The sequence below is a fragment of the Triturus cristatus genome, chromosome 1_1 (assembly GCF_964204655.1).
Source record: "Triturus cristatus chromosome 1_1, aTriCri1.1, whole genome shotgun sequence".
Classification (NCBI taxonomy): domain Eukaryota; kingdom Metazoa; phylum Chordata; class Amphibia; order Caudata; family Salamandridae; genus Triturus; species Triturus cristatus.
In genome coordinates, this window is record NC_140579.1 from 1,076,441,828 (window position 1) to 1,076,513,916 (window position 72,089).

General features: G+C 39.7%; 3 protein-coding genes and 1 long non-coding RNA gene across 4 annotated transcripts; all 4 read left to right on the forward strand.

The window, feature by feature from the left end:
• The first annotated feature begins 1,279 nt into the window (after nt 1–1,279).
• LOC146871574 (uncharacterized) lies at nt 1,280–17,493 on the forward strand. Its single transcript, XM_085647168.1, has 5 exons — nt 1,280–1,664; nt 6,644–6,760; nt 8,988–9,196; nt 11,162–11,309; nt 16,810–17,493. Exons 1-5 carry the CDS (start codon nt 1,280–1,282, stop codon nt 17,337–17,339), a joined length of 1,389 nt encoding a protein of 462 aa, XP_085503294.1. The 3' UTR covers nt 17,340–17,493.
• LOC146871575 (uncharacterized) lies at nt 17,427–27,902 on the forward strand. The gene is made up of 6 exons (XM_085647170.1): nt 17,427–17,493; nt 17,695–17,837; nt 23,659–23,829; nt 23,939–23,983; nt 26,843–26,932; nt 27,786–27,902. Exons 1-6 carry the CDS (start codon nt 17,427–17,429, stop codon nt 27,900–27,902), a joined length of 633 nt encoding a protein of 210 aa, XP_085503296.1.
• Nucleotides 27,903–29,431: 1,529 nt separating this feature from the next.
• LOC146871576 (uncharacterized) lies at nt 29,432–31,393 on the forward strand. Its single transcript, XM_085599761.1, has 4 exons — nt 29,432–29,495; nt 29,607–29,709; nt 29,799–29,915; nt 31,112–31,393. The coding sequence occupies exons 1-4, from the start codon at nt 29,482–29,484 to the stop codon at nt 31,328–31,330; spliced, it is 453 nt and encodes a 150-aa protein (XP_085455887.1). The 5' UTR covers nt 29,432–29,481; the 3' UTR covers nt 31,331–31,393.
• A 9,655-nt stretch (nt 31,394–41,048) lies between these two features.
• Nucleotides 41,049–58,347, forward strand: LOC146871577 (uncharacterized). The gene is made up of 3 exons (XR_014959581.1): nt 41,049–41,179; nt 41,286–41,378; nt 58,168–58,347. It is a non-coding gene; the product is annotated as an uncharacterized LOC146871577 (long non-coding RNA).
• Nucleotides 58,348–72,089: the final 13,742 nt, after the last annotated feature.

Sequence of the window (72,089 nt, forward strand, 5' to 3'; positions counted from 1 at the left end):
TGATATGGATTTTAAAGGTTAAAAAAAAAGCATTATTAACTTCTTTTTTTCAGATTTTTTAAATACCCAACATGTTATAAATCTCATTTTTCTAAGCTAAAAGGCATGGTGTTAGTATGTGTTTCCGAAATATCTAAACTTTATTAACAAAAGGACTATACCAGTAATTCATGGTACATGTTTATAAAATTTCTTACTGCTGTGCTGAAAAAGTGAAATTAAATATGATTAACAAAATATTTATACTGTATAATGTTACTGATTTTCGGATCTTCTTATTTTTTAGGTTATATAGTCAAAGAAAATCAGAATACCGAAGGCAAGATTTTTTTCAATTACTTTTTTTTAACTAATATTAAGAAAGGGTTAATTGATATAGTATGTAATGACAAGACAATATATTAATTAACTTTAATAGCTTTCCAAAATTATTTTATTTGTATTCAAAAAGGGTAAGCCACTAAATGGTCTAGTGGTATTTAAATGTATATTGCATATGTTCAGCAGCATATTAAAGTTGATGGCCATGCCAATAAATGTTTAGCTTTCAAATAACATTATTTTTCCATTTATTTTAGTGAAGGATATACAGAAATTAGATCAACCACTTCAATTATTACCCACTGCTGGTGTGAGAAACGAGGATATTTCAAAATCAATAAAGTGTAGTATTTGCAGTACCACGTTTGTAAATCATTCAACACTACGGCGTCATCAACAAAATAGTCACAGCATTTTTTCAATTCCAGTGTATTGTGTGGATTGCAAAAATGGAATATATTTTATGCCCCGTTGTAAAAATGGACAAAGAGCTCCAATTCATGTTCAAAAAACTATTTCTAAACAACAATACAATTGTGAAATTGCTCGCTGTAGGGAATTTATGGCAATGGCTAGCCGCAGTGGTCATCCAGCACTCGAATGCAAACACCTAGAAATGGCCAAAAATGCTAAACCATTTCAATTTCCAAATGAACTTCAAGAGTCATCACTAAATCAAATGCAACAGAAAAATTTGATTTCTTTAACACGAAAAATCGAATGCAAAGAAATAATTGAATCTGCTTCAAAAGCAGGTGTTTGTGCAGTATATCCAGTGTTTCTTTCAGAACATGGTTTTTCAGGAAGATTTGTATATTTTTCTGTATACACTGGCAAACCGGACTACTGGTGTCTTTTCTTAAGGACACGTGTTACTTTTGATATGAAATCAGGACAATGGCACTGCCAATGTAAGGGCAGCCACAAATCATGGATATGCACTCACAGATATCTTTCAATGTGGTGGCTATTTCAAGAACGCCCCGAATTGTTAGAAAATGAACTTTTAGAACAGGAAGAAGACAACATATTTAAAGAGGGCAGTTTTGATATTTCCAGTGACTCAGAGTTTGAAATGTCTCCAGCAGCACTCGTGGAAGTGAGTGAGTATCCACCAGACAAAATGCATGTTAGAAAAATGGTGGAATACATACATGCTAATAAGCGTATTCCAGAATACATTCCTGAAAAATTGACCATGGAAGACCCAAAAATTCCACAAACTTTCATTCCAATTGGAAAACATTGTCCTTACTGCCCTGGCCCCACACCACCATTACTGGGTGAACCTAAATTAATCTCAAAAAACGCAACAGTGTACGGCATGTATAAGATTCATAAAGGTGAGTTTGAAATAACTGTGTTTTAATTACTGTCACCATAACTACCACTTCATGTTGTTTCACTAATTTCTAATATTTCTTGAATATATAGTTATGATTAGATTACTATTTGAAGTATGTGAATTTGGCAGCTTTCATGAGGTGCTCAGCTTTCTAACTATCACATACAATAATGCGTACTGTGCATTCATCAATATTATGCCCTTATGTATAATTTTGGCTACCTTAATGTTTTCTCATAGACCAATATATGATTTCCAACAGTAATAATTCTTCCACTAAAGGTTCATTGAGAAATGTTAGTGTATTCTAACCAAGTTCTCTCTCTCTGTTTTTATAATGTCAAGTACACATGTTAGTTTTAATTCTTTAATTGTATGTAGTGTGTGAATTGCTTCATAATTGTCATCAATATCACAAGTTTGATTACACAAATACCTACCTTAAACATTATATACTCCTGGTGTGATTTTATTTGGAGTTAAGGTCATTTACAAGTGTGAATTTGTATTAAAAAACACACAAACATACAATTATAATCATAAATGCATGCATTTGCATGCCTAAGGTCAACGTGGTTTCCCATCTCCCTTGTGAATTGTGCCTAGTACAATCTAGGTAAGTTATTGAATTTTAGTTTATCATTTTATGGCCTTTTTGCATGTGCAATTTAACACATTGACATTGTTTTAGCAAACCTTTTGATTTTTATATTTTTAAATAATAGGTACATTATATATATTTTATAATGCTTTCTTTTCTTTCAAGGTCCTAATGAGATGCACTGTACTGAGGCATATTTACCACAGAGTAAATTTGACTCCCAATTTACTGCTACTATGCAGTAAATCCAGTGGTGGTGAACAGTTCTCAAAAAGGTGGTGCTGGTCAGTGGCATGATGTCACTAAACTCATAGGCTGTTTAGAAAAAGCATTCTGGTTAACGAAATTATCTAAAAAATGCTAAAATCCCCTGCAGTAGGAAAGTATGGTAAGGCCTTCACATCCATCTTTGGAAAATGTTGACGCTATTGTGTATCTTGGAGAACAGTTTTCACAATATAATGGTAAGTCATGAACATGTTTCATGGTATCTTTTGTTTCTTTATAGTGAGTACATTAAACATCAACTTGGTGTAGCAGTGAAATTTAGTCTAAATGGAAAGTCTTTGTTGTGATAACTTATATCTGTTTATTGGAAAGCTACACATGGGAACTTTGATTGCTCCCGTAAAAGAATTGACATACATTCAAACAGAAAATTACTGGTCCATAAATAACATATTGCTAATAAATGGAGTAAGTTTGTTTCCCAGATGTTAGTTCCATTTTTTAAATGGTATGAATGAACAAACATAGTATGAAAACTGGTTGTTTAAAGATATAGCCTGGTGCAAAATGTTATTTTGGAGCAAATACCCTTCAGACTATTTACTACTATGCTAGTACTCCAAACGATGGATGCAGATGTGCCCTGTCTTCCTTTTTGTGCATCAGTGCAATAATTCTAAAGTAAGGTCCATAATATGGATCTTATGAACTTATCCAAAAGTCACAAAGTTTGATAGACCACTGTCACTATAAAACCATAGTTTCATTAAAGAAAAGATTAGAGGCCATTTGGTACAGCAGGAGGGGTTTTTAACATACACTAACACACTCTTAACTTGGTGTAAGAAATCTCAAAACACATACAGTTACGTTAACTAATATTTGTATGGAAGGTGTTTTGCTTTAATTATCCCTATCCAAACATAAGAGTAATGAATATAATATGTTTTACATATATTCTAAAAGTATTTTTTCTAAGCACTGTGAAAACTACTATAGCCGTTCTGGGTGATGAAACTATACAGAGACGATTTTTTGGTACTGTGCTCTATACAAAGTTAAGTGTGCATATACACCACTTCTCAGAAAACACTATACCCCTCACAGAAAGTAAGATGAATACCACAAACAAAAGTATTTTTCAATTAATTAGCAATAGGACACACAAAAACAAGGTGTAGCATAGCGCACAATGAACAGCTCTGCAGGCCCCTTTCTGCTATTTCTTATATTTATAGTCTAATTAGTTGTTTAATGTACTACAATATTCATCTTCAAATATTTTGTTTAAAGTATACAATCATGATTAGGCATATTTTAAAGGAGAAGATTGGGAAGATCTGCTGGGATGAATATTGTTAATATTTAACATCTGATTGTCATTGTGAGATGTCAAGGAGCAGTTGTATGTAGCCAGTCTGACCCGTAGTGGTGTTCTATATTACACTCCTATATAGGCCCATGACATGTGGCAGAGCTGTTTAGTTATTCCACACCTGTTTAGTAGGTAATGGGTGGTTAATTGTTGCAGACTGGTTTAGTAATGGGGGAGGGACATGACCCCTAGCAGTTTCATTCTATGTGAGTGTAAGAGTGTCAAGCAATGAAAGTGAATTTTTATACAGCCTGTATGACCTAAAATTGACTGACTAGACCGATGAGTCTATGGTATTACTATTATTGTGGGTTTATATCTTGGATTGTATTGCAAATGGATTTATATAGTACCTTCTACAGCTAACGAGGATTTGTGGCTTTTTTGAATAGGCAGGACGCTGCTTGGTCATCTGGGCTAGTGCGGTTAATGATTGGCCCTCTCAGAAAATGGCAAGAATGTGGTTTTATGGTATTTGCTACCGCCAAATCCTCATACAATTCTACTGTGTGGACTTACTGCACTGTTAAGTAGCTCTTTTAAAATACCCAATGTGAAATAGGCAGAGCAGTATTTAATCATGTCATTCTGCTTCTTCTGAATAATAATACAGGCCTAATTATCCTTACTAGCTCTTGTCTCTGTTACAAATCAGGGTTCATTGAGCTCTTAAATGCCCTTGTTCAAAACCTTTTAGGACCTATTATTTTTCATAGCCCATCTGTGTATCTATGATTGCAGTTTTCAATGGAATAATTGGTTTTTAAGATAGGGGTGTGTATAATAATGTATATCTTGCTTTTTCCCTTTGAATCAGGTATATATGTTTATGTAAAGATTTGTCCAATTTGTGCTAGCCCGGTCCGGTATCAAGAATATACGTCAGGATTTCACAATTTTAATGACAAGACATTTTTGACGATTCCTCTATGTGTTCTTATGACCTCGTCATTTCAGGTACTGTGTGTGTGTGTGTGTTTGTGTATATGTATCCTTGTGTGTGCATATGTGCCTCTGTGTATGTGTGTGTTTTTTCACTAGTTGATAATATTTGAAGGCTTCAACAAATACATGCTCATTTATTTACATTTTACATTGTGAGGAGTAATACTATTTTTCCAAATTAATGGACGATTTAACTTTATAACAATTGTAGTGATTGCAATATGTTTACATGTGCACTTAATTCACTGTGGACAGGATTCCCATCCTCTGACTCAACATTGGTACTCTATTGAAATTTCGATTTGGCAGATCTGTACATATGTTTAGTTCATCTGCTTATAGGTTTTATGATAATACTGAATATAGTAATTTTAGCCTCTGTAAAATTAGTCATTCAACATGTATAAATTGATTAGACACAATTTAACTACTTAAAATTTTATTTAGTTTAATGTTCTAAAAATCAATTTCTCTCTTGTTGCAGAATCATTTGTTTGTTATAAACATTCCCAGCAATATTATTACAAGCCAAATAGATTTAGAGCCCTCTTTTATGAAAACAATTAGGGGAAATTGATTGTGGTATTCAACTTTATTTTCTCTTTAATAAAGCAAAAGCATTAAGTTAGAAAGGCGTTTGGCAAATACTTCGAACCATGCTTATCAAGACGCTGATTGTTGTGTGTCATCAACCATTAAAGATCAAAAAGTTCTTATTAGGAGGCAATAGTTTTATCTTTAATTCAAAGGCAAAAACCTTTGCATTATCCTTCAATATGTTGGTGAGGATGTGCGTGATAATTAATACATTTCATTACTTTTGTTTTATTTAATATTAAAGTGTGATAGTCTGTGGTTACATTAAAAAAATATCAAAAATACTAACAGATTATGTTTGTAATATTCACAATGCTTTATACTCAATAGAACCACACAGCAATTGGACGTTTCTTAACTACAATGGAAGATTTCATGGGGATGAAATTTCATCATGACACTCTTAAAAAGGCATTCTTTCATTTCTCAGCAATGAGGAAGTATTCTTATGACTTCTATTGCATTAGATGTGGACACCATCCAGCAATTTTAGTTGGTGATGCAAACTGGAAGCTTTCATTTGATATTCCTAGTAAGTAATCATTTATTTTCCCAAAAGCCATTGTTAATAGTATAAACTCTCAGTTCTTCTTATTTCTGGTATTCTACAATTTTCTGTGAAAGAAGCACTGTCAGTTATCTCTCTTCTGCTCTCTTCTGGGCACTACTCATATTGACTGGCCGTATCAATTTGTCTATTTGTGTATCAATTTAAAAATGAAAGCAATAAAATTTGTTAACAAATACAATCAAACGGAATTTGCATTACAGATCATTGTTTAATTAATGGCTTGGTCATTCAATTTCATGCTACCTTTTCATTCTGGTCATTTAACATAGTTTTCTCTATTATTATTAAAGGTCAGCCTGCAATTTATGTTGCATGTCAAGCACGTTTCACCCTGGCAATAAAACTATATACATGGTCAGTTTATGGAGTGTGACTTTTGAACCTTAAAATATGCTCACTCATTTGTTGTTAATATTTATACTATGATTTTAAAGCTAGATAGAAAAAAGATTTGGTGTTACAAAACATTTCCCTTATCCAGAACTTTTCTTGGCTATGCTGAAATTAAGGAACACTTTGATCCTCATAAACATCAGATCCATTCTTTGTGAATTGACCTCACATAAATATAATGCATTCTACACTATTGGAGTATATGTACAGTGCTAAAACTACTAATACATGAAACATTGAATATAATGTTCTAAATTTATATCCCAGTTCATCTTTTCAAAAGACCCATACTGCATGATCAAAAAGAGGAGGAATTGCAAGTAGACATTGAAAATTCTTGGCAAAAAACAGAGTACCGAATTATTGCTAGTGGCATTTGTGAAGGTAAGTATTTTGTTGTTTTAGTCTGATAAGATGCATATTTCAAACAACTACTTAGAATATAGTTTTTTCAAGATAAAGGTTGGATCTCTGCTGCTATTTTCAATAAGTGTTACTGTACATGTCATAGCACAAGAACATGCATCCTATGCCTTGGGCAACATTCACAAAGGCAAATCTCAATGTGAGATTCTCTGTACGCATACAGTGGTGCCTATGCATGTCCCATATATGTAAATTTCACCATAAATGTTATTTGTTAACTCTAGATAGAGATGTATTTATACTGCTATGAATGTATTCCTTCTAACATAAGGGTCAAGTAAACTTAAAATTCATCATACATTTACTACAATTCACTCTACAGGTGTATTTTGGACATTAACATGCAAACAGTAGTTCTACAGACAATAGGCAGATTTATCAACTACTCTACGTAGAGCTATGAATTGGTAAAACTGGGTAAACATGCATTGTCTAATGAAAAAAATGCACACCCCACAAATAATTTTGGAGCAAATAAGAAGAGTGCACACCTTGGGCTACTGTGTCTTCCCTTTGGGATGCATAATGCGATGGAACCAGATATCTTAAACAGTGTGTATCCATGTTCAAGTATTGGTTTTAGCACACCTTGTGTTTTGATTACTATTCGAATGGGTTATTAGGACTTTTACATGGGAGAAGTGTCTCTTTTATAATTTTTTTATTTTTCAATTGATTCATCTGATGTGTTTATATTTCTACAATTAGATTTATATGAGGGTCTTTAATGTCCAAAGCTATATGTCCTTTAGAAATATATAATTCTTTTTTAATATTTTTGTTTTGTGTTAACGACAATGTGATTAAAAAGGGCATTTGTAATGCTGAAATTTATTTGACCATTTTTTTCGTTTTAGTAGGTTTTGTAAGCAGTTCCACTATTACAACAAAAATTTAGTACTATATGTTGGCGAATATATCATAGTCATTGCTACATTCCACCTTTCGAAGACATGGAATCAACATCATTTCATACACAGATGACACCCAGCTCATCATCATGCTTTCAGAAAAACCCTGCCTCCACCAGCACCAGCTACCACAAATGCTTGACGAGCATCACCGACTGTATAACGACCAACTGCCTGAAGCTCATCATGGACAAGACAGAATTGGTGATATTGTGAAATAACAATTCCCAGAGGAATGAAACCTAGTGGCCTGTTGAACTTGTACCCACACCTACACCAAAAGACCACCTCCATAATCTTGCCATCATCCTGGGTAGAGAGATCACAATGAAATGCCAGATCAACACAGCCTCCTCCTCCCTCAGCTTCAACACCATGCACATGCACATGCACCGAAAGATCTTCCAATGGCTCGACGTACATACCAGGAAAAAGGCCATCCAATCACTAGTCACCAGCTGGCTTTACTACGGCAACACACTCTACGCAGGAATCACCACCCATCTCCTAAAGAGACTCTAGATGATCCAGAACTCAGTGTCCTGACTCATCCACAGACTTCCCAAATGGACCGATATCATCCACCACCTCAGGTACCTCCATTGACTGCCATCCAAATGAGATACCAATTCAAGATGCTGATATATGCATATTAGGCCTCCACGACCAGGGACCAGCATGCATTATCAACCACACTGAACTACCACCAGCCATCAAGACACCTGCGCTTTGCCTCCATCACCCTTGCTCGCACTCCCGGCATCTGCTGAAGCTGCATCACAGGATGCTCCTTCTCTCACGTTGTTGACACATCCTAGAATGGACTTTACTTCCATCACCGTACAGTACTCTTTCTCGTGGAATTCAGAAGTAAGTCAAAAATAGCTCTTCAACTGATTGCAGCATGATCCTAGTGCCTGGAGGCCCTCATGGTGATTAACCTTGCTCTAAAAATCCTGATTGATTAATTAATTGATTCATTGATTGATTTGTGCACATTTTTAAATTCATTTGTAATAAGCACCACTACAACAATTATTATTTTTAGCTCTTCTGTGGTCTTCTGTGGGATGCATTTCAGTTCTGTTATTAAAACTATATCATTTTGAATAAAATTATTGCTATTTTGACTTTATCTTCTATATTATACCAAGATGATAACTTACTGGAGTTATAATAAACTTGAAGCAATATGTTTGATTAGAATTATTTCTTATAAACCGAAAATAGTTTGTTTTATATTAAATATTTGTTATTGCCGACTAATGTTTCAGGAAATGACCAGAAAAACCCTTATTGTACACAACTGGACTACTCAAACTTTGTCCCTTGGGTCGGTAGTGCAACCAGGGTGGGCCCTAAGGTGCCAAAAAGTGAAGTGAAGAAAGGGTTGCCATTGAGGTGCAGAGATGAAAATGTTAATAAAGAAGAAGACAAAACAATTAATGAAGATAAAATCCTGCTACTTCTGGAATCAACACAGGTATCAATTTAAATGTGTTATAGACTTTTCAAAGTCAGAGACTTGACATGTTGGTATATATGGTTTATCAAAATCATTGATCGTGCTGTATGGTATCATAATTTCCACAGTGTATGTTTTCTTTTTTTTTCCAATTTACATACAAAGTAGGTAATACATATTGTAAAAACTTTGTTTCAAGGGGTTCTTACAAATGTATTGTTTCAAAGTTCATCTATGTGTCTGGCACAACGAAGTCTAGATTGATTTATGGTTTTTGTAAAGAATGCAGGATAATTGTATCTCTTACATGATTTCCATAGCTATTTAAAATATTTTATTAAGCTGGTTTTAATCACAGGTTCAACTATGAGCTAATTAGTGCAATTGAGGGTCTAGCAGGTACAGCTCAGAAATGTTAAATGTAAAACTAGCCCCTTATGAAAAAATCAATACATGAACTGCAATTAGAAGATGCAGTGGTGGGAATGAGGTTTAAAGTGTTAGTTAATAAAAATATTTCTTTATTTCAACAATACAAAAGTTATTTTCCATTTTACCTGTTATTTGATGACCACTGTAAGTAATAGTCACCGGGTTTCGTCTACAATTGTAAATCTAATTGAACATCTACATCCATTAAAGACTTAGGGCCTGAGTTATACATTGGTGGCAAGGGTATTTCGTTTCAATGCAGACAGAGTTCCCTCCCTGTTAATATAGTGTTCTGCCCACCAAGTTTAATTGCTGTTAGACCATATGTTTGGCCAGGGCAAAGACTACTCTGTTTCTGCCATAGGCAAAACTTCTCCAACTGACTTGTGCAGTGAGGGCCGTTTGAGAAAAGGCAACATGTCTGCCAGCACAATTTAGGTGGGCAGACATGGAGTGACTTTTTTTACTGATGTTCAACGGCAGGTAAAACCAGGCGGTAAGGGCAAATAAAACCATTGTAATGCTTACCTCTGCCATGGGAGAAGACTCACACATTATGAGAGTGTTCGATTTTTTATTTTTAAAAAGCAAATCCCACTTTAAATTTTCGTTTTGTAAAAAAAAAATTAATACTGTTAGCTACAGGGCTGTGTCATTGCCAGATAGCCCTGTAGCAAACTGTAAAATGCATTGGCAGTAGCCACCATGAATATGCATCCTGCTAATGCCTCTATACATGACCAACTGCTTGGCAATCATGTGGGAATTAGGTTGTGTCCTCTCCACCATAGGGACAGAGTAATTTCTGTCTCCATGATGGATCCACGGGCTGTCCTCAGAGATATTACATACTTTCAGGTTATACTACTTTTTCTTAAGATGTTTGTTGCTAATAGGTTTTCAGGTTTATACAAGGAAGCTTAATTGACAAATGAAGAAATATTAGGGATTTCATGTGAAATGTACATGAAGTGTACCCTACTCTCAATTTTAATTCTGATTATTAATTTGGAAGAATTTTGTTGATCCTCTGCATTGTGCCTTTACCATATTACATGTGTGTGTTATATGAAGGGGAGCTATGAGAAAGAGTACATCTATGTATGCACCACTCTGCAAAGATGCACAAGCAGATGTGGCTGCCACAATACTTGTCTGCCTTGTTCTTCTTCTGACCTTGGTGCATTGGCAGTTCTTTAAATGACTTCACTTCTAAGCTAAATTTGCTTTTATCCAAACTGCATGTATGACGGCATAAAACTTTAAAAGCAATTTACAATTCAAGAAATACATCTTTATTAATTGAAGGATTCTTTTTGATTTTGTTCTATGTTGAACCAATTAAAATTTTGTGCATTTATAAATTACAATCTGAAGAGGATAAATGTAAGTGCATTGTGTTATAGGTAATATGTCTTTGGGACATATAAAAAAGCAACCACATGTTTATGAACTCCTTAAAATATTTTTATTACAATTAGCTGTTATATTATGGTTGTTGGAGTTGATTTGCATTATTATAATTAGTCTTAACACACAGTATTTTCATAGGCTACAAATGATGAACTGATTAATGCGTGCCAAAGTTTGGGTGTTTCTGGAATTGGATCACAATCAGATCTCATAAACAGGCTTCAAGAGCTTGTCCTCTATAAAGAAATTTACCCTAAGATGTTTACAAAACTACAGAAAACCGGAGGTATGATATATAAATAAAATATTTAAGTTGCAATTATGTGATATAACCTCAGTATTATAAAACAATTGTGTTCGCATAGAATGATGGGAGAGTTGTGTGTTTCTTATTTCCATGGCATAAAGTTATATAATAATCAATTAACAGTCTGTGTTGGTGTGTTTCAGGAAATATTTATAACATATGCCAGTGTCAGCCTTTTTTAATTTAAAATTTTACACTAATGCAATTGCTTTTGTTTTTTAATATGCACTTTTGGGAAAAAATGTAATTACAATTGATAACTTTACATGTTTTTTTTTTCGTATACCTTTATTCAATTTCAGTAGTGTCTAATATTCCCATTTAAATCAATCAATCAATCAATCAATCAATCACATTATTTGTAAAGCGCACTACATACCCGGTAGGGTTTCAAGGTGCTGGGAGGGGGGAGGGTGGGGTGCTGTTACTGGTCGAAGAGCCAGGTCTTGAGTTGTCTCCTGAAAGACAGCAGGTCTTCGGTTTGTCGCAGGTTAAGGGGGAGGGCGTTCCAGGTCTTGGCGGCGCGATGTGAGAAGGACCTGCCTCCGGAAGTGGTTCTCCGGATGCGTGGGACCGTGGCCAGGGCGTGGTCAGCGGAGCGGAGGTTCCTTTTGGGTACGTAGAAGGAGAGTCGACTGTTGAGATAGGCTGGGCCGGTTTTGTGGAGTGCTTTGTGTGCGTGGATCAGGAGTTTGAAGGAGATTCTTTTGTCGACGGGGAGCCAGCGCAGGTTCCTCAGGTGGAGGGTGATGTGGTCGGTGTGTGCGGAGGCATTCTGGATTCTCTGTAGTCTGCTGATGAGCTTGGACGGGGCTCCGGCGTAGAGGGCATTTCCATAGTCGAGTCTGCTGCTGACCAGGGCCTGGGTGACTGTTTTGCTCGTGCTGGTCAGAATCCATCTGTAGATCTTGCGGGGCATGCGGAGGGTGTTGAAGCAGGTGGAGGAGACTGCGTTGACTTGTTTGGTCATGGAGAGTTTCGAGTCGAGCATGACGCCCAGGTTGCGTGCGTGGTCAGTGGGAGCCGGGGGTGACCCCAGTGAAGTGGGCCACCAAGAGTCGTCCCACGCAGGGGGGTTGGATCCGAGGATGAGGATTTCCGTCTTGTCTGTGTTCAGTTTGAGGTGGCTGTCCTCCATCCAGTTGGCGACGGCCTTCATTCCCTGGTGGAGGTTGGATTTGCCGGTGAGGGGGTCCTTTGTGAGGGAGAGGATCATCTGAGTGTCGTCGGCATATGAGATTATGTTGAGGTCGTACTGGCGGGCGATGCATGCTAGAGGTGCCATGTAGACGTTGAACAGTGTCGGGCTGAGGGAGGATCCTTGAGGGACGCCACAGATGATCTTGGAGGCCTCGGAACGGAACGGGGGGAGGCGGACTCTCTGCGTTCTGCCGGATAGGAAGGAGGTGGTCCAGTCCAGGGCCTTGTTACGGATCCCTGCGTCATGGAGGCGCGTGCGTAGTGTGAGGTGGCAGACTGTGTCGAAGGCGGGGGAGAGGTCCAGGAGGATGAGGGCAACCGTCTCGCCGTTGTCCATCAGGGTCCTGATGTCGTCTGTGGCGGCGATGAGGGCGGTCTCAGTGCTGTGGTTGCTGCGGAATCCGGATAGGGAGGGGTCCAGGATGTTGTTGTCTTCGAGGTGACGGGTGAGCTGGATGTTGATTATCTTCTCGATGACCTTTGCTGGGAACGGAAGCAGGGAGATGGGTCGGAAGTTCTTGACGTCGCTTGGATCCACCTTGGGTTTCTTCAGTAGGGCGTCGATCTCTGCATGCTTCCAGATCTCAGGGAAGGTGGCGGTCTCGAAGGACAGGTTGATGATTTTGTGCAGGTGGGGAGCGGTGGACTTGCTGGCTTTGTTGAAGAGGTGGTGCGGGAGAGGGTCGGATGGGGATCCGGAGTGGATTTTTCACATGGTCTTGATTGTCTCCTCGATGCTTACGTTGGCCCAGGTTATCAGGGTGTCGTGGACGGTGGGGTGCGGTGGGTTCGGTGCGGTGTGGTAGGCAGGGGTCATCCGGGGTCTGAAGCTGTCATAGATGTCGGTGATTTTTCGGTGAAAGGAGGTGGCGAGGGAGTCGCACAAGGCTTGCGATGGTGGGATGTCATTGGAGCTGGGGTTGGAGAGTTTAAAAAACATCAATGTTAATTTCTGACATTATATAAGTACTTACAACTGATAGATTTTGGTCACTAAATGTATAAAAAAACATCATCATATACATATAATACATATGAGTTTCAAAAATATTTTTGCACTAATGCAAATAAGTAATCATTTATATGTATGAAAAGCTAAAAATGTGTTAATTCAAACTTTTTTAACAAATCTAAATCCACAATCCATAACAGCTTCTTCAAGATCAATCGGTGAAAAGACATCAATATTTCATTGATTCTCATATGGAAACAGTGTGAGTTGGTCATGCTACACATTACTATCATAAACTCCAGTCATGACTTGACATCTGGCAAGTTTAAGAGAATAAGCAGCGCACATTTTTTCAAGCTAAATATTAGTAACACAAGGACCAATTCACCAGCAAAGTGGCGTATATCTGATTTTTAAGTAAGTGTATATATATATATATAAATCCACGGGGGCGAACAATTCACGCATTCATGCATGTCAGCGTTTGAAGGCTTGCACATGAAAAGCATTTTTGTTATAATTCACCCGTGAGTGCACTCGTTTTGTTTGAACGTGAATTGTTCACCCCTGTGGATTACTGTGTAGCGGTTCACCACCGCTGGAGACTGCACCCGGCAAAGTTTGAGGATATATATAGATATAACCACAAAATAGTTTGTTTTTTGCACCTACAACTGCATCTTGTGGAGACGCCTTATGAAATTCCTCTTTCGCACATCCATAAATGTGTGTTAGCCCCTGCTGTGAATTGTTGTGGTGCTTGGTGCCGGCGTGTCACCCATCAATGGAGTGTGGATGCGAGGAAGAATGTACATAATTTTGCTGGGATTCTGCTCATACACAGAAATATGCACTGGAAACCAGGACCTCAGTGAATTGTGATGTACCAAAAAACTCACCTCAGTACCCAGAACACCAATCCGACTAGCATCAGTGTCTTTATTCGTTCTCCGTACTACAGCGAAGCTACCAATGATTAGACAACCCAGAACTAGTGAGTTATGGTACTCTCAGGAATGGTGGGAATCAAGAACACTCTTTCATTTTTATTCTCATAACAGTCCACAACATGAGTAATCAGAGAGATGGAAAAGTTTAAAATGTTTAGTTTTAACTACGTGCTCTAAGATGCTGTGTTTTGGCTAACACAAGCAGGAAAATTATTAGAAAGAAACCAATCAGCATTGTTACAAATCCATAAAACCCAAAGGGAGAAATCATGTTACAATGGTAGTGGAAACAGGTCGTATAGCGCCTTTTGTACCACCCTCACCTGGCTAGGAGCTAGGTTTTATAATGATAATAGAAGGTCTCTAGGTTTAAATGGGGAACCCCATACCTCCAAGATCAGCAGAGGTGAATCACATCTCAGGATCAGCAAAGCTCTCTGTCACTGGAAAGGTTTTTTCTCCAAGTGCCCGAATCATGCATGCAAAGTAATATTAAAGGCACTTGAGTTTCAGTTTGTAGCAGCTGTGTGCGTGTTGTGTCTCGAGCAGGGGCCAATCAACCTGAATCAAGAGCATTCATTGTTATTATGACCTTGAAGACTTCTGCACACAGTGTACAGACTAAGGTCGCGGTGTAAGTCTAGGGATGTGAAAAACAGACCGCTCTCATGTGAAGAAAAGCAAGCAGTTTAACTTACAACAACAGTTACATGTAGTGTTGTGTGCAAGAGCGGCAAAGTGGCAAAATTGCGTTTAAACTTCTAATACGCTTATGCTAACATAGCAATGTGTGCAAGCAGAACCCTGTCTTCACTTATATATATATATATATATATATATATATATATATATATATATATATATATATATATATATATATATATATATATATATATATATATATATAATCTTAAATTATACCTCTGGCAATATGTAAAGGTCAAATATGTATGATGAATACATTTGGTAGATGTACATCTATGTATGCATTCATTTTTTTCAAAAAGTAAATGTCATTTTAAAAAAAAGAATTCAACATTTGGAGATAGATGATGAGCCTCATTTACAAGGCTCTTACGATGCTGGCACAGTGTGGTGGCCTATATTACTTTGCCAAGCAAATTCACGATGCGTGGCTTTTCCTTAACTTGTAAATATGTTCTTCTTTCACGCATAACTCTGCGCGATGGGCCGTACCATGTTTGTTGCAGTGGATTTGCCTATGTTAAATCCATGAATTCAAAGGCATTTTCAGATTTACAAGGTTTCATAAACCTCGGGATGCGTCAGTTTTTATATGCCGCTCCACAGGAGGAAAAGGAGTTCCCCAGCGAGGAGAATACCTTTGTTTCTCCTCATTTTGTCCTGTTTCAGCAACAACAGGAATTATCCCTGTGACACAGGCACCCTTGCACCATGGCGCAAGGGTGCCTGTGTTGGTGCACGACAACCAATTGTGCACTAGTGCTGGTAAAAGCTCACGGATGCATTCTATTTATGTAAATATGATGCATCCATGTGCTTTTAAATGTTGCAAGAAAATGGTTTGCAGGGCTTGGTCATTTTGTTGTAATTTTGGCCCGGTTTTTCAATCAGGAAAAAAGTTTATAATGTATGACCTTTAATTTGTAGGGTCTTTGCACCCGTTGCTAACAAAGATATGACCTTTTTCCTGCTCTGCAAACTACTACATGACTTTCAAATCATTATACTATTTGAAAGTCCCCTACCTTCCACAATGAGGAAATTTATATAACACATATATTTAAACCATGCTTGCGACATTTTCCATATTAATACATTTATGTGAGTGTTTATTAACATTGTCTGAACAATGAAAATGATTCTACACTTGCAAATAAATCTGTTTGCTCAACCTAAATCAAGGATTTTTTGGGTGGCATGATAATGTAAGTCAGGCTATTGTTCATAGGTTCAGAATGTGTAAATCTTCACCTAATAGAATACAAAATGAAGCAACACATTTGCTGTGATCTTCTTGCTCAAATAAATGTTATTCTAGATGATGTTATGCAGGTCTAACATCTTTAAGTTAATCCATGACCATTAAAATACAAATTGTACTTCATTCTATAGAAATGTATAAATGAGGGTTGCATCTTAGCACAACGCTTGAATGCTCCAGTTATAATGTGTGTTTGTTCAATATTCATTAGAAAGCCACGTTTTGTTAGTTTAAAACAATCTCCATCATAAAAGTATATAATACTCATTCATAGAACTATTAATTGTTGTATATGTTGTTAAAATCTTATCACATAAAATTTGGAGCAGCCCCAAATGTGTTGTGTTTTCTTAATGCTGAAACAGTAATGAAGAAACACAAATTGTGTAATATGTGCTTCTTATTTTTCAGGAGGTGTTCTACACATGGGCTGCACACATTCCGTCATTTATTACAGTTCGCCACTGTGGTGGCAAGAATCTGCACGTGATCATGCAGATGGGCTGCTAAGTTTTTTATACCCACCATCAATCTATATATCTGATATTGCTGGTCAGGTTGCTAGACACACCAACAACCGAACAGAGCAACAATTCTTTCAACCCTATGATGGAAGACTATGTGGAGCAACTGAGGAGAATATCCAGAAAGCCACAGAGAAAACCCTGAAGATTGAAATTCCTTGGCTAAAAAATGTATTATCTAATGATCCAATGGAATCCATGAAAATGTCTGAGACGGAATTTTATCAGAGACCGCATCCCATATCTGGCACACACGAACGATTGTCTTTGTATGATCGATTTCACGAAAAGAACCAGAAACGAGCAGAAGAAAAATTAAGGAGCATTGCTTTAACTCCAGACTTGCTTGGATACATAAACACTGCTGAGGCTGAGCAAGTGAATCGTGCTCTTGCTTCGAACCGTTACTTTGTCTGAGATATGAAAGAGTTGCATTTCTTATTTTCAGTTCGTCTTCTATTTCATTTAAACAATGAAAAAATTAACAAAACATTTGAAAAACAAATGAAGAAAATTACATCAGCCAATTTCACTTTACTTTCTGATGGAAGGATTGCACTTGAAGGAGCAGGTAAGATTTATTATAAAATTCTATTTTTACATGAGTTTATATTAATAAAACTATAAAAAATGACGTATGAAGTGTCATTCAACAGTCCCACATTACAATACTCATTAATGCGATTAACAATTCATACACTTCCTTTTTATTTACTTGAGAAGGTGTATTACTTTATAACATATATTTATAAAAACTACTTTTATTTGGTAGATGAAAAGGAGAACCACAGAAAGAAATCCATGAAGCTCATTAAAACTGAACTAAAGCAAGAGCTAACACACAAAGAAAAATTGAAAGAGAATATGATTTACAGGTTTTCTGTTGGACATTTTCTGATCAATTCAAGTGATGAGGTGAATAGAAAAAGGAAGGTAGTATTTAAAAATGATTATGTTTGATACTCTGCCGCAGGTATGATTGACTAATATTGATGAATTCTGGAATGATGCATTTCTTTAAAACAAAAAACAATGCTTATGATATAATCGAAAACCGCTTTTTGTAAATATGTTTCTATAAGAACAATGATTATTAGTTGAAGTGGATGACTACTCACCTTATGATTAAGCAGGGTATAACTCCCACTGTTATTAAAGTTACCAAATCTAAATCCCTTAATATTTATGACACAGAACAGACAAGCTTAAAGCATGTATCTGCACCAAAAGAGTAATACATTAAAAAGAAAACACAATAAAAATCAGATTCAGAAAGTACATTTTAATAAATACAATTACAATAAAATTTTAGCAGTCTATTTTTGGCAGCCTTTAGACATGAATCTTTACATTCCTTGTAAAAATTGGCTAACAAAAACACTACTTGTCAATGTGGAACAACTGGGAGTGGAACACTGAGACGTACTCATGATTTCAGGCTGCCCAAGATAGTGGACAGTGGGATACAGAAACCAAGTTCAACATGGAAAGAGGTTTAATCTTGGGTCCTAGTCTCAGGAATGGAAGTCAAAATATTTCATCAGGGCAAGACAACAGTCTATATCCAAAAAGGTTTCCACTATACAGGATAGCCATTAAACTAGATCTGCATGATGCCATTGGTTTATTCATGAAAATCTCAGAGTGGAAAAATATCATTTTGCACCCAGAGAACTTTTATAATTGGCAAATGCTTTTGCACCTTCACAAAATCAAGATTTCTGAACTGGTGCTCATGCCTTTATTCAGAGCTCAGAATCCTTCAGGTGGTATGGCTGTGGACTGTGTCTGATGATGGCTCCAAGAAATTGGTCTCTGTACTATAAAGCTGAATCACATTTGATTTTTGTGAAAAGTTTTGAGCAAAAGAAGTTTGTTTCTTCAGCCCAACAGCAACACATCCTTGACAGATTAGCTTGGCAGTTTTGTCCTGGCCCTCTAGAGTTCTTCCAGTCTAAATCATTGGTAAATCCCAGGTTTTTATTTATGCAGTAGAAGTCTATTGATTCACCGCCAAGGCTTCCAGGACATCAGGTAAATCAATTGGGGTGCAAGAATCAATCCATCAGAGGCCACCAGCAGGGTCTAGATCATCTATGTATCTCAAAAAGCTGTAGGTAAAAGTAGATTTTATAAAAAGACAGGCTGTACTGTCTAGTAACAGGATGTGGGTAAATACTCTATACCTTTCATCAGAGAATAGTGGGCATAGTGAATATATCCTAAAGAAAGGCACCAAGTTACAAAACAATAGTAAAGAGTGAAGATGTTTGTCTGGTCTGTCATGGCCCTAATAAAACTCTCAATATCATTCATTACAAAAAAAATCCATGCTAGGAGATAGTCGAGTTAATGTTAAATTTCGCACGGGGTGTAATAACCAAGAGTGTGTTCAAGCCCAAAAGAAGTCTCTGACACCCCAAAGTTCAATAAACCGCATGTGTAGATGTTTCTCAAAAAAATCCAACATGGAGCATGCACTGTTTTAATGGAACATGGACATCATGTCAGTATTAAAGAACCAATCAATATTAGTTGAAATATGTCAAGAGAAGCACATCCATCTATCAATTTTACCCATACATATAATAATTACTAATCACTTTGTCAGAGCACTCAACTAATGTAATGTGTCCGTTCATGGTGACGTATTCATAAGGATCATATCAGTGTAACAACTTGCACCATAGATGTACTACTATTACTAACCAACAATGGCAAAAGCAAACAGCAGTCAATACAGTACCACTTCATCAACCATTATCAACGTGTTGCACTATAGGAGAGTCAGATAACAAAAATATGTTAGCCCTTATTCCAAAATATTTACAAGACATACACCAAATCACAATCTAACTATCTAACTAGAAATAAATGACTTACGTCTTTCAAAATGGTTTGGCATGGTAGCACAGAGACCCTCAACCTGTCATGAAAGTAAAGACAGGCAGGAAGAAACTATTTTAGATAGTTGTTGAAATCCATAACTTATAAACTGTCTAGCCCTACTTATGACTAAAAGGTCACCATCTTGTGGTGTAGTGATCACCTCTAAGGAAAATAGGAACATCGGTTAACTTATATTGTTGTCAGTCTTGGTGTAGAAACAGCTGACAATTATAAGCTCGTGACAAAGGAGTTGAACTCCGAAACGCGTCGAGTGACTGGCCAAATAAGATTTAAATAAACACGCTGTGATAAGGATTATGTGGCTGTGGCATCGTTTTTTCAGGAACGAGTAAATAACGATTGGTTTGGAGATTTGGGGTTCGCGTCCCCGCCACAGCCCACCGCTGCAAGAGGCTTGGGTTTCTTCACGAAAGCTGTTGTGGATATATATATGTATATATATATATGTATATATATATATATATATATATATATATATATATATATCTTCCCAAGGACCTCCGCGCTTTAAAGCAGCACTCCACAGGAAATAGTTTATCCAAACTTTTATTTCAAACACGAAGCGATTCACCAGACCTGCATTTTAAAACCCCTGACGCGTTTCTGTGCACACCTGCACCTTAATCATAGGGTGGGCATGTTGTAACAAACGGAGATGGATTGCCACGTATTATTTCCCCTTCAAATGCATGTTTTCTCTGGTGAAAAGCATGCTGGGCGCGGTAGTCCCGATTCTTCCCCCTTGGTGGGGTCCGTTGCTAAAACACCTTTGTTCTCTGCCAATGTCAATGTCCATTATGCTCGCAGCCCTCCGGTGGGCTTCAGGTCTGCTTAATCGCCTCAAAATGTTAAGATTTCCTGCGCTGGAACAGGCTGTGATAATCACAGCCACACAGACCTTCTTCCAGTGATAGTGGCGGTGCATGCTTCCACGGCCGGAGCAGCCGTGTGTAACATCTTCCCAAGGACCTCCGCGCTTTAAAGCAGCACTCCACAGGAAATAGTTTATCCAAACTTTTATTTCAAACACGAAGCGATTCACCAGACCTGCATTTTAAAACCCCTGACGCGTTTCTGTGCACACCTGCACCTTAATCATAGGGTGGGCATGTTGTAACAAACGGAGATGGATTGCCACGTATTATTTCCCCTTCAAATGCATGTTTTCTCTGGTGAAAAGCATGCTGGGCGCGGTAGTCCCGATTCTTCCCCCTTGGTGGGGTCCGTTGCTAAAACACCTTTGTTCTCTGCCAATGTCAATGTCCATTATGCTCGCAGCCCTCCGGTGGGCTTCAGGTCTGCTTAATCGCCTCAAAATGTTAAGATTTCCTGCGCTGGAACAGGCTGTGATAATCACAGCCACACAGACCTTCTTCCAGTGATAGTGGCGGTGCATGCTTCCACGGCCGGAGCAGCCGTGTGTAACATCTTCCCAAGGACCTCCGCGCTTTAAAGCAGCACTCCACAGGAAATAGTTTATCCAAACTTTTATTTCAAACACGAAGCGATTCACCAGACCTGCATTTTAAAACCCCTGACGCGTTTCTGTGCACACCTGCACCTTAATCATAGGGTGGGCATGTTGTAACAAACGGAGATGGATTGCCACGTATTATTTCCCCTTCAAATGCATGTTTTCTCTGGTGAAAAGCATGCTGGGCGCGGTAGTCCCGATTCTTCCCCCTTGGTGGGGTCCGTTGCTAAAACACCTTTGTTCTCTGCCAATGTCAATGTCCATTATGCTCGCAGCCCTCCGGTGGGCTTCAGGTCTGCTTAATCGCCTCAAAATGTTAAGATTTCCTGCGCTGGAACAGGCTGTGATAATCACAGCCACACAGACCTTCTTCCAGTGATAGTGGCGGTGCATGCTTCCACGGCCGGAGCAGCCGTGTGTAACATCTTCCCAAGGACCTCCGCGCTTTAAAGCAGCACTCCACAGGAAATAGTTTATCCAAACTTTTATTTCAAACACGAAGCGATTCACCAGACCTGCATTTTAGAACCCCTGACGCGTTTCTGTGCACACCTGCACCTTAATCATAGGGTGGGCATGTTGTAACAAACGGAGATGGATTGCCACGTATTATTTCCCCTTCAAATGCATGTTTTCTCTGGTGAAAAGCATGCTGGGCGCGGTAGTCCCGATTCTTCCCCCTTGATGGGGTCCGTTGCTAAAACACCTTTGTTCTCTGCCAATGTCAATGTCCATTATGCTCGCAGCCCTCCGGTGGGCTTCAGGTCTGCTTAATCGCCTCAAAATGTTAAGATTTCCTGCGCTGGAACAGGCTGTGATAATCACAGCCACACAGACCTTCTTCCAGTGATAGTGGCGGTGCATGCTTCCACGGCCGGAGCAGCCGTGTGTAACATCTTCCCAAGGACCTCCGCGCTTTAAAGCAGCACTCCACAGGAAATAGTTTATCCAAACTTTTATTTCAAACACGAAGCGATTCACCAGACCTGCATTTTAAAACCCCTGACGCGTTTCTGTGCACACCTGCACCTTAATCATAGGGTGGGCATGTTGTAACAAACGGAGATGGATTGCCACGTATTATTTCCCCTTCAAATGCATGTTTTCTCTGGTGAAAAGCATGCTGGGCGCGGTAGTCCCGATTCTTCCCCCTTGGTGGGGTCCGTTGCTAAAACACCTTTGTTCTCTGCCAATGTCAATGTCCATTATGCTCGCAGCCCTCCGGTGGGCTTCAGGTCTGCTTAATCGCCTCAAAATGTTAAGATTTCCTGCGCTGGAACAGGCTGTGATAATCACAGCCACACAGACCTTCTTCCAGTGATAGTGGCGGTGCATGCTTCCACGGCCGGAGCAGCCGTGTGTAACATCTTCCCAAGGACCTCCGCGCTTTAAAGCAGCACTCCACAGGAAATAGTTTATCCAAACTTTTATTTCAAACACGAAGCGATTCACCAGACCTGCATTTTAAAACCCCTGACGCGTTTCTGTGCACACCTGCACCTTAATCATAGGGTGGGCATGTTGTAACAAACGGAGATGGATTGCCACGTATTATTTCCCCTTCAAATGCATGTTTTCTCTGGTGAAAAGCATGCTGGGCGCGGTAGTCCCGATTCTTCCCCCTTGGTGGGGTCCGTTGCTAAAACACCTTTGTTCTCTGCCAATGTCAATGTCCATTATGCTCGCAGCCCTCCGGTGGGCTTCAGGTCTGCTTAATCGCCTCAAAATGTTAAGATTTCCTGCGCTGGAACAGGCTGTGATAATCACAGCCACACAGACCTTCTTCCAGTGATAGTGGCGGTGCATGCTTCCACGGCCGGAGCAGCCGTGTGTAACATCTTCCCAAGGACCTCCGCGCTTTAAAGCAGCACTCCACAGGAAATAGTTTATCCAAACTTTTATTTCAAACACGAAGCGATTCACCAGACCTGCATTTTAAAACCCCTGACGCGTTTCTGTGCACACCTGCACCTTAATCATATATATATATTATCCTGTATTTATCAGACAAAAATTATCTGGCACAGACTCCAAGTTGGTAAGTGCATTTATTTTGCTGGTATATGTCCATGACGCGTTTTGGGCACCAATAGTGGCCTTGATTACATGATATCAATATGTAGATGTTTCCATATTGGTACGTCTACACACCCCTCACATAAGTATGTATGCATGTATATTAACATTTATATGATTATGTTTCTGTATATTTGAGCATATATTTATTAGAATAAAACATGTTTTAAATACCCACTTCAATAAAAATGTGATAGTATAACTATCATTATCCATACCAGTTAGAAAAGCAACCTAAAATATAATATTTAACTATTACATTTTATTCTGCAAAAGGAATTTCTGAAGACAATTTTAAATGATGATGGTGATGAAGAAAAAACATTAGCCCTAGCAGGAAACAACCCAATAAATGTAAAGGGCTTGAGGAGCCTTTGTCCAATTCACATTCAAACGAACCACAGCCAGAAGACTCAAGATGGATCAGAAAACTGGCTCACTGATGATGTAAGAAAATTTTTAAACTATTGTACAAAGCACTGTGCTACTTACGGATAAACTGAAACATTATGAGATTAAATGCTATTATTTTAATGGAAATATCTTTACTTTCTAGGTGCTTAATGCGCGGATTTATCAAATAGTTTCTGAGCAAAGAGATGTAAGTGCATTTCATCAATTTTTTTCACTATAGTTATGTCCAACTTTAAAAAAAACTAATGAACATATAAGGGATAACATTAACGCTGCCGTACATTATAATAATATTACAAGTCACCAAGATGTCCCATAACCATATAGAGGAACAATGCCAAAGGCCAAGTTCCTTTATAAAGTTATGGAACTCCGAGGTGACTTGCAAAATACTTATCAGGTATACAAGGGGGTACATTTTCACGTAAAATACATTGTACCACCATCACCTTTCCCAAACACCACTTAAAACATTGTTGCATAGTTTTTTTATATGAGCGAGCATGTTTGAAAAGAGGAAGAATAGAAATTAAACTTGTAGTGAAAAATTAAACATATAAAAAAGCTGTTTGATATTTTTTTTAAACAGATAGTGTCAGCCGTGCAATACAAGTCAGTTTTTTAAAAATATTGCAGTAGCTTGGAAAGTGAAGATACATGCAAAAAAACTAGCCTTTCTTTCTAATCAGTGCAAACAATATTCTGTCTGCTTGTCACTGTAAGCTTTAAAAAAAAATACCAGATGAAACAAAAGCAATGGTCCTTTTCCTGCTTTAAACAGCTGCTTTAATAATGCTCCAAGACCTGTTCTGCCTTTCGCCCCAGCTTCTACTTCTAGATATATGAGACAGACATATAAAGAGAGACATATATAGTGTGAGCTGGCAAAACAGATGTTATACAAAAACGAGATGGATGTAATGCTTGAATTATTCTCAGCCACTGCTAACTACTCGAGCCACATCACAGTACATCATTATCGGTCCTCCCCGCACACTGTGTCACTGGACCAAAGCTATACCTGGCTGATGAGCCCCAATAAGAGCAAAACAAGTCCTAGGTTCTGGTGCTCCTGTTTAAGGAGTACTTACCAGGTCAGTTTGGTTTAGATTGTTTACATTCGAGCAGGGTCAAGACTGATTTGCATATGGCTTTGTCAAAAAAAGGTGAATGCTGTACAGAGTAATCACCATTGGCTGAGATTAATTCATGCATTTTATCCGGGACATTTTGTACATAAGAAGCCAGTAGAGTGTCATAGGGCAACCTATTTGTGGTTTTCTTGCTTGGTCCCGAAAGTCTGATTTCTGTGTTGCTATGTCTCACTTAACAATTTTTATAGCAATTGATAACATTTTCTAATTTAATCGCACCCTTTTTTGGGATAATGGCATTTGACAATTGTTTACAAGTAATATTCCCCAACTCAGAAGACTATATTGGTTTATTACTATAGACATAAGAATGCCTTTTTTACTTATGTGAAAGAACAGATTTTAATCTTACCATGGTCATGATCTTAACCTAACTACTAAAAGCAGATAAGAGCAGCTCTTAAATAGACTTCGGGATTTAGAATCTAGTCTTCAAACTAACCAAAGAAAAGTAGCATAGCTGAGTAAAGTTTTGTGTCATACTGTATAATAATATACACTAACTTTGATAATGTTTGTATTTCCGTCCTCAAGATTCTCACGTGTAAAACTGAAAACAGAAGAGCAAACTCTATATATATATAGTGCAAATCTATGTCAGTCTTCTCCAAGAAGTAGCTCGTGAGCCAGTGGTGGCTCTCCAGCTGCTTGTAAATAGCTCTCCAGTATGGAACCCAGCCTACTAAATTTGAAGCTTTTGCTTGGTTGTTTCAATAAATATATACCAGTTTTGAAAACTGTGTATTCGAGATGCAAAGCTAATGTTTTGAGAAAAGTTTTGTGAATTTCATTTAAATTTCCATTAGAATTTGCAATACAACCAATTATTTTTGCGACAATATACCCTTTAGCTTGCACGTGTTTTTTAAATCTACATGCTATGTTATATTAAAAGGTATTATTTGAGTAAAAACTCATGCATTCGTAGGGAGTCTTATTATTTTGGTTCCAGGGGAATTACATTATTGCTATTATGTATTACCCATTCAGAGGCCTGACAAATTGATAAAGCCTTTTTTAGCATTACTGCTAATAACCTTGCTGATGCATTGCGGTAATCACTGCTGGCAGTCTTGAATGGCATTGAAACAAATGTAAATCTTGTCTGATTTGGTCACTATTACAGCACTAATAATAATAGTAGCTCAGGAAGATTTTCATTGAACATAGGTAGCTCCTACAAAAGAAAAGGTTGGAGATACAGATTTTTGTAACTTTAAGATGTGACATTGCATATAAAGTGTTTTTAAAGTATGACATTGCTAATTACATAGCATTACTGTCTGTATAATAAATAACATTGGCTAGACTTCTATTTATTTATACCTGGATGTTTAATTTGTTGACATTTATTTGTTCAGTGCCTTTAAATGTCATGTATTCGGGTCAAATACAATAAAGGAGAGGAACTAAAACTTACTCCATTACTACAGTGTATATATAAATTATGGCAGAAATCAAGACCCATATTATATGTTGGCCTCTTCCTGTATTGCAATTATTTATTGAGATTGTATGATGTATTAAATGAACAGGAAACAGCATATCTCATAAGATATTTTTGGAAAGCTCAATTAACCCCTTCGGTGCTCATGACGGAATGGTTCCGTCATGACCCACGGTTGAGCTGTGCTCATGACGGAACCATTCCGTCATGACCACGCCCGCGCAAGATTCCGCCAGCACAGCGGCGGAATCTGCGCAGCATCGAAGGGGTTAATGACATGGGATAAGGTAATCAATTGTTTATATTAGTGTTGTGTGTTTGTGTGCTCTCATAGGATGTGAATATTGGATTGTCTATTTAAAGTATGTGATTTCTTTGAGCAGTACCATAAAACAAAAGAAAATATAATTTCTTGCCACACAATGATACTTTTATCAATACTTAGCATCACATTATAGAAACATTCCAGTTCGTTTCTTGGTGGAGAGAATTCAAAAATTTTGGAACAGTGAAGCAAAACATTTCAAGAATAAAGGTAAGCAAATATAAAAGTCTACTTTGGGTTTTTGAACCAAATAACAAAGTCCTCTTTTAATTGTTTTTTCAATAATGCTCAAACTTCATTATGAAGAACTTATTTACAAAGAATTTATTGTTTTATAGTTGTTCAGTGTGTATTGTCATTTTATAAATTAATTGATGTGTTTTAATGGCAAATATTGTTTAAAATTGTAAATTGCAGGCACATGCACTACAATAATCACAGTATTCTAGGAAGCAGGTAAATAAATGCAATAGGTGGACATTTTGGAATTAATATGAATCGCTAACAATTAATTTAGTTGCACTCAATCATTTAACTCATATGTGCCAATAGAGATAATGATTAACTACTTTTGCCCATCACTCATAAATGTACAAACGAAAAAAAAAATGGTAGACCATTTATACTCTCAATGTAGATCCGGCCCAGCTCTCCCATGCTGCTGCACCACTCTGCTTCCGCCTCAGTTCTTTGTCTTGCTTTGCCATAATTTTGACTGCTTTTTCCTTCCTTTTCCCCCACTTTTGCCTTCTTTTTCTGGCTTTCGCCTTCATCTCACCCATTGTTTTTAGTGCTTTCTCCTGCTGTACCCTCATTTTTCACTGTTTTCTCCTTCTATTGTCTCTGTTTTTCTGAGTGCTTTACTTGCTTTCTCCACAAAGCAGCTATCAACTCCAGAGCCGAGAGACCTTAACAGGTGATTTGCTTGGCTTTATACATCCTTTTCGATTGATTGATTGATTAACTTCATATAATTGTTGACCTGTTGAAACTCACTAACGATCTGTAATTCTCCATTCATAATAGTTCAGATATGTAAATCACATTTCCATGTTCTTATTAGATTCCTGCTGGCATTGTCCTTCATCTTTTAGGAATGAATCCAGAAAAGCTCATCATTCCTGTGCATAGAAAATCTTGTATATCTTTCATGATTTTTGAAAGTGGCATTAAAAGATAACAAACTTCCAAGCATATTGGAGATACAGTATCCCACAAATGTTTAACTTATGAACTGTTTGAAATAAAGAAGTTGAAGATAACAGCAAATGTCTGGTCACATATGCTATGCAATGTTATTTTATGTCATGTTAAGTGTACTTTTAAACCAACGTCTCTCCCAGGAGGGTCTCCTGGTGCACATGAGCAAGTGGGCTCCGGCTGGTGCCCATGTGAAGAGCTTCATTTGTTGTTTCTTTCTAAATTCAAATACTGAGTTGGCAACCCTCATGTGAAGTAGATTAGGAGCAAGAACAAAGAAGGTGATGCAAGTGGCTCTGGTTCTTCAGATGTGGGTACCAGTGGTCATCAGGAGGTTGGCTCAGCTGAGTTGTCCAGTGGGGGTGTGAAATGTGATGCGGAGGTTGCGGTAAGTGTGTACTAGTCTGTGAAGTGTTTTGTATGTATGGGTGAGTAATTTGAATAACGTGTGCATATTTGTATGGGAAAATGTTTCTCCTTTATGTATGATGGAATGCACCGTGGTCCAGTAATCATGGTGGTGAAATTGTTTTTCCCTGTGCCCATAGTAAGTTTGGTATGTCTCTTTTAAATTTTAACATCAAGTATCAAGTACAGGGGGAGTTAACCGGTGTAGCATTTCACCATAGGGACTTTTTTTAATCTGCCTCGAGTTCTGCTACAATAGTTTCCATGAAACATGAAGAATTTCACAACAAAGTGGGCGCCCATTGCGTCCCCGTGGCACTCTCAATGATATGGCTCATAATGTCTATATGACTCTTGTTTAGGTCTGCAAAGCGGCTGTAAAATATTATTTGTTTAGCATTGTTTTCTATTTTCATTTTGTAGGACATTCACAGGGACAGCATTGTTTTTTTTCCTCGAGTTGTTGGCGGTAATTCACCGGAAACTGGAAACCATTTTATTCTGTGGGTATGCTAAGTTACATTTAAAATTGAAACATTTCAAATCTAAAGAGTTATTGTAAAATCTGGCATAAGATTAAGAAGAAAACTAAATTTCAAATCTGTACTGATAAACATCATAAGCAGTCACATTGGCACACCCGTTTGTTGAGAAAGTGAATTTGTGGGTGCACAAAGTGACACACATCAAAAAGATTTGAGTCACAATCACACTTGTAGTGTAACAAACAAATCTTCTATCTGCTTTTCGAACAGTGGTGCTGTAGTGCCAGTTATGAACAAATACATCTTTATCGGGTAGATACAATGAGATATGTACTTTGTTTCCCCTTTGTGCATGTCAGCGGACAGTCTCTTCAATGCAGGGGTATCCAATTTGAAATGTGTAAGTCAAATCTATGCCTTGTTGAAATAATATCTTATTGCTGTATTGATTACTACATTTTAGATTCTTTGTATTTAAACAACCTTTATTGATAATATGGCTTGGCATAGATATATAAATATACGAGCATTAGGCAAGCCTTTTATTAATATGTTTTGATGTATAGCAATATTTCATTTGATATTTTGCAGATTTTTAACGGCAAAACACATATAATACAAATTTTTGATTCCTTGGGCAAATATAAACGTATTGATGATAATGACATGAACATACTTTGGTAAGTATCATCAGAACACCTGTTAAATTATTATTATCAATACTTTTAAAATATTAGTAGATCCACTGTGGTATATTTATCAGAAGTGTTTTTTTGTTTTTTATAACTCAGTAATGTTTTCAAGCACATATGGGATCTTCAACAGTGGAACATTGAATACCCAATACAATGGAAACAGACAGACAGTGAGAGTTGTGGTGTATTTGTCTGCACTGTAAGTTTCAATAGAAATCTTTATTCATTGGCTAATATTAATTTCCATGGATAAGCCACAACTGTTTTATTTTGTTTTTCAATTAATAGGCAGCTGATGTAGTCAGTCGTGGTATCTTAATGTCATCCGAAGAATTATCAGCGACTAATATGCAGCACCTAAGAAGATACCATGCTTCAAAACTCATGCTGATTCTTAGAAAACAGGTATGATAATTCTTTAATCAATTAGATAATAAATACTAGTAAAATCTTTAGATTTTTTCCTAGTGAAATAAAAAAAAAATCATAATGAAATGGGTTAACATCATACATCCAATTATGATGTGTGCACACATATTATTTATTTCACTGATTATTGATCAATTTTGATGAGCATTTTATGCGGCAGGTGAAAATATGGACTCTCAGTTTGTGGAAAATACATGAAAAGGACATGCTTGATGTAAGTTGGATGGTGGATATGAGATCATCAACTGTCCTAAGAAGTTATAAGCATATATGCTATTGTACTGTCACTCCTTAATTAGGATAAACTGGCTCCATGCATCAGCTTGTCATGACAATAAATTGTCATCCTATTTACCCTGGCATTATTTGTCCTTCTGTTACAATACATTTGGAAAACGTTATGACTGTAATTTTCTTTTTAAAACATGCATTTGTTCATCCACATATGATAGTATTAAAATACAGCTGAATGTTTAAAGCCATGATGTGCACATATGTCATGTCCACCTAAGACAATGTATCAAAGTAAAATGTCAACCTAAATCAACTTTTTATCTAACGGTAGCTCTGTCTGAGTTTGATGTATCATACAAAATTAATGAATTCCATTACATTATGTCCAATTATTCCAGTTTTTTGGATGTGTTTAGAATATTTTGTGCCATGATTTATCAATTGTATGTTATTATTTTATGAAGTTACTTCTAAGTTAAATTAGCAAGCATTAATGTTGTTAATGTATTACCTGAAAAATTTCATTTGCATAAAACCAATGAAGTAAAGTACTGCTATTTTGTTCAAACTCTAACCTTGACAGTCACACTTTCCTGAGACCGGTTCTTGAATTGTGTTGTGAATTCTTACAAAAATGTCAAAACATTTTCACATGCAAACATATAGCACATATGCATTTATGTCCGCATGTTGTGTTGCGCACTACGCAATTGGACTCACTATATTTTTTTTACCATTAAAGAGAATACTTTGTCTTGGGCTGAAATCCATTTCCATGTCAAACAACCTAGAGAAAGTAAAGTGGATGCTTTCCTAAGTACAACCTAGGTGCACAATACCTTTGGGAAAATGGTCCTTATTCATGGTATTCATGGTGTAAATTACATCTATACAGTAACCTCACTGAACATAAACATTTGCATATTGTTCTTTTATAGGGCATTGAGAAGGAGAAGGTAGCCTCAGTTTCCAAAGAGACTGGTCTGAACACTGAACAGTTAATGCAAAAAGAAGATACTGCAGGAGCAGAGCAAAGTGTTGTCCAAAAAAGAGAGACAGGAAAGAGCCTAGTTCGAGGAATCGATGGTACAGAATGCATTGCAGCAAAAGAGATGGTCTGCCTATACCAAGAGAGTGCTGATTCAAAAAAAAAGTAAGTTAAGTCATGTCTGTTTATAATATAACTATATATTATATAAATATTAGTTTGTGACAGTGAGAAGTACTAGACTGTCTTCTAAAATCAAAACCTGCAAATAATATAATAATTGTTTTTTACAGGGAAAGTTATGCAACTGAATCTATAGTGATCTTGTTTCATGTTATAAATAAATAGCAACTATCCTAAGCTTGAGAAAAATGAGAGCACACTTCAATTTTTTTATTGACATTGTGTTTATGTTGTTCTGAGTTTTGAGAATTGGAGATAATGTAAATGAGTACTTTTGCCTGGAAAAGTGATTCAAAAGATGCACTTTGTATTTTAAAAATTAAATTTTCACTGTTGTAAATGTCGTATCACAATATATTTGCATGAGCAGATCACTATATCCCAAAGAACAAAAACTGGAATGGATAGAGTGCGAAAAGTGCAAACAGTGGTTACATTCTGATTGTGCAGATGTGCCAATAACAGAACAGTTTGTGGACACTCCATTTTATTGCGGATGCCACAAAGAATTTCCACTTGCATTGGACAGGTAAATATGCAGTTAAATATTGAATATATGTATTTATTTGACCTGCTTCTTGAAAGGGAAGGTGCAAAACTATGTGCCACAGTAAACTTGGATGATAGATAAGGCAGTTTGTACTGCATATCTCCACATTTATATGTTATGAATGATTCAAGTGATACCTTTACTATTCCTATTACCAAGTTTGCATGGGGGAATCCATAATAAATGATTAGGTGTAGATATATCTTGCTATATAATTGAACACCACATTGATGGAAATAATGAGCAGTTGAAAATTCGGCAAAGTAAATTGTGATACTTGAAATTCCCATCATTTGAAGGCCAATAGAAAGTCACCAGGTGAGGTTTAAGTAGGAACATTATGATAATTAGTTGAGGTTTAGAGGTTGGATGTTCTACTGAGAGAAAAATATGCCAGAAGTTGATGAAAAAACCTTTTAGCAAGTACACTTGCTACATTTCCAAAAATGTAAATGGTGGCAAATATAAATTATTTGAAATTCCAGCAGCATTCTAGAATTACTGATATGAATCTGTAACTGACATACATTATATTGAGTTGTCTTAGAATTCTTCATAGCTTTGAGAAACGTTATTCAATAATTCACAATAAACTAGTCTTTATGAGATGATATTTCAAGCTTTTATCAGCAATAGAACATTATGTAATTCACAAGTAAAAATATATTATGTTTAAATTTAGTCACACAATTAGTGAAATTTTTGATAAAAAATGCACAAGAAGAAATTCAAAAAGTCTGATTTTGCTAAATGCATTGTATTTAATGGTTTCTAATTTTTAAATTAGAATCATAAATGAAAACATTTAAAAGAGTTTTTAAGGGTTAGGCATTACTGTTTTTTATTATTCTGAATAAGTATTCCTTAAAAGAGTCATACATAGACTTTAATTACATTCAATGGTTATGTTTTTAGAAAAATAGGTGAAATTGTCAGACAATCAATTAATATGTAAATATTGATTTTTAGGCTAAAAAAAAACCTGGAAGACAGAGGCATCGTGAATTTACTTACTGAAGATGAGATAAAGGCTTGTATCAAATAATGAGTATTTCTATGAATTTACCATTTTGTGTGTTTAAAACATGTATTTCATAACACAAACGTACTGAATGGAACTACCTTCCTCATATTAATGTAATGTGTTCAAGAGCCATGACATATAAAAGGAGGATGCATGCCTTTTGAAGATTAGTGAAAACATGGAAAAATCTTAACTGTATTATTTTCTGTCCTCTTTGAAAACAATTTAATTAATAACAACATAATTTTTTAAGTGTTTATGTCCCTACTAGCCATTTATCGACTTCTTGTAAAATGCTCATTTCGTTAATTATATAGATTTGTCATAAGTTTTTTTTTAACATGTTGACTGGGTTCTCTGGCTGAATTAAATATACTAAAACTCATGGTCCGGGTTCAACATGCGACCTTGGTGCAAATTAGTTGCAGAACATGTGGATAAGGGGTAATATAAACATGTAAATGACTCTTAAAAAAATCTAGGTCTGAGCTACGTGAAGAAACAAATATTTTACTAAATAAGGAAATAATGTGAAGTACTTTGGTGAATGCTTTTAAAAAAAAAAGCATATTTCTGAATCATGATATAAGAAACATAACATACAACAAGACCCAGAGTTACTAAAGTTTGATGCAAACCCATGTTCAGCACTTACAGGTCTATTTAGAAACAGCATTTAGTAATATTACTACAGTGCTACTAACAATCTATAAAATGCTATTTACAAACCTACTTGTAGACTGTACACCTATCCTATTTTTTCTGCTGTGGAGATCTCTGTCCAAATGCGGAATATCTGCATACGTAGGTATAAGTTAAAGTAGTAAATATGGAGGGTTTTGATGGGAGGGGCTGGAAAATAGAGAACAGTTATGATTAAAGTGAGTGGGTTTGGGGAATAATGAGGGATTTACGGAGGGTCAAGGAATGTGAGTGAGGGGGTTAGGAACCCACAAAAGAGTAAGACTATTTCTCTAAAAAAAATCACTTATGTAGTAACTACAGCCCAAAAGAGCTCCAAAACAGTAGGAAATCAGTCAATCTCAGAGATGAAATAAGCTCAGAACCACCCATGGTCAACAAATGATAATGCAACACCCTCCTATACAAAATAAAGGTGATAGGAACTTAGATTAAAACGCCATAGGAAATCATCTTACATTAAGATAAATTAAAAGGAACAGTTACAAATTTAAAAAAATATGTTTTTATTTGAAAGCTGACGTAAAAATTGTACTTTTGTGTATAATTATAGAATATGTTATAATTTATTTTCATGTACAAATTAATGTTACAGTATTTATTATTAAAATCAAATTACATTATTTATGATTCATTCTGTTCCTGCTCTTTAATAAGTATTAAAGCACACAAAATTATTTCTTCTACATTAGGTGGAAATTGATTTTTTTCATTTAAAATTAACCACAATTATTAAAATGTATTTTTGTTTAGATTATTATTATAGAGTTATATTAATGGTCTAAGATGATGTGAGAATTGAACATAGCTCTATAGGAGTATTTAATTTCGTGTGTGTTAGAAATTGGATTACTGGATGGCAAAGGTATGTTCACTGTACATGGAGTAACCACATTCATAGTCAGGGTAAGTCAGAAACACACTGTGGAATTAACCTGTGCTCAAACTCTGGTGGCTTGGGACAGACTTGTCAGGTTTAACTTAAAAGGCAGTATGTGATGTATTTGTGCACCACATCGAACAGTAACACAGTGAAAACTCCTCAAAAAATCCACACAGTTAAGAAAAATAAAGACTAAGGTCCCAATTCATATCTCGCTAGTAATGCCCTCCGTACAACTCGGATCCATAGGGCTTTACGAGCAATTTGTGCAACTGGAGTCCAAACGAGCGAGTATGATGCATTTTTATGCTTACGGACTCGGTTTGCTCAGACTCCCATTGAACTCTATGGGATCAATTATACTGGACGCGTGCACTGGCTCCCATAGCAAAAAGGGGTGAATGGGGAAAAACGTACACCCTGTGGTGGGCACCCCATGGTGCACACCACACTGTGCATGCATGGGAAGAGGGGGCCATGGGTAACCACACAGGTCTGAATCAGAGTGCGCCAAGTGACAGTAGGCCTTCTAAGGGCCCCAAAAGAATGATTCCGTCAGATTTTTTGATCCCGACATACCGAAACGTGAAGGCTGTCCGAATCATGCATAGTACTTGCTCACTCAGAAACAGAGTCCATAGAGCTGTATGAAGCATCTGAGTACGAGTCATATGAACTTGACTGGGTTGGGAGATGATTCTCTTGAAGTGTACTTGAACTTTGTATCATACTTGGTCGTTCGGACCAGTCTACAAATTGGTCGGGAAAAGGGCTAAGAAACGGATCCGTTAAAGCCAAATCCGATTCCACGGCCTTCCGAGCGAGATCGGAATCGACCCCTAAGTCAATGGATTAAACAAGATCAAAACATTAAAAAAAGAAATGTGTAGCAGTCAAGGCATTCATTTTTAATGATTAAACGCAAAAATAGTGCTGAGAAGCAGTTATTGCCTAAAGAGTTATTTGGTCATGCCAGCCCGGGACAAAGTTAAGAGTGCAGGCAGACTGCGATGAAGCACGGGCGGGAATCGGGGATCCACCTGGGCCTATTAAATAAAAGTACCTTAGTCCTTGGTTTGCATAGATAAAGAAGTGGGGTGCAGCCGTGCAATATGTCAGTGATCCCGACGCAGTTGTAGTGTTGCAAATCATGCTTCCATGCAATTGCGGTAAAGCATCAGTTCCATGAATGAGATGCCAGGTCTGAAGTGTAGTGGTTCTGAGTGTGATGCACTGGGGTTTCTCCACTCTGTAAAGATGATTTGTCGATCTACTCCACACAGTGGCAGAGATGCATTGGTTCTGAAGTGGTGGTTCCGGAGGCGATGGGGAGGTTGCGAGTGCAATGCACTGACCTGGCTTCAACACAGCAGTAATGCATCACCCCAAAGCTCACTACAGGGGATGTGTTGGTTCTGATCAGTGCAACTGCCTCGATGCAAGTGTTTTTGTCGTTGCAGCACTTTATGCTAACTTTTAAGATCCCTGGACTGGGTTGCTACCACTTAGCCACGCAAGACTTGCAGCAAGCACAGTCCGGGTGCTGTTTATTGGTTGAAAAGATGTCTTTGATATCTCTTATACTTCAGAAACTGGATGCAAGCCAACAAGCCCTTGGAGATACTCAGGCTCAGGGATATTGAGATGCAGATCCAGTCCTCCTCATCACCAGGCAAAAGGACAGCAGGCAGCAGGCAAAGACATCAAAGTAGTTCAGCAAAGTGGCATTCCATCCAGCAGCAGCACAGTATTCCTTTTTACTGATATAATGTCCTCAGTTCTAGAAGTGTTCTGGGTTGGTGGATTCACCACGTATACTCTGCTGGGCCTTAGAAGTGGGGAGACTTCAAATTGATGCCTTTTAAAATGCACAAGTCACTGCCTTTCTAGTCCTGTCTCCAGACTCAATAATTGCAGCCATTTGTGTGGGTCAGTGCATATCGCTTTCAGGTTAAAGTGTCAGCACCTTGCTTTCATTCTGCCCGGGATAGGCCCTCAAGATGTGGATGACCTTTTAGTCACACCTATGCTCCCTTTGTTTGTGTCTGTCTAGAGGTAATGAAGAAAGCCAGCTTTCACCCACCCCAGACGTGTATGCAAAGACACATAGAAGGTACCAAATTGTTACAGTAAAAAAGTAACATTTTCGGAATTTCAACTTAAAATCCATCTTCATCATAAGTTGTGTTTTTAAATTGTGATTCCAGATCGACCTTAATTTGAGGTTCTCATCTCTTCCCACTTTGAAATTATACTTTTGAAATGTAATAAGGCAATCCTACCTTATCCTATGGGAGAGATATGCCTTGCAGTAGTGAAACAATTGTAAGAGTATTACAGAAACTAAAAACTAAATATTTCCTACTTTTTAAATACACTGAACCCTGTCCATGGGCTGTCCAGGGCCTAATGTAGGGTTGACCTATGTGTATTAGGAAGGAAGCTTTGGGTCAGGCAAGTGGGTTAACTTTCCAGGTTAACATGGCAGTTTAAAACTGCACACACAGACTTTGCAGTGACAAGCATGACACATGTTTAAAGGGCTACTTATGTAGGTGGTACAATCAGTGCTGCAGGCCCACTAGAAACATTTAATTTACACACCCTAGGCACATGTAGGGCACTTTCGTAGGAAATTATAAGTTATTTAAATATGCCAACTTTGGATAAGCCAATGTTGCCATGTTGTCAGTAAAGCACAGCTGCACGTTAGCACTGTTTATCATGGTTAAACTACCCAGGCTACTAAAGACATCAAAAGCGAAGTCAGCAAAAACATGAACTCAGAAGGTGAAAAAGGCAGGGTAAACCATGCCAAGGATGTCAGGTCTAACAGTGCCCATAGTTAAAAAGAAGAAAAAGTTAGCGGAAGTGAAGGAAAGCAGGTATATTCAGCCCAAACTTTTGTGAGTCCCATGGCAAATAGTAGTTTCATAGCCTTAATTAGGTCTATTGAGCCCATTTCATGGCTTAATCATCGTTTTTGCCTTCCTAACTGGACACATATTTTGCCTTAGTCTGGTGATTTTCAGAAAGTACAAGGCCAAAACTCCTACATCTCTCTAATATTGTTCCACCAATATAGGCTTGCCAGACCATAACTTAGGCACACACATACAAAGACCCCAGTAGGCTAGCACATACATATAAGCAAGCATAGAAACACATTAGAATGACACGCTCAATAACATACATGCTAACTTACACTTATTACAGACAAAGGTTTATGTAGAAATATATCTGTACCTTAGTCTCATAATCATTTAAGAGTTACCTGCTGGGCAAAAGTGATAAATACCTCCTTTTTGCATGTTGCAAAGGCAACAGGTAAGTGTAGGGTAAGGCTGTGGCACTTGTCAGCCAGCCATATTGTGGAAATCTTCAAAAGGGGTCAAGAGAGCTGCAGCTCTCTGTCTCCTAAAATCTGCTGGACATGATCATGAACAAAAGAACATTGAGTTCGGTGAAGGTCAGCGAAGGGCCAGAGATGGGACGATATGAAATTGGAGGAGAATTGCCTTAGACTGGTCCCATGAAACATCAAAAGACATCTGAACCTGAGATTATAGAGGAAGGATTCTTGCAATGGTGAGTACAGGAATGCACATGCATCAGTAGCATCCTTTAACCTTGTCCCTCGTAGAGCCCACCTGCTCACGTCACTGTTGTGACAATTTTAAGAATGTGTGAATATAGATTGGATAGATCTAGAGGACGCTGAAAAGAAAATGTCTGCCTTAGAGCGAGATATGGCAAAATAACCCCTATTAGAATCACCAGCCGTTCTTCGATGGTGCCTTGAACCAACACATAATGAATTTGCAAAATTGGGGTAGCACTGAAGACAAACAAATAAAAAGTATGTGCCACTGCCATGCTCTTTAACTTCAAGGATCACCAGTGGGAGGATATTTGGCAATCAGCACATATTGTCAATCCCTTTCTCACCCCTTCTCAATAACTGAAGGGAACCACCAATAACAGACACATTGACAACATGTGCCAAATGTAAACAGATTTCTTATATAAATATATATTGTTGTATAATTCATGATCACTTTATGGGTGGTTATGTGTAGACACCTGGCTCGCCTCTGCCCAAAGACAAACTTAAAAGCAAAGGAGATGCCATTGTCATCTTTTGTCAAGAAAGCCATGACATTATTATTGAAAAACAACTAAAGGTCATGAGTTAACTGTTGTGTTACAAAAATTTGTTTCTAGACTTATAGGAAAGGGAATGTGATTGGTGCAGCCACTCTTTCAGTGGCAAATGTGTATAACTATTCAAGACATGTTAGAATTAGATATTTGGAGCGAGTGGGACCGAAAACAAGAGTTCTAAATAAATAGTTGGTGGAGCAAGGGCCTGTACTTGGGTGCGCTTAGAAAGGAATAGCAAACAACTAAGCTTGAAGCCCTAATATGGCTAGGGCTAGATAAAGTTGAAAGTCTTTCATCCAAGACGGAGAGACAGGTATGGCGAGAACAGACACAAGCTAGTTTGTTACCTTGTAAGCATTGCTTAGGCAGATTTGGAATTTGGAGACCATTGCGGAATCAGGGTCTAAATGTTACTCATTAGGTGAAGTTCTAAACAGAGCAGATAGCAGAGCAGTCATAATCATCATCCAAAATAAGAAAACAAGAGAGATACTAACCGATCAATGTAAAAGTCTATGGGAAAGAGGTTGATAATTGACCTAAACATATTTTAGGCACTATGTAGGTAGCATTTGTAAGACAAATAAGAGAATTATCATGAAGACAAGGCAGTAAGGGTTGCTAATGCCAGCTGAGTTTTGAAAAGACTAGTCAAGCCATCAGTATAGTAATAGAATATGAAGGTATGACCCATGAAATAGGGTTTGTCAGAAAATATGAGAATGAAAGGGAATCACTCAGAAATTCAAACTGAGACATGAGGTTAACAGGATAATGTATGCATACTTTTAGAAATCAATAGCAGGGGAGAAAGCAGTAACTAGTATGAAAATAACTTTAGGTAATAAATTAATTGAACTAAGCAGGTGCACCCATAAGACATATTATTAGGAGGGCAATCTTAATCCATAAAGGTCATGGTTAGCTAACAGCATTAAATCTTTAGTGTACATTGCTTCTTGAAGAGTTTCATTATTTGCTTATAATCCAATTGTTATATTACATAAATGTGTGGAATTGGTACCGTAACTTTAAGATTTTCATCATTACTATATGGCAAAAGGAAATGTAATGACATGCTATATAATAAAATACGCATTTTAAAACAAAATTAATACTGTCCCAGATTAGACCTTTGTAGTTCCACTGATTTTTATTAAATTCCCCATGTGGTACATAATACATTGTAGGGTGCATCAACTGTCATAAAGAATAAATTTAAGATAAATTTGAGATATTACTGAATAATTCCGTTAAGTTATATAATCGTTAATATAGTAACATACCCAGCAGGATGTCAACAAATAGCAACATTATTAGGGTGGGATTGGTATCTGGGTGTCTGGTGCAATTTTGTTGCTATTCCTTCAGCACAGTTTAGAAAAACAGGTACTCACTTATATTGAGTTACAACAACTTTAAAATGTATATATTAAACGAAAAAGTGACTTAACAAAAAAGATAAAAAAGACAATTGGAATATAGTTGCGACCACCATGGCTCACGAGTGGGTGGGGTCAAATTTAACTTGCCTGTACGTCGGCCGGGTCCAGCATCTTCTCTGCTCCTGCCTCCGGCAGAAACAGGAACCAAAAGCAGGCAGCCAGGCTCCCACCAATAAACCAATCACAATACTGCAAGCAGCATTTCGATTGTTTCAGATGCCGCCCAGCCAGCGGCTTATGGGGAGGCCATGTTCTCCATGCAGGCTGCCTTGCAGCCTGCATGGAGCAGGGCAGAGTGCGCATGACTAGTTTGGGTAGCCCCAGGGGGCCGACGAAACAGTCTTTGCAGACTAAGTAGTGCGCAGGCACACCGCTCCTCCCCTTCCTTTTGCAGAGCAGTGCCACCAACACACCCGCCCGCAACCAAACATAAAATGCTAATAACCGAAAGTCATTACCATTTTATGTTTCTGCTTCTTGCACTGCGAGAAAGCAATAAGGCAACACTCCTCCTCCCTAGTGGAGGAGTTGCCTCTGTTAGAATAGGCGTACATTTTCATCAGGACTGATACACAAAACCTTTGCTATGATTATATGTAACCTATTATTGCAACACCCCTGGTTTACTCTTGAGTTACATGTATAAATTGTGTTACTCCTAACATACTCCATGTGTGGGTAAGTCAAGAGTACAAGAGTGCATTTGATCATGATCTTTGTAGCTTGTGCTCATATTAAATAAAGATGATTCTTTACAAGTCTTTTCAATAAGTAAAATGATGTAGAGATGACTGTAGTTAAAATGTATAAGGTTGGTTAGTTAAAGACAGCTGAAAACAAACATTTTGGACATTCTCAGCTACTTGCCATGTGATAATAAAGTCGAAGTTGAGAAACATTGATTTGCTAATTGGTGATTTGTCTTTTATCGTTAATAGGAACATGCAAACAATATTATCAAGGGCAAAAAGAAATCCAATCGAATGTTCCTTTTCTCCAACCCTACATTTATGCCAAAATTAAAACAAGAATTAAATAGGAGGATGACAATATTCAATGAAAATGATGTGAGTAAAATATTACATTTCTCAAGCACACATTGTAATTGATTTAGTAAATTAAACTATGTCGCTAATACCAAAACCGTTATATTATGATTATTTTTTATTGCAGGCAAGAAGTCTAATGGAACAAATTAAAAAAGTTCTACATTTTTCACTAAGTATCCGAAATACATCACTCATGATTGATGTATTATTACCAGAGGTGAGAGTTTACTTTAATGAAATGATCACTGCTTTTCTAAATTGTGATTTCTAATAATCAATGAATCAATCAATCAATCATTTGTGAAGCGCACTACATTGGTTGTTCTGCGGTTGCGTGGGACGGTGGCGAGTGAGAGGTCGGCGGAGCGTAGCTGGCAGTTGGGGATGTAGAAGGAGAGCTGTCTGTTGAGGTAGGCTGGGCCGGTCTTGTGGAGTGCTTTGTGTGTGTGGGTGAGGAGCTTGAAGGACATCCTCTTGTTGACGGGGAGACAGTGCAGGTTTCTCATGTGCGGGGTGATGTGGCCGTGTTGTGGTACATCGAGGATCAGTCGTGCCAAGGCGTTTTGGATGCGTTGTAGTCGTTTGATGAGCTTGGTCGGGGCTCCCGTGTAGAGGGCGTTTCCGTAGTCGAGTCTGCTGCTGACGAGGGCCTGGGTGACTGTCTTTCTTGTATCTGTCGAGATCCATCTGTAGACCTTGCGGAGCATGCGGAGGGTGTTGAAGCAGGAGGAGGAGACGGCGTTGACTTGCTTGGTCATAGAGAGCGTTGAGTCGAGGAAGATTCCCAGGTTGCGTGCGTGGTCGGTGGGTGTCGGGGCTGCCCCCAGTGCTGTCGGCCACCAGGAGTCGTCCCAGGCTGAAGGGTTGGAGCCGAGGATGAGGACCTCCGTCTTGTTTGAGTTCAGCTTCAGACGGCTGATCTTCATCCAGTCGGTGACGGCCTTCATTCCTTCGTAGAGGTTGGCTTTGGTGGTGATAGGGTCCTTGGTGAGGGAGAGGATTAGTTGAGTGTCGTCGGTGTAGGAGATTATGTTGAGGTTGTGCTGTCGGGCGACGTCTGCGAGTATGGCCATGTAAATGTTGAACAGTGTCTGGCTGAGGGAGGATCCCTGGGGTACGCCGCAGATGATCTCGGAGGCTTTGGAACGGAATGGGGGGAGGCGAACGCTCTGGGTTCTGCAGGAGAGGAAGGAGGCGGTCCTTTCCAGAACCTTGTCTCGGATCCCTGCGGCGTTGAGGTGTGCACATAGTGTGCGGTGGCAGACGGTGTTGAAGGCGGCGGAGAGGTCTAAGAGGATGAGTGCTGCGTTCTCACTGTTGTCCAGCAGGGTCCTGATGTCGTCGGTGGCGGTGATGAGGGCAGTCTCGGTGCTGTGGTTGCTGTGGAACCCTGACTGGGAAGGGTCCAGGATATAAGAAATAAATACGTTCAAACTGCTTTTAACACTTTTTTTGTGGCTAAGTATACAAACTATAAGTAAATACATATAAAATACAAATAAAAAGGAGTTACATTATTAGCCCACACAAATGACAAATCAGTAGTGAATGAGTTGATTTTATGATTAGACACGTTAGATTTTATAGCACCATCATAACAAGCAGCCGTGTGAATAAATTAACACATTAACATGAGGATTGCATTGCACCATCATCAGCATTGCCCATATTGTGTATATTGTTATTTAGTGACAGAAATGTCATAAAAACTATCTAAGAAAACAATATTAATACAATGGGAAGATATTAACGATTGCAATTCAAATTAAGTACTGCCGATAATTTCCATCTTTTTTGTGTTTCTCCCAAATATGTACCCAATGTCTTTTGCTGGATTTCAACCTATGTGCACATTATCGCAACTTTAAAAACTAAATATCCTGTGCTTTAATTTTTAACACATGTATATGAGTTTATCCTTAACTTAAATGACTTATTTAACTTCCATAAAAGGCTCTAGTATAGGGTTAGAAAATGAACCCAGGGCCTGGAAGTAAAATTCCACATGTGGAATACTCTAAAGATTGTGTGATCCACGGATGGGCCTTAAAAATATGATTTAGGCCTTCCATATATTGCCAGACTGTAGCAGCTTAAAATGTTTTCCGTTACACATGTCACTATAACCCTTTTGACAAGAAGAAAACCTAGTTTTTAAATATTGATAATTCACTTCTAAGTACATCTTGCTGCCCATATGGTAGGGTACCGGAATTTAAAAGTAGAATGTGTGCAAAATAATATTGGCATAATCCGCCTGTGAGTGATAGGCATTTGAATCCCACATTGTTTAATTTATACATCTCCCCTTTAAATAGGCTGACATAGAGAGTTGGCCTTTTCATTATGAAATACTCAAACAATTCACAAATTGTAGTCACCTTGATAGCTGAATCAACATCTGGGATTACTTTTCATGCATGTATGGTTTATGTGAACCAGGGGCTGTGAAAAAATGCCTTGAAATTGAATAGGGCTAAAACACAACTTCTGGCTTAGAACCTTTGTCAATAACTTAAAGTAGAAACTGGTGCACTTCCAAATTGCAAGGGGCTCCTACACCGGCACCTTCTGATAGAACACTATGTGTCTTCATTAACATTTAGGTCACTTTCTAAAAGCAAGTAAATGCAAATTTAGTGTCATGTTTTTTGTTTTTGTGGTGTTAACATAGGTGTGAAACCTAGTCCTACCATTCTTTCCTGGGTAGACTACTACAATTCACTATATTTTTGGTTTCCCTCTTTAAAAATTTGGCCCTGCATACAACATGCTCAGAAAAGGGCAGTTAAGATTCTGCTTGCTGTGAATTGAAACAACACGGTCACCCAGACATAGTCCACAGTTTACACTGTCTGTCATTAAATAAGATACATTCCAGACCGATCTTGAATATCTGCTGATGCCCTTCTACTTGATGTTTATCCACTTATGTATGCGCGTAAGGGGAGGAGATCATTTGCTTTTCTCACCTATAAGGTATATAATACCATTACACCTGCAGGGTGAGCCCAATCACCTACAAATGTTTACGTTTCTGAAAACTTGTATCTTCAAAGAAGTAGTTGTGTCTATAGTCCCAGGCATTCTTTACTGGGTATATGTTGGCCACAAAACATTTTCTCCACTAACAAGGCACCAGCAGAATCCTAGAACATGTCAAAGTAAAGATGATATACTTTAATTTGTAACTATTGACAGGTAATTAGTACTAAATTCATGCAAAGATGTTCCATGTTTATAAAAAAAAAAAAAAAATACATTGATAATACCTAATACTTAGCAAATATTTATTTAAAGTAATATTTAGAAAGTTACCTGTTCCATGTCTAAAACTGTGGGATGCTAATTTGCATTTGCTCTACAGCAGATGTCAAGCCACTCCTTGGCCTTTATAAACTGTGAAAACTTCTCCCAGTGCAGTAATAATGGCCTTGCTCTGTGGAGGTGTTTTTCTTCCCCTTACCGGAAGGCTAGTAGGGTTGGACCAAAAATTTACCTAACAAGTAAATGAACGGTGGAGCCTGGAGAAGGCTGGCCTTTGTCAACCAGCCACGTTTTCACAAATACAATGTTGGAGGGAATCTCATCCCTGTAATGGTTTAGAGTGATCACAAATAAGAGTCATGCTGAATTCCCTAACTAGCCCCATGTGTAGGTAAATATGATCTGCACAAAGGAGGATGAATGAGAACAATCTCAAGCTCAATGCAGATAAGACCAAGACCATGCTGTTTGGTAAAGCCTCTTCCATCTGGGCAGCTGATTGTTGGCCTCATCAACTGGGTGCCACTCCTATGCCCAATCAATCACTAAAGAATCTTGGGATAAAACTAGACCAATCCTTAATTATGAGGGAGCACATTATGGCCACCTCTTGCTCATGTCACCACAACCTACGACTACTGTGCAGAATTTTCCCTTACCTCCCTATTTCCTCCCGGAGTACTTTTGTTCAGTCCATCGTAATAAGCAGACTGGATTATGGCAATGCCCTGCTGTCAAACGTTAGTGAAACGCTGATCTCTAAACTTCAGGTTGTTGAAAATACGGCAGCGAGGTTTGTGATTAACTGCCCTTCTATCACTTCCTTGGAGCCGTTGCTGAAAGAACTATACTGGTTGCCCGTGAAGAAACGCTGTAATTTTAAAATATTGTGTCTCACATATAATGCCTTAAAGGGCAAAGGCCCACTTTATCTTCAGAAAAGAATAAAAGCATATGCTCCCTACTGTATTGCAAGATCTGGCTCGAAAGACCTGTTGTGGGTGCCCCCGCATTCGTTTAACACACAGCAGTGGAAAGGCTTTTTCATATCTCACCCCTGTGTAATGGAAAAAGCTCCCTCTTCTTGTTCATTCATGTCCAAATTACTGTAAATTTAGGAAACCTCTCAAAGCCCACTTATTTTAAGCACCCTCATCGACTCTTTTTTTTGTTTCGTAACAGCGCTGAGATGCCCTAGGGTATCAAGTCAAATTAACATAACATCTTGAATTTTATTGTTAATGGGAGACAGAGAATGGCCACTGCAAAAATGAGACTTTGAAATCATTTGGACTTCCGGACCTCTGAAGGACTGGGACCTACCACCATAGCAAAACTCGTGAAAATGTGACCTTTCTGGCATGGAAAGTGTGTTCGATTCGGCCGGAAACAAGGGTTTCCGGATCTGATTCGGCAAACACAAATCCGATTCAGAGCCCTTGTGAACGACTTCAGAATTGGGCCCCTAGGCCCCATTTCCTGTTGGAGTTCTTGATGTCTCTGACAAGGACTATAATATTTACCTTGCTCAGGTTGGCCTATAATAATTTATTGTTGTTGTAGATGTAAAGGGAATTCGATGTCCTTTGCAGGCCTATCGGATACAGGATAATTAGATGAACTATATAATGTGATATTTAAATATGTTGATTGTCAAATTTTGGGGTGAATACTCAGCCCTGAAGTAAGGTTATACCAATGCCACCTTTATAGAGAGAGAATAGACAGCAGCATTTTATCCAACATCTGTTAGTAGGTCCCTGGTTAGAAATTCAACTGCCCCCACCTACTTCAATTATGACCCAAATGGTGTTGAGTACAGAAAGGATTTCACTGAGTAACTGTGTTTGGAATTCCTCAATCTTTCAAATTAACCATAAAATCCTTCTTTCAACAACAATAAATGCTACAGTATATTCAATAAAACATACATATAAAAAAATGCATTGCTTGTCAATAAAGTGATAGACATCAGAATAAGAGCTATAATATTATCTTCATTGCAGCAATTTTGCCCAAACCATTTTTGATAGAAAGAGATATTCTGTTTCTCCTCATCCCAGTTTTTAAGATCAGTGAGCGGATTGGATTCAATCCATTGAATCCTAGCCTGGAACTCATTTTAATCCAATATTAAAAGGGGTAATTGGGTGCTAATTACATGGATTGGTTCTGTGTTCCATTTGAGAAAAACGTGTAATATAGAGCCTTCCCATGTGTCAGGGACAGAGCTCAATTGAAAGCAGACATTAAGTACTGGGTGTGACCAAAAGACCAAGAATTCTGTATCATATTTACAAACTAAGTTGGATGATGGTGCATCATTGGATGTAATTTTCTGATTGCTTAGATGGATAGTAAACAGGTAAAAAGATAATTTAAAGACATGGAGGATGTAAGACAAGTAAAAAAAAATTGACCTTCGTTGTTGTGTTATAAAAAAGCGGGCAACCCTCGACTTGAGTGTGATTGGTATTTTTATGCGGCATGGAATTCATTGTAATAAAAATCAGTGTTTTTGTTCAGTAATTCATGTTCCATTTTTTCTTTCAGGGCTATTGATATCATTTGGTTGAGTTCTAAAATGACAGAATTTGTTGAGAGTGTAAATTAAGACCAATATTTGATTAAAAAGTAACTCTTTGGAGCCTCCATCTTTTTCTTGTAATTTTGATTATCATTTGTACTAAATTATTTACAAGTGCTTCATACCTGTGGCTTATTTACTATTGTTGTTTATCACTATTAACTGCACTCATTCTTTGTCTTAGTGAATCTGAGAACCAATTATTTCCTACTTGGGGTCTAAGTCATCCTATATGCTGGTCTGTGCTAGCTAGATTCTTTTTCAAGGAATGATGACACTCAGCCATATTTAATAAATGTAGATAAATGTATCCTGGCTATCATGATGGTTCACAATCTAGGGTCAGGCTGGATTCCTACCAATGTTTACATTTATCATGGACTAAGGAACCTTTTGATCATATTTAATAAAAAAATCATTTGGTATTTCCAATATGTGGCTAATAAGCAACAAATGGGATTTCACATGACATTGTGCAAGAATATGGAAGTGGTCAATGTTGTTACTCTGAACCACAGTACATTGAGAACAGAATTAATATAGTGAACATGAACCAAATATATAATCTTGTGTGGGCCAGCTACAGGGGTGAAAAATTAAATGAGGGGCTGCCATTTAAAGGAAAGGGATTCAAGGTGTGAAAGAGACCTACAATTTCCATGCCCTCTGTCTTATAATTTTTACTGGGGGATATCCTATTTAATTATAAGTAGTAGCATGAGTGTAATCATTATAACATTTTCCCTTTATTTTTAAATACATTTAAATTAAAATCCACCGCTGTAATCAATGCTGCTCCAAGACATATGGTTTTCAATCTGTCGATATTACTAAAAACAAATTTTTAAATAAAATGTTGTGGACGCTTCCATACATAGTTACATTGACAATTATACTAATAAAATGTGGGATATTTTTCCTAATATACTACATTTATACAAAAAAACTGCTTTGAAATCAATTCAGAATTATTTTAATGTGTAATAGTGATATGGATAGCTGTAGATATGTAAATTGAAAAACTAGGTGGTGAGGGACCATGTTTACATGCCATTGTATCCAGGAAGAAGGTTTTATGGTAGCCATTTACGGCATGAGATTTTGTGCTAAAAGTCTAATGCACACATAAAATATACCAGTTTATTTAGAAGGAAATTGTAATGGGTTGTTGAGAAAATCTCCTTCGAACCGATGCATTGTAGGAGATTAAGGAATATGATAGTTGACTAGGTATATCTAAGAATTGATAAACGTTAGTTGGAGTGTTGTTTAAGCTGATCCCCAAAAATGTTTATGAGCCACAGTCAACTTGTTTTCAAAGCCTATGGAAATTAATATTGAATGTCTATGGTATGGGAAAAGGTTTGAGTCTCCTATTGTTCCAATCGATGCTGCAGGGGCCTAAATTAAAGATCTTGGTCTGTGTACAGTATTCCTAATTATGTATGGATATTTTTTTACATTATTTTTACAGCACAACTATGCCATAAGTATGACCGTTTGTGATTAATGGCAACTTTTTCTTATTATGTTTGCAATGGCATAATGAAGTTAAATACTGCTTAAATCAGGCTTCCGCAAACTATTGGATAATGGCAGCTTTAAATGCCACATTGTTATTAATCATGGTATATTTGTGGCCATTTGTCACATCATTCTGGCTATTCTTGGAATAATAATGTCTATGACTGACATGTTGTGAAGGTTCTTAGGATTATAGTGTACATCCATTGAACAGTTGTGTCCCTGGCAGAACAGTGGGCTTCCTTGCATAAAGTAGTCATCTTTAGCATTATTGTAGGCAAATCTGGAATGTGATAAACAAAACCTGGTCAGGCTGAGCAGAATATTCCAATGAGATTCATTTGCATTAGGAGAATCACAAAGGGGCATATAGGGTCTATGCTTGAAAAATAAATGTGAAGTAAAAATTGAGTTTCCTTTTGAGACAGTTTTTTTTATTTGAGTGTGTTTACCCATTATAAGAAGTTCATATATAAAAAAATAAAAAGACATGCATTTTTCTTAAAAGGGCCAAAACTGTGGGTTGATGTTTAGCCATCTTCTGTGATCAAGTGGCCAGAATGAAAACGTGGGCATGTGGTGCAGGAAAATGTGGTTATACACTTGCAGAGGGTATTGGGAAAATTTACATAAAAATAAATAGACACAAATGAGTAAGCCCTTCTCTTTACAACACATACCTTATAATTTGGCATTATTCATAAAACTGCCAATAATTCATTACATATCACCAAAATGAAATTTCAACTAAAACATCTATCGTTGATTAAAAAACTCGAAAATAAAATGTGCTATTTAAAAATGTATGCACATAAACCTGAATGAATGTAGGGTTTAACTCATCAGCGAAAAACTGTGAAACATTGAAAATTGAAATAACCAGGCATTTTTCAAGCGCAAACACAATAGGCAAACGGATATCCTTGTATGTTTAAATTGGGTAAAATCAGACAACTTGTAACATGTTCACAAATGTAGGTAGCAAGGGTAATGATAATTATAAAAATGAGGTAAGACAACAAAAGATAAGCCATATTTACAATCTTAAATAGTTGTACATTTAACTGTGTGTTTTAGTATAACATGAAATAAAATTGTTTCCATGGAAAGAATAAAAAGTAAGCAGCTTATCATAAATAAGTGTACACACTTGACACCTGACAATAAATCCATCTGATAAATGTACACTACTAAAAAATCAAATAACAGAGGACTGTAATTCTTTTTTTTTTTTTGTCCTCATACTGCCAAAAAAAAAAGTCTTGATGGGATTCCTCCAATCAGTCCATGCCATCCTGTTTCCAGCCCTTAGGAGAGGCAGATGGAAAGAAAGTGCCATTACCTTCTCCCACAACTGTTCACATCTCATGGGGCTCCAGGATGTTACTTAGGAGGCCAGAACCGACGGTACATTGGCTTAATCATGGGACCCACTCTCAATCTCCCTCCAGTCTAATAGAGCTGCCCAATTCTTGCCTTTGCTTTGTTGATCGCAAGCCATATATGATTCCATAACATAGATAATACTCTTCAAGCATTCAGCAAAGGTTGGGGGGGATTTCTGATTTCCATGCCCTGCAGATTTCCCTCCTTGCATGAATTACCATATAGAACACAAATTTGGAAGCAGATGCATTCATGAAGTCATCGTTCGGTAGACCAAAAAAGATCATACTAGGACTTCTATCTGTTGATGCAGCACAGCTTCCACAAAATCACATACCTCCATCCAATAATGTTTAATTCTTGAACATTCCATGAACATATGAATATCGTCGGCTGCAGGGTACTTACATCTAGGGCAGCTATATTCATTCCCTGTCACTTTAGACAGCTTTTTTGGGGACCAATATACTCTGTAGGCGGTATACAGATGCAGCTGGTTTGACTATAGCAGGGGTCTCCAACCTTTTCTGTATTGAGAGCTACTTCAGCTCAAGGAAAGTCCTGTTGAGCTCCTCGCAAATTTTATCACTGTAAAATATTGACAGCACATGTAAACATTACACTATGACCACCCTAAGCAGGATTATCATAGTGCCACCCAAGTATTCCAGGTGATAGTACCGGAAGAAATGCTAGGGAAACAATTATCAATATTAAATGCCCCCACCTGACTGATAAAGTAATATTCAAATCTTCACATGCCTTGTGGCACAAAGGACATAACCACAGCAATAAGTCTCCTTGATTCAGCTTGACATATCTTTCAAGTATCAATTTTAAATGTGTTTTGGAATTGAAACCTTTTGTCTTCATCAGCATATCAATTTCTGAAAATATACAGATTTTTCTATCACCACTTTCCATTTTGGGCAAACAAACTACATTTTCCTGAAGAAAACCCTTGTTTTTTTTCATTTTTAGGAAATACATAGTCAGCAAACATCAGCTAGTCATTTTAATTGAGCACTCACCTGTACAAATGCCTCATATGGACAGACTGCTTCAAATGCTCAGGTATTACAGTCAGAATCCATGGCCCCATAGCACCGAGGACGACTGTATAATGCCAATAATGCACACCAGTATAAATTGTGCCTAGTCTGGACACCATAAGGACCAGGATGGCCACCATATTATTAGTCATGGTCCTTATTATGCAAGGGGCAGCCACAATTATATCAGGAACACCTAAATATGGTGCAGTCATGCTCTTAATATGTCACTGATGGCTGCCAGTGTACCATAACTAGACCACGAATACCCAAAATAGTAAAGGATGGCCATAATGATGTCATTGGGACTATTATGCCATGAACTGACACAATTGTGCTACAGACAAAACCCATATAATGGTGGCTAGCGTACACATTTGGTAGTCCATGACACCAGGTGTAGCTTACTGGAATCAACAATGTTTATAATGGATGCAAACATAGATGAATGCAGATGAGGCTCTTCATTTTCTCTGCTCAGGATCATAGCTTTCATCAGCCCTTGGCTGCTCAGGTACCCAACTGAAACATTTTCACTCTGACTCCTGAAGTCCCACACTTTAGTGGGTCAGCCCTGGTTACTGCTCAGGCTACCACTGGCACTCTTCATTTGTGGCCCACTGTTCACACACATGGTGAAATTGATAAACCAGTTGACTACCACATGGCTAATCACCTTGTGACTTAGTCTGAGACTGGATAAAGGTGGCCATGTGGCAGACTCAATAGGCCGACACAGTGTGTGTTTGATTGTTAATATTAGTCCCTGCCATAGACTGGTTGGCTAAAGATCTTCAGATGAGAAGTGCTGCCTTTTTAAAAATGCTTAGAGTCTCTGCATATACTCTCTGAATGAGATACTGGGATTGACTTCACCTGTGAGAGCTACTTTGAGGGTACTGGCGAGTTACCAGTAGCTCCCGAGCTACTTGTTGGAGACCCCTGGACTATAGCCAGCAACATAAGAAAAGAGTCAGACCATGTTTTATACACATCATTTACTCTGTCTCCAAATACTTCGCCCCACAGTCTTATGACTTCAGATTCCCCATTCTCGTCGGCTTCCAGGAGGGCCCAGTACCAAAACGAAACTTCCCTTTTCCATATGCATGTTCTAGAAACTAGATCAAACTTCCAGTTTGCCTCCTCCTTGCACCAGGTCTGCGTCGCCCACCAGGAGGATAACTGATAAAACTTAAACCTTGTCAGTGACCCTCCATTTAATCTGCTAAGCGCCTCCCAACTTATTAACTTCGAGTCTTCTTGCAGGTCACCCTAGCGTCTTATAGCTCCCATTTTTAGCGTCTGACAAAGTTGATCTTGTAAGCATTCCAGAGTGCCGGGGGAGTCCCAAACTGGAGACTGAGCTGCATAATATGGAATTTTCATTTTTCTTCTAATATGCATCCAATTCTTTAAAGCAGCCCCCAAAATCTTTAGTCTAACTTTTTTATAGAACTCCGGGTCTCCGTACTTATATAGAAATAAATCCTGCCCTTGCGCCTCATCCCTTAACATTGCCTCGAACAATATACCTAATGATGAAGAATCGGTTTTGTTAGCCAACATCCTAAACATTTTTAAATGGAAAGCATAACAATAAGTGAGTAGGTCTGGTAGCGCTAACCCACCCACTGTAAGGCCTCTCCTTAGCTTTTTCCAAGCTATCCTGGGATTTTTCGTAGCCCAAATGAAGGTACCAATTTTACCTTGTAACTTAGGTATATCCTCAGCCCTAAATGGCAATGGGATTGAGTTATATAGGAAGGTAATTTTGGGCAAAATTATCTTTTTGACAAGGTTAACCCTCCCATAGATGTTTAAAGGGAGGTTTGCCCATCGTGTTAATAAACTGACAACCTCTTTGGAGACCCTCTTCCAATTAACTTTGGGGACATCGTCTAGATTATGGGGTTAACTGAACCCCTAGGTACCTCATTTGACTTTTTACCCCCTGACTAGCAATGACTTGGTTCCATTCCTTTATTTCAGTTTTTTCCTTATTTATTTTATACCCTGAAACTTCACCAAATTTTTCTGCCTTCTCAAATAACCTAGGTATTGCCTCTGCTGGATTTGATGTAAACAGAAGCAAGTCATCTGCATAAAGAGCAAGTTTTAGCTCTAACTCTGCGATCTTGAAAGGGTGAATGATAGGGTCTGTCCTAAGCCAACTGACAAACGGCCCAATGTACAGGTTGATTAAAAGTGGTGACAGGGGGCACCCCTGCCTTGCGCCTCTTGAGATATTAAACCAATCTGTCAGGGCCACATTTACCAAAACCTTTGCTTTGGGGTTTAGATATAGGCACTTCACCGCCTGGACAAAGTTGTTAGAAAAACCAAAGCTTTTTAATGTCCCATAGATATACCCAGTTGACCTGGTCGAAAGCCTTTGCGGCGTCTATTGCTACGATCGTTAGAGGGACCTTCTTTGCTTCTGCTACATCTATTGCCCCCATTACCTGAAAGGTAAGCTCATTTAGCTGTCTCCCAGGTATGAACCCTCTTTGATCCGGATGAACTACAGCCTTAATAACTTTTGTCATCCTTGCTGCCAATATTCCTGCAAAAACTTTCTGATCTGAGTTTAATAAAGATATTGGTCTATAAGACTCAATCTTCTGTGGGTCTTTGTTTTGTTTTAAGATAAGAGTCACTGTTGCTTCTGCCCATGAACCTGGAGTACATTCCCCCTCTATGTATATTTTGTTAAACAGATTTTTTAACACTGGGACTACCTTATCTAAAATAGCTAAGTATACCTCAATTGGAAGCCCATCTGGGCCTGCATCCTTACCCCTGGCCATTTTTTTAAATTGTGCTCTGACCTCTTCCTCCGTAATACTGGCTTGCAAGGATGTCTTATATTCTTCTGTCAACTGAGGGAGAGTTATTAACTTTAACTATTCTTGGACTCCCTCTAGTCCTGATGTGGTGTCTTCCTTATACAGGTCATTCATAAAAATTCTAGCCTCCTCCCGAATTTTATCATCCTCATATATCAACACTCCAGACCCTCTTTGGATTAGGTTCTTTATCAGGTTCCTTGCCCTATCCATTTTTGCCTTCCAAGCTAATAGAGAGCTACATTTCTCTCTGTATGCAAAATGCTACAGCTTGCTAGCTTTCCAACTATCCATAAGTTTTTTTATCTAAATTGGCTTGAAATTCTGCCTGTAAACCCTACAGCTCTTTTTCCAGACGTGATACTATACTCTGCCAATGATGCCTTCTGCAATTCTGTCTCTTTTTCCTTTATCTTAGTCATCTTATCTGTTTCTTCTTTTGTCAAAGCTTTCCTTTTACTTATCATTATCAAACAAAGTAACCGTCTTATATAAGCTTTGAAGGCCTCCCAGACTATCTGATCTTTAACTGTGCCAATGTTGAACTTAAAATACTCATCCGTTTTGTCTCCTAACTCCAATATCGCTCCTTCATCTAGTAACATGGTCCTATCAAGAGTCCACCTTCTTTGAATCTCTTTTTGCTTAAACCCCAATGTCATTGCCACTGCTGAATGATCTGATACGATTGCAGGGATATGAGTTATTGACTCAACTTGACTCAACTTCTGAAAACATCGCCTGATCAACAAGAAAATAATGGATTCTCAAATGATGTTTATATTTCTTACTGTAAAAGGTAAAATTCCTAGTTTTCCCATTCTTACATCTCCAAATATCGAGCAGTTTAAAAACTTTAATCCAACTTTTCATCGCAGCAGACATTTTTGATGGGCTGTTGTATATCCAGTATCTCTTTATTTAACACCAGGTTAAAGTCTCCCCCAATTATAATTGGTGCGGTCGAGTTCAGCAAACTTGCCTCTAGTTGTAAGAGCGCTCCTGGATTGTCTTCATTAGGCCCGTAATAAGCAACAAAGACTGAAGGATTACCCCAGACTGTTAAGGTGGCTGTTAACCATCTCCCTGACTTATCTGTGTCTTGTTTTACTACTTTTATGCCTACATTACCTCTGATAATTAGAGCGACTCCCCTTGTAATACCTTTTTGGTCTGAGCAAAGCAGCTCTTGGATCCATCTAGCCTTACTGAAATCCTGTTTGCACTCATGGGCCTCTAAGTGGGTTTCTTATAAAAAACCGATGTGAGCCTCACAGTTCTTCAGGAATTCAATAACCCGGGACAACTTCCTCCTACTTCTCAATCCATTTAGGTTCCAAGTTATTAATTTAACTTTATTTGGCCTGTTCATTTTCACCGCACCCTAAACTCTTCCCTCGCAACTCTACAGCTTTAAGATTTGTATGAGGACTACATTTTTTATTTTTTCCCTCTTGCTCCCAACACCCTGTGCTCCCTCCCTTCATCCCACCCATAAGGAACCCTCCTACAATACACTTGGAGATGAAAAACCGCCTCTTCGGGAGCCTCCCTTTGCTACTGAGACACCTACTGTAAAAAGAAAGGGCTCACCAATTGAATTATAGCTAGCTATATCAATTTTTACCAAATTTTACTAAACTTTTTGTTTACTCCTCTTTTTTCCTTCATTTATTTTTTCCCTCTTTTTTCCCTCTTTTTTTCCCTCTTCCTCCTTTTTTTTTCCCCGACTATAATATACGCCCTTCTTCATTTTTTATTATCTAGTTATCTGACTCGTATTTCGCGATTCGATATGAGTAATAATCTAAATCTATGTTACTTCTTCATTTGTGCCAGGAAAACATCTACTTCTTCGGGGGAGCTAGAGTTGTAAATCTTATTTTTCCACATTACCTTTAGTAAGTCCGGGAATTTCATTTGAACCTGCGCCCCCTGGCTTCTTAAATCAGGCATTCTGGATCCAAGATTCCATTGCCTTTGCGCCGTTCTCTTGGCAAGGTCCGATCTAATTTGATATTTAACCAATTCATATTGAAGTGCCGTTTATTTTAAGGATCTCCCCAAAACAAATTCCTTAACTGCATAAGTATGGAAATTTATCAAGATTTTTCTAGGGGCTTTCCTGTCAGGGTGCAACTTAAACGGGTCTCTGTGGGCTCTCTGTATGTCTTTGTCCAAGTCTATATCCGGTCTGTCCTTCAGAATTCCCTCTTTTAAAACCTTACATATAAACGCCTTAATATCTCCTCCCTCAGCGCCTTCAGGTATTTTGAGAACTCTCAAATGATTTCTCCTTGCCTGCATCTCCAACCTTTCCAAGTCTTCTTGTAAAGTTTTATTTTGGACTTTTAATTACTTTAGGTCTTTAATATTCCCTAGTACAACTTCCGAGAGGGCCTTAACCTCAGATTCCAGAAATCCAGTTCGTAATACTATATTGTCCAGTTTTCTCCATTAAGTCTCACATTTTTCATGTATCCCTCTCTGATTGGCCTCAGAGATCTCAAATTTTGAGAGTAGATCCCCTCTTAGGCTTAGCAGCATTGATTCTAATCGAGTCCGGCCAGCCTCTGCTCCTATAGGCATATCTGTATTTCTTCCATCCAGGGCAATGTCGCTAACCAGCACCGGCATCGTGGGGGCGGTGTTTCCATCTCTGGGTATCTCTATGTGTCCAGCCTGACAAACCCCTTTCTCAGTTCCAGCGTCCAACATTAATGATGCATACCTATTTTCCAGCAGAAGCGGGGGAGAGGTTTGCTAAACTCCTAATAGCGGCCCCTTAGAGGTAGCGACCCGCTCCATTATTTTAAAGTAGGATTTCAGTGAGGGGGTAGTCTTAACTAGTAGGCGTACTGCCTTGGCCTCCCTTCGCTTTTTACTTTCCCCAGATTTTATCACTTTTTTTTGGGGGTGATTGGAAGTACTTCCCCAACAGCCTTCCCCTCCACAACTGGGTCCCCCTTATTTTTTGCATCGAGATGTGAACGTAGCTGATATCTGTTTCTTGGAGGGGAGGCCGACACTCCTTTCCCAGGTATAGTGTTAAGAGATTTGCCAAACCCAGCCGGAGCACATCGCACAGGCTGCTCCTGTAAAGATGCGGGCTCGATATCCTCTCCTGTCTTCCAGCCTTGTTCCCTAAAGCTGACTCAAAGGGGCTGTGAGACACACCCTGGCGGGAAAAACAAAGCTCCTTTTCCATGGGCTGAACCTTACCCCCGCCAGACGGCCAACTTATCCCATCAACCAAGGTGCCAGAGAAGTCCTGTGTTGCAAGATCCTCTTGCAGCATGGCTGCCCGCCGGTGTACTGTGCTGCCTCTGCCCTCGACAACCCTGAAGTCAAGTGTTCGAACTGAAAACAGCGGCGGGCCCCTCTTGCCGCACCTCACACCAGTTCCTGCGATAATTGTAGTGGTTATCGTGCAAACTACCCCAAAACGCCAGCCGCTGTGTGGCGCTACTGTGCTCCAGATCAAGTGTCAAATAGAAAATGAGAAACGGGGGTGCACGAAAAAGATAAGTCCGAAAAGGATTCTTTAAGTTAGGTGTCCACTTTAATTTTCATTTAAGTTTTGTATTTAAAAGGTTGGTCAGCCAACGCGTTTCATTCCCTCAACGGGAACTTCATCAGGGCGGCAGTAACCTCAGCGTAGTGATCCGTACGGCGGCGTCTTCCTCGAGGAAGACGCCGCCGTACGGATCACTACGCTGTGGTTACTGCCGCCCTGATGAAGTTCCCGTTGAGGGAATGAAACGCGTTGGCTGACCAACCTTTTAAATACAAAACTTAAATGAAAATTAAAGTGGACACCTAACTTAAAGAATCCTTTTCGGACTTATCTTTTTCGTGCACCCCCGTTTCTCATTTTCTATTGAACCCTGAAGTCAATCCGGCTTGTATTCTCCGCCACAGCTTGGTTCGGCATCCTCCGAACCCATGGTACACCGCCGCTTCCTGCCCCATACGATAACACAATGGTGCGGCACATCATGGCGGCAAGAAAGTAAGAAAAATAAGAAAAAAGAGTTTTAAAATCACGGCGTATCTTTAAAAAGAATCATCGTTCTTATGTACCTGACGGTATCTTCACTAAACATCGCTGTGAGTCATTTCAGTGCCAACTTCGATTTTCTGCCTCACTGCTCCGTGAGCTCCCATGACCGGTGTCAGCCCGCCGCCAAGTTCCTTCCCGGGGGAGGAGCCAGTTCTGGCTTCTTGAACAATGGAGGACTGTAATTCTTGTAAGGAAAGTTATATGGTATGAACACTTTCCATGTAAGCTTTTAAGCTAAACGTATGTAGATTTAAAAGTTCTTTATTTTCTTATTGCAGATGACAATCAAAATTCTCCAAAAACAGGAAGAGTTAAATAGATATGAAGCAGAACTTGTACTGATGTGAGGATACTTCCTAGACTCCGATGAGGATGAAGTAGATGAAGTGCAAACATTGAAAAAAGTGAAAAGGGACGCACTGAATTAACATTTTTGAAAGATTGCCTTGTTCATTACATTGAAAAATTAAATTGTATGTTTATGTCAAATGGTGTATAGCATTACATGTAACTTTACGAAAAGATTTGTTATGAAAAATATTTATTGATTAAAATATAATATGTATAAATGTTTACTGTGGTTTAATTGAAAATAAAAGCAAAACAAGGAGGTATTTTTAGTAATGAGATAATAATACAAAGAAGATATTCTTTAGCATGCCTATTTTGATTATGCTTCATTTCAACATAGAATATTATTAAACAATTCAAAAAAATATAACCTTTTAATAAATAATCAGAATCATATTGTACATCATTTTTGGTTTGTGGAACATAGAAATCAAAATGACTACCATACAGTTCAATTTTAAAAGTTGAATTCTACATCAACTACAATATCATGTTATTAGTAATTTAAACTGGTATTAATATAGAATGCACTTAATTGCTGTATAGATTATTGAGAAATGGCAGGAAAATAAACGTCATGTCTGTCAAAATTAAAAAGGACAACAAATTTAGTGGACTTTATGGGAAGAATCAGTTCAGGTAAAAGAAAATAAATATCTGTGATTTATCTTCAGGAAAAGAACATCTTTTGCATTACATATACCCAATGTCTTGCCATATCTGTTACTGTTGGGTGTAGAACTCTCTATACGTTACACCTGACCCGCCTTTCAATATGATGAAATTGGTATATTGTAAATTGGCATATTTAATCTTACTTCTAAACCCCTAGTCTTGTGCACAAAGTGTACCCAAGGCCTGCAAGTTAAATGTCACTGTTGGACTGTAGCTCCGAGTGTACCATCCACTAAACTGATGGTGTTAAACAAGGATTCGGGACTACCTGTAGAAATATTATGGTTGGGAAGCCTTACCTTGTAATATTAGATTTATACCCCAAAGATGGTCCTTGAATTCACAGTAATACTTCCTTTTTTTGGTCCTAGTAAGTAGAGTGGCTAAAAGAAATCAGGCTTTACTAGAGGAACATGTAAATAACACAACTTGTAGGAAATCCAGCATCAATCTATATAAAGTATGGGTAATATTATCTTAATGCAGAGACCAAAATTAACAGAATAGCATGCTTATAATTTGAGTTATAGATTTTTAAAGCAGTAGTAAATCAGTGCAGAAAAATACATAGACAAAATAACATTGAAGTAAATTGCAAAATCCACTAGTGACAATAGGTCACTTGTAGGTCGAGTCAGCGGCGGCTCCTCCGCTAAAGCGGAACGGAGTCACCCCACTGCTCTTTGAGGAGCGCAAAAAACAAAAAAGAAAATAGTAATAACTCAATGTTATTATCAGGTATTTTTCAGTGCAAACTAAGAGCCAGGTTAGGGTGGGGCGGGGCTGGGCTGTCAGAGCCAGTGGGAGGAGAAAATATGTCTAACATTAGTGCACGTGTCAGTTTGGCCAGCCAGCCAGGTGGAGAACTGTCCTAGTCTTCCAGGCACTGCCTGAGCCGCCAAACAGGAAGCTCAGACTAATCACGACGCTGATGTCTTGTTGGTGACAGCAGAGTTGTGATTGGCTTAGGGGAGTCTGGGAGCCTGTGTGCTTCTGTTCCGTGATGCCAAGAAGACAAGAAGAGAAGAGGATGGAGGAGAGAGAATGGTTGTACACAGTTAAGTGTTTTTTCTTCCCCCCAACACCCCAGTTTAGCAGCAACCGCCACTGGGTCGAGTTACTTGGAACCATGATAAATGTAAGATCATGCGGGCCCCAGGACTGGGACCAGGCCACAACAGTCAGCTACATTCTACATAGCCCCAGGTGCATAGTTGTCCTGGCGCTTCCTTGGTGCAGAACAGTACCCACTGTGTTACCCCTGATTTTACCGCTTACACGGAGCAGCAAGAAGCATAATGCAAAAGCACAACAGGCACACACTGCTGATGTCGGATGTTGTTTGCACACTGTTCTCTGTAGATACAGCGTCATCTGTGGGGGTTGGTTTACAGATTGGTGACTAACATGTCTTGGCTGCAGTAAACACAATGGAAAGCTTCAGGAACCTCATTGGGTCAGTAACATAGTGGTGTGAAACTTTGGGGCAGGTGAGACTACATCTCCCACAATGCACTGGACCACCTTGATTTGGGTAATCCCTCAGAGGGCCCAATAGCAAAGAATTATTCGGAGTCAGTGAGTGTTTTTAAATGCAGTTTGTAGGGGAGTCGTTTTTCTAGTCCAGGCTAGACTGAGGGTTCGTCTGGCTTCCACAGGGGCCACTGTTTTGAGGGGTGTTGAGTTCTAGCCAAGGACGGGGGTCATTCAATAAGTTCCAATTCTGTTGCCATTTGCTTTTGGCTGGTGGGCAAAGTTTTGTTATTGGGAACACGGGTCTCCTCTTGGGCCCTTTTATAAGAAATTTGTTCAAATCTAAGATTCTGGTGTCATTGGGGGTCCCTGAAATCCTAGATTTAGGGAAATTAGGGATGTGTGAGCTAGGAGCCAATGCGTAGCTAGCCTCTGCAGCTAGTCTGCCCTTGAAGTGACCTCATCCGGTGGTGGAGGTCACCATTTCTACCCTGAAAACACTATTTCTGCCCTCCTAAAGATGAAAGAATTTCATTTTAGGTGTACATACCAGCTTGCCCAAATTAGAGGTATGGCCAGCCTTCATCTATGTGATTGCCTCCTGCATAGCTAATTTCCAAGCTTTCCCCCTTGCAAGTGCGCCTGGGGCAAGGGGAGTGTTCTTTCCTCCCAGATCCATATCAGAGGAGGTGCAGCCTTTGAAGCTCACTGCTCTGATGTGCCAATTCACTAGGCTGCTGTCTACATCAGGCCTGAGAAAGCGCGGGTTGGTCAGCCGAAGCTAAGTAGAGCTGGGGGTAAACTCTAAGGTGCCACATGGGTGCTTGCCACATCACCCAGGGCACAAGAATTGTGTCCGCGGAGAGAAGGCACTTTGTTTGATACCAAACATGACTTATTCTAGGGGCACCAAAAATGGAACAGCCAATCTAGATATGTCCGGTTGGCAGCCCATGTTATCCGATTGACCGCTAACATATATACTAATTTATAATGGGGAATGCTACTATAGGGACATATAGGCTTTCCCTTATTTGTTCACACCTTTAATATAATGCAACCTGATGCCTGGGCTGAGGGGTCCTACATTAAGGAGTGTCTTAGATACAGTAAAGGCTGTGTAGGTGACTGTGCCACACATTGTGAGGTCACAGTAGAGTTTGTGTAGTTTGCACTGCTTCTGCAATGACAGGACTGCTGTCTTTAGTTTACATAGGTCACCCAGGGTGGCAAAAAATGTGCTGAAGCCCTGGTGACTCCTCTACTACCAATGCCCTGGGTACTCCGTGTACCATATGCTTGAAACTTATAAGGTGGTAAAATGTTTACCAATTTGGGATTACCAAGTGGAAGATAGCAGTTTTAGGAGAGAGGACAGGCACTGGTGTATAGGCAGCAGACTCATGTTCACTTGTCATATCCAGCAGCCTTTAGAGCAATGAGGGAGGTAACTATACAGAAAGCGGCACTTCCCTACACTACCATTATAGCCTCAGTGTGGCAGTTTAAATATTACAGTTCAACCTATCAAAGTAACCCCTTTTTACCGGTCCGAACTTTCTTTCTAAATATTAACACTTCACGCCTATGAAGGCCATTCTGCCCATAAAGCAGGATACATTGTATTTAAAAGTAAGACATTTCAAAGTATATTGGCAGATTTTCATAAAAATTGCACACAACATAATGCAGCAAAAGAAGTTGCTGTGCTGTGATACAAGAATGGAAAAGAACAGAACAGTGCCACATTGCAAACATATGGCGCATTTCAGCTCTCTACCTACGTTGGTGAACTTGCACCAACTCAGGCAGACTTGCACCAGGATGCAAAGGTGAATATATTATGGGCAGTTGTTGTTTTTCTATTGGAAGGCATACCTCCCAGCAGAAAAACAATACTTAGAGGCATATTCCTTGTAATATGTGTGCTGCAGAATAAAACACAAATGCAAAGAGGAAGTAACAAAGCAAAATTAAGCTTTTTCTCCCTGTTACTGCTCTACCTGGCAGGTGCACGATTGTCACATTAAATCAGGTTTACTACCTTCAGTATTTCAGGAATGCATTTAAATACAAGGGTGGGTGTATGGGAATGCTCATGGTCCACCCATTGTAAGGTCAACCCTTCACAGTGTAGCCAATGTGATTTATTTTTTGGTTTTTTACAGAGTCACGCAAGGTGACACAAATTGGCCCTTGAGTGGCTTTCAAATCTCAAATTGCATTTTGAAGTCTGAACAAAAACTTCTAAGTGCTGTCCGTGAGGTCATGAGACACTTGGTTGACCTGCAATCTCTGAAAAGTTGGGACAGAAAATGGCTTTGATCTTCCAGCCATAGGAGAACTGAGACCAACCATCTGAGCCAATCCCACAAGAGTGCGGCTTCACTGGGCTGAAGAATAAGGTTTCTTGTGCAAGGAGCTTCTCTGCAGCAGCAAATCTGTTTCAGCTGGTCCTCTATGAGAAGGTATCCAGGCCCCAGGTTTCCAGACTCATCATCAGATAGAACCTTTAGCCTTGTCAGATGGATGATTCTGACCTCTGAGAAAAGAGACTTAGGGATTGATTATGAGTTTGGCAGATTTGTGGACCACCAAACCCACAGTGGCAGTGCAGTAACCACCACACCAGTGGTCCGACTGCCGTATTACAAGTATAGCATTCAGCTCACCATAGGACTGCCACAACCACCAGGAATATGCACTCCCTAGGGGTTGAGCATTAGTCTGAGGGACGCAATAAGCTGAAAGTACCAATGCAGCACCGCCAAGCATGTTACTAGTTTCCTCACATCCAACATTTACATGGTTGTGAGTCCCCCACATAAATGGTGGCAGTGAGAAAACCTAGAGGGCCTTACAGGGCCCCCTGTTCCCACTGGGTCATGGGATGCAGACATGGGTGCGCATGGTGTGCCCCCATTTCTGCATGCACTCCCTTTCCTGCAAAGCATGGACTTTACAGTATATGCCGTGAATGAATGGGCTTTGGCATTGCCATTGCTAGGCTTTTTTTATAGGCACCACCGTGGCAATGGCAAAGGACCACCTGCCAGACTACAAGATAACTCTTAATCTTGCGGGTGGCTGGCGGTAATGTATGGCAGTGTGGGAGGGGGCGGTGGTGTGGTGTCCTGCTCTCACACCACCAAACTCATAATCAGGCACTAAGTACAAACTTATAAATCTTGAACTGCCTAACAAAATTACTTGCACACAAAATTCTAACATCTCCCACCTAGGCCTTTTACCTCCAAAACCAACAACTTGAGCAGGAACTCGTCCTAAAAACTATCTGGCTTCAGGTATGGTCTGCAACCTTAGCACAGGCAAGGATCTCCACTTTCATTTCTAAGTCCTAAGGTAAAACCTTCAATCAACCCATTTGATATATCTGACTGCATTTTATCTCAGTTAGCCTCAAATTACACCTAGGTCCATGTCCCCCATGAGCAGTGAATTATTCTTAACACACTTTCTTTTGAAAATATAATATCTCAGGTTCCCCTTATTGGTATTTCATAATTTTGAAGTAAATCTGTTTATTCAATTTTAAATTATTTTTGCAGATTGGAGTTAGATTACTAGTGTGTTGTGTTTTAAACTTTTAAGTGTTTTTAATATTTTAAATGCTTTACACATTTTCTGTAATTGAACAGTGTTTGCTCTGTGCTATATCTAGCAGGGGTTTCGTTTAGGTTTAAATTACTAAAATATAAGCTTGGACCAAAAAGGTTTGTGACTTTCTTACTTTGCTGACCTACTAACCACCCAAAAGTAATAATTGATTTTCTTACAGGTACCCTATGGGGTTCTTTTCTACACAACATTCCCTCACCCTGCTATGCAACTGCTGGATTCTCAGAGATGCATACAATCTCAGAGTTTGTAAAAGTTTAAAATAGACTGTTCTAAATATTGCCTAAACACACACCAGTGCATAGCAACTTTAAACTCTTCTGTAAAACAACAAAGAAGATAGAAGCTTCAATACGTAAGCAAGAGCACATTACAAGCTCCTCAGAGTTCAGGGCTTACACCTGGAATGAAGTATTAGTATCCAGTCTAAAAAGATTATATTGAACCCATTTGGTGTATGTGTCTTTCAGTGCAGAACAAATTATGAATAAAATGTTGCATGATGTTAGAACAAAACTAGAGTAAGATCCCTAAACTTTAAGGGCGCAATTTATAGTTTGATAGGCAGTAGTCTGTCAGTCAGGGTGGTGGAGGAAATTTCATACGCCACTATGATGTACTCCAGCACACCAGATTTATAGTTACCCTCAAGCCCAGCAATGATTTTTCTACCTTCAGGGGAAACACTGTAACAATGGGTCCCATGAAGGTAAAAAAAAGCTTTGTGAACAGCAGACATCATTTTTGACAGCCAGCTACCAAACTCCAAAAAGCTTTTGGGGCTCATGACGATGTTGGACAGAATCACTTCTGCCCGATACTGACTCAGTCATGGGACCTACCGACGCCCAGTCGTCGGCCCTGACCGCCCTATTATGATGCGAACAGACATTGTTCTGTTGCATTCCTATATTTTACTATGGGAGCATACCTTCCGGCCATAAACCGGCCATAGTAAAATGGGAGTTGCAGTTCATCCCTGCAGCCCGTGGTAGGCAAATAAAGGTGTTTTCTCAACCTCAAACGGGAGGCTGTGCACCAAAGGGGGCCCAGCTGGGGCACCCTAACACGCGTTTCAACATGGTTTCCATCTCGGACAGACCAGCATGGAAACCATGTCGGAAACCATGATCGTAATCTCAAGGGCGGAAAGAGCCACACTTTAGTTTACAGGCCGCATTTCGACTGGCAGACAGGCTCTCCAAGCCAGTCGGAATAAACGGGCAGAGTCCATTCCGACCCCCTCCATCAAAATGAGGTGGTCGGAAAGAAATCCAAACGGCCCATTACGATGTGGCTCGCCTTCCGAGCCATATCGTAATGGGCCCCTTGGTGTCATGGCTATGGTGTTCTCGACCCGTCAGACCATATGCTAGTGGATAAAGTGACACAGATTACATTGTGGAACTTGACACAGACTTGTGCACCCAGAACCTTTGAATAGCAGTGTCACCTAACTGGTGATGCATGTGATGGACGGGTGTGGGTGTCAATAAAGCCGCTAAGGAGCGGTAGCTAAGTTCTGTGTTCAGCAGAACACTACAATAGCTAAGTTACTAATATGTGATTTATCCTGTTTCATAGGATAACCTATCTTTCAAAGTCTCCCGTAGCTGTTGGGAACCGTGTGGCAGTGTTTCTGACCCAGAGACAGCCATGACCGGAGAGTTTGCAGTGGCTGCGGTGGTGAGCGGCCTCGGAGGACTAGTGGGCAAGAATCAGGTGGAGCCTTCTGGGCGGCAGCCGGAGCTGAGAACGACGGGCACGGCAGCGCCAGAGTGCTCCAAGGGTGGAAGGGCTGGCCGAGGGCAGAATTGGCTCCTGGTTGCTGGCCTGGCGTGCGTGTTGTGGCAGCAACAGCGTATATGTGACCGGGAGGTCCCCAGTGGTGACCCGGTAAGTGTTTTTGCTCATCTCCCCTCCACCCACCTTCTACATTGATTCTAGAGGTCGATCGGGCCGTGGGGAGGGGGTGTCCCGCTGACTCACCGGGGGCCCGGAGTCGAGTGAATTGCCTGCTGGGGTCCGGACAGCCTGTGGGGGGCCATTGGGACTGTGCAGGGCCCAATTGGAGGTCCGTGGGCCGGCTCACGTGACCCTGCTTCCCGGCGGCTGTAGCATTGGGGCCTGCAGCATGGGGACTGGCACGAGAGCTGTTGGGCTCCACAAGCCATATATATCCACTCAGTGGAGGAACGCTGTGACACTTTTTTTGGCTTGAGCCCTGGGATGTATTGCCCCTGACTGCAGGGGAAGAGCAACATTGGAGGCACTGGGGAGCGGAGCCGAGCGCAGGGCCCTTAGCTGATGGTAGCTAAATAGAGCCCTGTGCAGCAGTGAACAGCCCTGCATGGACATTTGTGGTTCTTCTGACGGCGGCAAATAGTGAACCTGCGGCATGAAGGCCGGCTTGTGATTGCTGGACCCCATATATGCTACTGACTTTTACCAAGCAAGGAGCCAGGTCTAGGCTTCATATGCAATGTGGAACCCAGTACGGGTGGTAAGATATACTACCCTGGTCGGCAGGAGGCAGCGTTTGAGTGGACAGGGTGACACCGAGTAGGGGGGACACGACTGTCTGCGGAAGCAGGCGGGTTAGCACTCGGTGCAGCTTGTGGGCAGGAGGTCTCCACCCAAGTCCCGATTTTCAAAGCAGCGACAGATATCGACAGCCAAGACCGCAAGGGTAAGATCTATGTGCCACAGGCTGTGCAGGTGTGGTTCGTATGGGAGGCCAGTATGGGTGTTTAAAGAACCGCCATCATGAGGGATAAGCATCAAGATTGCACCATGACAAAAGATAAAACGGCAGGGGGAACTGCTGAGCACAGCATGCTGGACCGCTACACCGGAACATGGGCCTCGACAACCCACCAGGGAGGTACACAGGGAAGCATTCCAGACAATGCCGCATTCATGGCGGCCATCACACAGTCCAGGGACACATTGGAAAAGAAGACTGGAGTGGTGTGCTCCGATGTCATGCTCCTAAGACAGGATCAGCGGAATGCGGTGGAGCGCATTACTGAGACCAAGACCAGGGTCCAGGGTGTGGAGGATTCCATCACTATCTTGCAGAAAAAAGTTGCGTCACTGGAGACGATCACCAGGGGTCTGCCCTCGTGGGTGGAAGACGTGGGGGGCAGGGCCAGGAGAAAAAACCTACGCTATGTGGGATTCCACAAAGAATGTGAATAGGGGGACATGGAACAGTTCCTGACTAAGTGGCTTGCGGGCTGGCTTCCTCCATAGTTGTTGTCCTATTACTTTGTTGTTGAAAGGGCGCACAGGGACATGATGCAGAAGTCACCCCCAGAAGCAAGACCAAGGCCTGTCATTGCAAAGATTTTGAATTACCACGACAGGGACATGATTTTAAAGCAAGCCAGAATCAAAGAATCCCTGATGTTTGAAAACACTTGCATCCTCAAATTTGATGACTACACAAGACTAGTCCAGCAGAAGCGACAGTCATATATGGCAGCCAAGGCCCACCTTCGTGAGCTGAAACTTCCCTATGCATTGCTGTATCAAGCCAGGATGAGGGTGGTGTACCAATCCTGTATGCTATTCTTTGAGTCGCCAAAAGATGTCTTTAACTGGACGGATGAAACAGTGAAGATGCGGCCCGCACGCCGATAAGGTTTGAATCAGATTCCTCATCCAGTGAAGTCGTCCACAGCCCACTCAATCACAAAATCAAAGGAACTAGGAGGTTGAGATCTAGACGCCAATCCTGCAGAGATCCCAACCGATCCACTTCGGTGCCCCGGCAGGGGTCTTCAGCCTCATAGGTACCTCAGGACTCTCACGGGTGGGAGACTGTTGGTGAAACTTGCTCAGACCGACGAAGCATGAGCGGGGGCTAGTACCTTTATTTGACTCTCAATAGTTGAGGGGAATGTCCGTTGACAATGGGCAGGTTATTGGGGAACCAATTGTGGGGGCGGGCACGGGGCTCCGATTGGGATCCGCAAGCCACCTACGCCGCGACAGATACTTCAGCAGTTTTGAGGTATAGGGGGTGTTTGGAGGAAGGTGGGATACACATGTTATATGTTTGCACTGCCTCACTGCTACACATGGCATCTATTCGCACACTGGCTTATAGTTGTCTCACACATCAAAGTCACAAGACTTTCAGATGGTAGTCACTATAGATAGGGCGTGACTCCAGGTGGGGGACCTCCGAATAGTGAGTTGGAACGTCAGAGGAGCACTAGATTAAGTCAAAAGAGAGGCTATACTCCAACAGGCCAAACGGTACCGAGCAGACATCCTGATGCTTCAGGAGACGCATTTAATGGGTACTACAGCATTGTGTCTCCTCCGCTATGGCTATGTTTAAGTGTACCACTCTGGCTTCACCAGGGGGTCCCGTGGGGTTGCGATTTTAATTCATGGTAGTGTCTCATACCAGCATATCAAGACATGGACAGACATCCAGGGGAGATACGTATTTATATGGGGGTACCATGTATGAGGAACAAGTACTATTGGGCTGTATATATGCCACCCTGCCACTGCAATGGGCGTTAGTCGAGCGTCTATCGACCCTGTGGGCGGATATACCGGAAGGATTAGCAATAGTAGGGGGGGAAAGGAATGATGTAATGGACTAGGCCATAGATAGATGGGGAAATTCCAATGTGCTCTATGGTACCAAAGTGAACTCCCTGGAGACGGGACTGGGATGGGTGGATCTATGGAGGCGGCTGTATGTTGAGGAGCAGGGATACACTTATTTTTCATCAACACATGATTCTTACTCCCGTCTTGACTATATATTTATACCGATAGGAGCCGTGGAGATTCTCCCAAGGGGTCTGTTCGATCATTCCCCAGTGGTTCAAACAGCGCAGTTGGGTCCTGATAAACAACTCTTTTGGTGGCGTCTCTCCTCCTGGCATCTGCAGGATGAGAAATATCGGGATCACATAGAGCAGATAATCAAGCACTACCTGGATATAAATGTGGGAACAGTCACATAGGCTGAAATCCTATGGGAGGCTATGAAGCACACATAACTGGGGTAGACATTTCATTCTTCGCGGCAGCACGTCGAACACCGCGGAAATAGCTTCTGCGATCGGAGGCCCATATAATGGAACTAGAGCGGAGCAGTAGGGGCGAGGGAGGGAATCGGGTGCTCTGACAGCTGGTGCTGGTGCGACAGTCCCATGCTGACACTCTGATAGATGAGGACCGTCTTGCGTGGCTGGCGTCCCGTAACAGAATTTACCAATGGGGTGACAACAGACCTTCTCCGAACTTGTCCGTGTGGTTTTTCAACTTCCACACATTCTATTGGCCTTTGCGGGGGCTTTGAAAAATGAAAGCACGCAATTGGCCAAAGGCAGGTGCATGTCCCACATTTTCTCTAAATATTCACTCCCACGGCATCCAGCTGTCAGGAGCCAGCAGCGGCGCGCAGGGTGCCAGCTGCATTCCTCGTCGTGTGTCATTAAACAGAGCACGGTCGAATTCACTTTGGCGGCGCGCCTTGTCTTGCCTTGCCTCAAAAGCAGAACCAAACAAAGCATCGAGCAGCGCACACCGAGCATCTTCATTGATTTATTATCAGCGACTACATGTTTTTTTTACACACAGCATTGAGCACTGGCACTGCTTGCTGTGCACCTTTATTTATTAACTGCGGTCCTGGATGGGTGCCTGCAACAAATGCCTCCCTGTTCGCTTTGTGTGCTCTCCACTGTACGCTACTATCCTGATGTTTATTCAAAGCAAGGCGGCTGCACGCGCTCCCAGCGCCTGGATGGTGCTCAATCCTCCACAATCACAGGCCAAGCTCTGTCTGAGCTCCAGTATAATTGTTTTTAACTGCTCTTTGCCTCAAAAGCAGACCCCTCCCACCTAATTTACAACATCGAGCAGCGCTATTGTGCACCTTTATTTTATTAATGACGCCTGCATGTTGAATTATTTTCTTGGCTTGCCTCCAAAGCACACCTCTCCCACCTCCAACAGAGCATAGGCGCGCACAGCGGCATTTTCACTGCTTGCAGTGTTGTTTGTTGGATTTCCTCTATAGCAGACCCTTCCCACCTCCCGACACAGCATGACTGTGTGCCTTTATTCACTTATGAACAGCCCGCTTTTACTTTACATTTATATGTAAATAGCTCGACTTGTTTTGGCAGGGGGGCGTGGGGATAAAAATGATTTTCCCAGAATCACAGGATGTTGAGCCAATGAGGAGGCTCGAACCTGGTCACCTCCGCTCCAAAGTTGGCTGCTTTGGGCGTTATGCCACACCTTCTCCTTTGTCATATCGACTTTAAAAAAAAAAGAAAAAAATACTTGACGGTTATTCAAAGATGTTAAGAGTGTGTGAGCATGCCAGTGGGGCATTGCTAAACACTTATAAGGTCCCAAAGGCTAGACCTATTGACTATGCCAATGCTTGATTTAAAATGGTGTCATTGCCGCGCCTACTCTACCAATTGCAGAACCATCTATATCAGATACTCCCTATGTGGTTTCCGCCAGGTCAACACGGCGTTGGGTCAATTTCTGTGGACAGGGGGGGCCTCCAGAGTGGTGCTGCGGACTTGCTTTTAGTTGACGTATTGCGAGGGGTTGGCCATGTCGGATGTCCAATCGTACTATATGGCATTGCATCTTTTGGTGCTGAATGAATGGTGGTATGGGGACAGGAAGGAGCCCGCTTATCCAAGCGAAGGTGTATACGAAAGTCCACACTACATACCATACTGTATTTGGCGCCTCTACGCAATTCTTTATCGCCGACCACTCGGGTGGTATTCGAGGTGTGGAAACAGTCCCTCCGTGGGATGGGGTGGTGGAATAAGTTGACTGGGGAAACCCCACTGTGGCACAACGGTCATTTGCCGCAGCTAGCTGCGTTATCCGGATATCAAGGGTGGGATAAAATACGAGTCTTCACATTAGGAGACGTATTGCGAGGCTTGGTTCTGAAATCATTCCAAGATCTTCAACAAGAGTACCAGATGCCAAAAACTACATTTTATAAAAATATTCAATTTTGACACACAATGTATACTAGTATCTCGGGGTTAGAGGCTCTTCCCAAATTCAGTCCGATAGAAGGCCAGTTGCAGGACCATAAAATCTTGAAGAGCTATCAGTCACTGGTGATCAATAGTTCCACTACATTGGATAAACTTAGAGAAGCATGGGCTGGTGATCTTGGACAAATAGACGGAGATGATTGGATGGACAGACTGTCCTTCCCTAGGGCAGCAGCAATAGTAATACCGCTGCATCTTATTCAATTTAAATACCTTCACCGGGTTTACTATACCAGGCGCAGGCTGTGGAGGGCGGGCCTAGAGTCATACCCTATATGCCTGAGGTGTGGTCGGGATGAGGGGTCCCTAATACAGACAATTTGGCATTGTACAGTACTCACAAAATTTTGGAGACTGGTTCTGGCCTGTCTTGCAGAAGTGTTGGGGTGAGAGCTCCCCTCCTCAACAAGATTGGCAATTTTACATATCATGGAGGCTATAGGAGGTAAAGTATAGAAGAGGCACTTGTTATTGTTGGGGCTGACATTGGCTAAAAGGAATGTTGCAAGCATGTGGAAGGCAACGGCCCCATTTTTTCTCTCGGCATGGAAAAATGGGCTGGAATTTTGCATGGGGTTAGAGATCCCAATATTCAAGGCCAGGGGTTGCCCGCAAAAGCACCCCAAAATCTGGAAAAGATGGGCAGACAACCAAGGCCTCAATTTGGACCCGGTGCCTCCAATGGATGCATATGTATCAATGTTGTTATGCAGGCCTCTTCGGTAAGGGACCAGCTATATGGTGATGGTGATGTATTTGTTGGGGTGAACGATGTGGTGGCAAATAAAATGCAGTAGTGGTTCATAGCGTTTATGTTATATTCAAATTCAATTCAATTCAAATAATCTTTTTTCGGATACTTAATATTCATAAAAACACAGATCACGTTAAAATCTTTTTCAATAAACAATCAATAAATGACAATCAATAACAAGGACTTGTATATATAGCATAATCGGAATTATAAATATTCATATTGCAACCGA

Excerpts from the sequence above, each read along its gene's own strand:
- LOC146871576 (XM_085599761.1), top strand. Across the intron at positions 29,710-29,798 it reads GTGGTGTATTTGTCTGCACT|GCAGCTGATGTAGTCAGTCG; the intron begins GTAAGTTTCAAT and ends TTCAATTAATAG. Across the intron at positions 29,916-31,111 it reads TGCTGATTCTTAGAAAACAG|GGCATTGAGAAGGAGAAGGT; the intron begins GTATGATAATTC and ends GTTCTTTTATAG.
- LOC146871574 (XM_085647168.1), top strand. The coding sequence starts at position 1,280 with ATGTGGTGGCTATTTCAAGAACGCCCCGAATTGTTAGAAAATGAACTT. Across the intron at positions 9,197-11,161 it reads TACTTCTGGAATCAACACAG|GCTACAAATGATGAACTGAT; the intron begins GTATCAATTTAA and ends GTATTTTCATAG. Across the intron at positions 11,310-16,809 it reads AAAACTACAGAAAACCGGAG|GAGGTGTTCTACACATGGGC; the intron begins GTATGATATATA and ends CTTATTTTTCAG.
- LOC146871575 (XM_085647170.1), top strand. The coding sequence starts at position 17,427 with ATGAAGAAAATTACATCAGCCAATTTCACTTTACTTTCTGATGGAAGG. Across the intron at positions 23,830-23,938 it reads AAAACTGGCTCACTGATGAT|GTGCTTAATGCGCGGATTTA; the intron begins GTAAGAAAATTT and ends TTTACTTTCTAG. Across the intron at positions 26,933-27,785 it reads AAAACATTTCAAGAATAAAG|ATTCCTGCTGGCATTGTCCT; the intron begins GTAAGCAAATAT and ends TGTTCTTATTAG.